General features: G+C 38.2%; 1 protein-coding gene across 16 annotated transcripts; it reads right to left on the bottom strand.

Annotated features, from left to right (window-relative positions):
* Positions 1 to 14,992: 14,992 nt before the first annotated feature.
* Positions 14,993 to 32,401, bottom strand: LOC140864204 (uncharacterized). 16 transcript variants are annotated; one of them, XM_073268209.1, is made up of 19 exons: positions 32,265 to 32,401; positions 31,024 to 32,112; positions 29,966 to 30,745; positions 29,704 to 29,857; positions 29,531 to 29,611; positions 29,067 to 29,178; positions 28,808 to 28,928; positions 28,487 to 28,536; positions 26,566 to 26,855; positions 26,329 to 26,371; positions 25,524 to 25,623; positions 25,331 to 25,394; positions 24,217 to 24,311; positions 24,077 to 24,099; positions 23,863 to 23,991; positions 16,550 to 16,953; positions 16,398 to 16,452; positions 15,893 to 15,961; positions 14,993 to 15,744 (listed from the first exon to the last, which is right to left on the bottom strand). In XM_073268209.1, the coding sequence occupies exons 9-16, from the start codon at positions 26,606 to 26,608 to the stop codon at positions 16,875 to 16,877; spliced, it is 576 nt and encodes a 191-aa protein (XP_073124310.1). In that variant the 5' UTR covers positions 26,609 to 26,855; positions 28,487 to 28,536; positions 28,808 to 28,928; positions 29,067 to 29,178; positions 29,531 to 29,611; positions 29,704 to 29,857; positions 29,966 to 30,745; positions 31,024 to 32,112; positions 32,265 to 32,401; the 3' UTR covers positions 14,993 to 15,744; positions 15,893 to 15,961; positions 16,398 to 16,452; positions 16,550 to 16,874. The 16 variants fall into 16 exon arrangements, with proteins under 16 accessions (XP_073124310.1, XP_073124327.1, XP_073124336.1 ...); XM_073268226.1 differs by lacking the exon at positions 16,398 to 16,452 and having other exon boundaries at positions 26,566 to 26,711; positions 26,823 to 26,855; XM_073268235.1 differs by lacking the exon at positions 16,398 to 16,452 and having other exon boundaries at positions 29,966 to 30,086; positions 30,592 to 30,745.
* Between the last annotated feature and the right edge of the window lie 39,688 nt (positions 32,402 to 72,089).

Raw genomic sequence — 72,089 nt, 5'->3', positions numbered from 1 at the left:
ACTCTGAGCAGTCCTCATGCGATCCCGAATCTGAGTCACAATGTCAGCTGTCTGCTGCACGATCTCAGGACCCAGTAAAATCCTCTCACCAACCTCATCCCAATGTACAGGAGATCTGCATCTCCTCCCATACAATGCTGCATAAGGAGTCATACCTATAGACGACTGAAAAATGTTGTTATAGGTAAACTCCACTAATGGCAGTCTAGTCTCCCACAAGCCCTGAAAGTCGATGACACAAGCCCTCAGTAGATCTTCGAGAATCTGTATCACCCTCTCTGACTGACCATCTGTCTGGGGATGAAAAGCTGTGCTGAACAGTAGTCTAGCCCCCAATGTTGTGTGCAAACTCTTCCAAAACGCGGATGTGAATCTCGGATCTCTATCGGATACAATGGACACAGGTATGCCATGAAATCTAACAATCTCCTTGATGTAAAGCTCTGCATAATGTGTCAAGAAGTAGGTAGTCCTCACCGGCAAGAAATGAGCTGACTTGGTGAGTCTATCCACGATCACCCAAATAGCTGTGCAACCTCTGTTACTTCTCGGAAGGCCAACTACAAAATCCATCGTAATGTTCTCCCATTTCCATTCCGGAATAGGAAGAGGTCTAAGAAGTCCTGCTGGACGCTGATGCTCTGCCTTGACTCGCTGACAAGTCAAACACTCTGACACAACTCTCCCGATGTCTCTCTTCATCCTGGGCCACCAATACAATAGCTGCAAATCTCTGTACATCTTCGTACTCCCGGGGTGAATGGAGTAAGGAGATGTGTGAGTCTCTGCTAGAATCTCAGCTCTCAACTGATCGACGTTCGGTACCCACATCCTACCACGGTACTGAACAATGTTATCCACAACTGTATACAAAAGACCACCCTTGGCCTCATCTCTCTGCCTCCAACGCTGCAACTCCTCATCTGTAGACTGTCCATCTCTGATCCGATCTCGTAGAATCGGCTGCACCATCAACACTGACAAGCTCGGTGCATGACCACTCGAGTAAAACTCCAAATCAAACCTTTGAATCTCGCTCTGCAGTGGTAACTGCACTGTCAAACACGATACCACTGACGACTTCCGACTCAAAGCATCGGCCACTACATTAGCCTTACCTGGATGGTAGCTAATGTCACAGTCGTAATCCTTCACAAACTCCAACCATCTCTGTTGCCTCATGTTCAACTCCTTCTGAGTGAAGAAGTACTTGAGGCTCTTGTGATCAGTGAAAATCTTGCACTTCTCGCCATACAGATAGTGCCTCCAGATTTTCAAAGCGAAGACCACTGCTGCTAACTCCAAGTCATGTGTCGGGTATTTCTGCTCATGAATCTTCAACTGCCTCGACGCATAAGCAATAACCTTACCACACTGCATAAGTACTGCACCTAAACATAACTTAGACGCGTCGGTGTACAACACTAACTCCTCGTGTGGTACTGTCATCGCCAAAACCGGTGCGGTAGTGAGTGCTTCCTTCAGCTGATCGAAGCTCCTCTGACAGTCATAACTCCAAATAAACTTCGCATTCTTCTTGGTCAAGGAAGTCAAGGGTACTGCAATAGAGGAAAAACCCTTGATAAACTTCCTATAATATCCTGCCAAACCCAAGAAACTGCGAATCTCCGAAGCATTCCTCGTAATACTCCATTTCTGCACTGCCTCAACCTTCGACTGATCCACTGCAATTCCATCTCTCGAAATAATGTGGCCAAGAAATGCCACCTGCTCAAGCCAAAATTTGCACTTACTGAACTTGGCATACAAACGATGCTCCCTCAAAGTCTGCAAGGCTGTCTGTAGATGCTGCCTATGCTCCTCAACGCTCCTAGAGTAGATCAAGATATCATCAATGAAGACTATGATGAACTGATCAAGATACGGCTGAAAAACCCGGTTCATGAGATCCATGAAAACCGTTGGAGCATTGGTCATCCCAAATGGCATCATTAAGAACTCGTAATGCCCATAACGTGTCCGGAAAGCAGTCTTGGACACATCTGCATCTCTAACTCGCAGCTGATGATAACCAGATCGCATGTCGATATTGGAGAGCACCGAAGCTCCCTGTAACTGATCAAATAGGTCCTCTATTCTCGGCAGTGGGTACTTATTCTTCACTGTGACCCTGTTGAGCTCTCGATAATCGATGCACAATCTCATACTGCCATCCTTCTTCTTCACAAATAATACTGGAGCTCCCCATGGAGAAAAGCTAGGACGAACAAAGTCTTTCTCTAATAACAACTGTATCTGCTCCTTCAACTCTTTCATCTCGGTAGGAGCAAGTCTGTATGGTGCCTTAAAGATAGGCACGGTGTCTGGCACTAAGTCGATGCTGAACTCCACATCTCTCACTGGTGGAATTCCGCAACATCCTCTGGAAAGACGTCCGGAAAGTCACGAACCACCTCTAACTCTGATAATGATCTGCTAGATGGTCCTGAGGCTGTAACAATACTTGCTAGAAAACCTTGGCAACCCCGTTTCAACAGCTTTCTCGCCTGAATAAGAGATATCACCTGAGGAATATCACTGCTCTGAGATGCATGGAAGGTAAACGGGTCGCCTTCTGGTGGTTTCACTGACACTGATCTCCGACGAAAGTCAATCGAAGATCCATTGACTGGCAACCAGTCCATACCCAATATCAAATCAAATCCACTCAACGGCAAAACCACCACATCTGCGCGAATGGAGTGCCTCTGAAGCTCCAACTCCAGTTCTCGAATGACACTAGAGGTAGAAATAATCTGTCCTAACGGTATAGTGACATCATAACCACTGTCAACAATCTCAGGTGTGATGCCTATCCGTCTGATAAACTCTAGGGAGATAAACGAATGCGTAGCCCCTGAATCTAGCAACGCAAACGTGGAGTTTCCTCATACTAGAATTCTCCCGATGATTAAGGAGGTATCTGGGTCTGCCTCCTCAGCCTGCATGACAAACACCCGCCCAGTGGTGTTCTTCTTCCTTGGGCAGTTGTATGCCACATCCCCTAGCTCCTTGCAGTGGTAGCAAACGTTGGAACCAATCAAACACTGACCTGAGTGAGGCCTCTGACACTGTGGGCACAAGGGAACTACTCCTGTCTTACGGGCCCCGCCCTTCTGTTGTTGCTGCGGCTGGCGCCCCTGAGGCCTCTACTGCTGTCCCTGCTGATTCGAGCCCTTAGACGGCCCAGTAAACTGCTTCTTCGCAGAAGGCTGCGAAGATGGTCGATAAGCTCCTGGCTGGAACTGCCTCTTGCCTTGCTGTTACCTCTGCATCTCTCGTCTCCCTTCCTCAGAACGCAATGCTCTGCTAACTGCCGCCTCCTAAGTAGTGACATCCAACATGCGAACGTCATGCTTGATGTCAGCCCGCAATCCATCCACAAACTGTCTCAACTTGTCTGGTGCACTCAGCAATAAGAGGCACGAAGCGACACCCTCTCTCGAACTGGGTAATGTAATCCACCACATGTTTCTTTACGTAAATCGCAATGCATAACTTAAGGGTTCTAAAACTTTTCTAACATGAAAATCTTAAATCAATACATATGCTCCTTATAATTCATAAGAAAACAAATTAAAACTTACAGACCGGTAGCGTGGATTTCTGAGCTCGCATAGCAGTGATGACCCCTCCAAGAACGCGGCTCTGATACCAATTAAAACGACCCAAACATTCTAAAATACTATTGCGGAAATTTTTTTTTTTTTAAATAATACTAATAAAATAGATGTACATACATGTCCATACATATATGCACAAAATAAACATTTTTAAAATAACATAAATAAAATGCAACATTCTTACTTAAATAACTGAGTCAAACTTAAATAAAATACTGTCAAACAATCCACTTAAAAGTTTGCATGCAATAAATTTTTTTTTTATAAAAATAGTATTAATATTTGTCACTGAAAAGACTTAAAAGAAATAAATAAGAAACAGAGTTTAAAATTCTTAAAATATCTATAAAAACTCAGCCGGCGGTCACGGGGGATCACTGCATGTCCGCTCATATGTCCTCACTACGGGTAGGTACTACATCTTCCTCTACGTGCTCACCTGCACCATATAAGTGTAGTGAGACTAGAGGCCCAACATGCTAACATAACAAGGGTTTAAAATAATTTAAAACACTGGAATACTAATACATAACATATACATGAATGAGCATGCTTAAAAATTATGAATCATAACTTAAAATCTTGCTTAAATTAAATTTTAAATATAATCATATAATACATACTTAAACATTGTTGAGCATAACATTTTCTAACATCGCATGGTCGTATCCATAGTGTAACCATACATACATTAAATACTGATCAGCGTGGTAAACCAACGTACGTGGCGGTGACGAATCACCTCTTAAATTGGCAGTAAACTGCCCTTCAATAGTTCACATATGGGGACGAATCCCCCTTAAATTGTCACACTACTTCAACTTCCAACATAAAATTATTTTCTTATGCTCAACCTTAGACATTAAATCATGCATAAAAATTATTTCATGAATGCATGTACTTAAATAAAATGTGTGTCCTTCATATATATTTAATTTAATTTTATACTAACATATAAATATTAAAAATAACTTTCATGCATAAAAATAATTAAATATATATTCAGGACACATGCAATTTTTCATGGTTTGTACTGAACTGCTGGCCCTAACACTCAAGCCCATTTTCTTAAATTCTGGCCCATTAATACTGAGACTGGCCCATTAACATACTTAAGCCCATTAACACCTTTCTAAGCCCAATAAATCAATTAAAGCCCATTAGCACATACTTGGCCCAATAACAACTTAATCTGGCTCAATGGGCCTAAAAGCCCAAAGACTGGCCCAATAACTTCCATGAACTCTAGGCCCATAAAATTTAATAGATTTCCATAAATAATTATTTAAGCCCAAAATATTATCCCAAGTATCCCAATTAAATTTCTTAATTCAACTTGAGCCCAAATTAACACTTAATCTAATAATAGGTCTAAAAATAAAATTACCCGAGCCCGACTAACACGACCCGGACCTAGACCCAACCAACATGACCAGTAAGTCCTCGGACCCAACCCGGACCACCCCAGCCCGGCCCAGCTCGAAAATAAGCAGCCTAGCCCGAAACCTCCTCTCCCTACCCCTTTCTCGGCCAACAGTTTGAGCAGTTCCACGAGATTCGTTCGTGCCGTCTTCTCCAAAAACATTTGGCCGTGAAACCACCTCACGAACTTAGTGCACTCAAAGACGTTTCCAAAAAGCTAAAAACCAGCCAAAATGATGGCATAACAAAGGAGAACGAACCTCTGCAAGTCAGCCTATCCTAGACTTGCGCGCAGACCTGAGCAACGCCGGGACTTTCGATCGTTCTTCCTACCCCAACCATATTTTTCCGTGAAACCACTTCTAAATCCTAACCAACATATAGGTGGTTCAAACCCTTCAGGCCTCACCCAAAATAGTGGCCTGAAGAAGGAGAACGAAGTCTTCTTCCTCAGAACCCTGAACCTGCGCCCCCAAGCCCGATCCTTGCATCAGCCCTTACTTGGGCTCGTTTGGCTTGAACCACTCGAGCCACTTGAGTTCATACCATCCTCACACAACTTAGGGACCCCTTGGCCAGCAGATGGACGCGCTCATGGCATAAAAACGTGAGCATGATTCAACAAATACATGAACAAGTGCATACATCCAACAAATCTCGATATTTTCTGAAAATCCTTGAATAAAACTGGTGCATACACACACACACACGCATGAACACTGATATGGCACAATAAAAACGAAAATAAACATGCCTAACACCAAAGATTGAAGAGAATTAGGCGTAGATGACGATTTCGGGACGACGGATTGATCGAGATCTTCAAAGATGGAGCTTGGTTGGATTGGCTATGGAGATTCTGCTGAAGGAACGTGATGGAGGGGAGGAAGAAGGTGGGTTGTCGGCTGAATAGGTTTATAGTGGGGTGTGGGGTTGGTTTGGGATTTAATAATTGGTTAGAATAGGTAGAAATTAGTATAATAATTAATATAAAATGATTAGAAAGATAATATACTTAATTAAAAGATTCCAAAACACCTAATAATCTGATCTTTAATAATAAATCCCGAAATATAAAATTAAATAATTGTAAAAGATTAATAAAAGTCATTAAAATGATTTATTTTGGTCAAAAATACAATCTTAAATAAATATATAATTAAATACTAAAATTTCCTTGATAAAATAACTTAAAAATATTATTTTAAGGCTCATAAACTCATAAAAATATTTTTGGCTCAAAAGTTGGTATCTCGTCCGTCTACGGTCCCGTCTACGCGATCGAAACAATTAATTTCTCAAAAATATAAAAATTCCATAATTATGGGTTAAATGTTAAAATAAATTAAATCATGCATATAAATCACATAATATCACTTAAATACATTTAACCCTAAATTAAAAATTAATTTCTCTTAATTATGCACGCGGATTTACGTTTTAAAATTTCCGGGTGTTACAGAATATGTTGTTGTCCTGAAAGCATGTTGTTGTTACTTTACTTGTTATGTTGCTTTTACTGAGAATATCATTCTCACCGAAGTTTTCCGGTCGTTGCTATGTTTTGTATGTGTACTTGGCGAAAGGTGAGGCAAGATCAAGTTAGCGAAGACTTGGTCAGCGTCAAGAGTGAGATAGAAGTGAGACTCGGTTTAAAAGTCGTATCATCAGGTCTGTCTAGTTGATATTGGAACATGTTTATATCTTGAACTTCGTTGTTTATGTTGTATCGACTTTGCGAGTATTGAAGTTGACTGTCGTCGTTGCATGTACTATGAACCTTGTTATCATTGAATGTATTGGACTTGATCTTTGGAAAATTTTCTGCTGTTTATTTAGCTCTGTTCTGTCATCGCTCGATCGGTAAGTTTTAACCGATCGAGCGATGACAATTGTGCCAAGTTTTTATTTTGCATTTAAGTGGCCCGATCGATTGGTTGAATCTTACCGATCAAGCGGAGCTGGTGTTCTTTGAGCAATAAATTTAGCATTTGTTGCTCGCTCGATCGATTGGATATTACCGATCGAGCGAGGCCCTATTTAATTTTTTTTTCTTTTAATTTCTTTTAACCTTGGTTTATTGTATGCTTTAATATTTGTTTAATCCGAGATTAGTTGTTTAGAACCGAGGCCTCCATTTAGTGGTATCAAAGCGATAAGATTCTTGGTTGAACTAGAGTGAGCGGGGTAGTTCGAGTCCGCATGTATTGGCTCCTCGCATGTGATTGAGTTATTTATTGCTTAATTAATTCCATGCAAGCATGTTTATTATTTGAGAATTATTTGAATTACATGATTATGTTATTTAATTTATAAAGCATGGACTACTTGAGATATAACTGTTTTTATTATCGACTAGTATCCGATATTCTGAGAGGTTGAAAGGGCGCCGATTTGTAGCAATTGAGATATCTCGTGTCCTAACCTTTGATTATCAGATGGGTCCTCGTCGAGTGATTAACAGAAACCCACAGCCAGTTATTCCTCCGAATGAGCAAGCTAGTACTGAAACTGTTCAAATGGATGCTACAACGACGCATATGGAAACCTTGCTGAAGAGGTTTCAGTCGTTTAATCCGCCTTTGTTGCTAGATACAGAGAATCCGGTTGACTGTGAGAGCTGGTTGGACGACATCGATCAGTTTTTCGATTCCCTTGATTACTCTGACGACCGTCGAACTAGGTTAGTCATTCATCAGCTTTGTGCTGTTGCTAAGAACTGGTGGATCACGACGAAGAGAGACATGGAGAATCGAGGTACAGTCATTACTTGGACTCTTTTCAAATCTGAGTTTAATAAGCGGTTTTTTCCTATTTCGTACCGAAAGGATAAGAGAGCCGAGTTTGCCAATCTAAGGCAAGGAAACTTGAACATCGGGGAGTATGCAGCCAAGTTTGATAGTTTGCTGAGATTTGCACCACACATTGCCGACAATGAAGAAGCAAAAGCCGACCAATTCATTAATGGTCTGAACCCCGACATCTTCACGTTGGTAAACACTGCTAGGCCTGATAACTTTGCGGATGCCATGAATCACGCGAAGGGAGCTGAAGCAGGTTTGTGGAAACAAAAATGAAATCAGATGGTACCTCAGCAGTAGAGACAGTCTCAGAATCAACTGTCTCAGTATCAGAATCAGCCATCACAGTATCAGAACCAAGCTCAGAGGTATGAAGGAGGAAGCAATGGGGGTAACAGAAAGGATCACTTCAGATCCAAAGGGAAACAGTTCAATAAGCAGGGAAAAAATTCTTCTAGTTCCAGTGGCTCCAAGCAGTTTGGTTCAGGACAGAGTTCTGGATCTTCATCCTTGTTCTGCAACAAGTGTGGAGGTAGACACTCATCGAATCAATGTGTGGAGTCTTTGGGAACTGCAATATCCGTCAGCAGCCAGGACACTTTGCTAAGGTGTGTCCTTAGTGAGGTAAAGATCGAGCTCAGAGTGGGAGTTTTTCTAGACCTGCAGCTCAGCCCGAGAGTCAGACTTTTGCGGTTCACTCTTTCCAGCCTCAGCAGAAGAACAGACAGGGAGATAATATTGGTCTCATCCGTGTGATGGGTCAACCATACCCATATTTATAATAATAAGTAATACTTTTGACATAAAATGCAATATTTTTTAATGGATAACCCAATATAAGAGATCCGTCTCAAAAAATGACCCTTGCGACCGTCTAATTGGAGTTTTTGTCATGTATTATACATGAAACAATGTTACTTTTATGCCAAACGTATTACTTTTTGTTTTTAAATATAGGTAGGGTTGACCCGTCTCACGAATAAAATACGTGGGACCATCTCACAAGAGACCTAATCATATTCTATATTTAAATCGTCGTGCGTTTGACTCGAGGTTTATAATAATTTCTTATTTTTTTAATAAAAAAACACATCTAGATTATCCTTAAATTTTATTTTGTCATAAAATATTAAAATATTTCATTATCCTATCTCACGCAAATGCTAGAATGTTACCTAATATTCTCTCGAAAGTTCAATTTTGCTATAATTTTTTAACCGACCACTATCATCATCTCACTTCAACTTACTCTTGTAACTTCGTCCCCTTTTGAATTAAGCCTACTAGGGTGTTTCGTTCCAATAACTTAGGAGTTAGGCCCAAATTGTTAGGAAGGAGAACATGTCAAAATTCATATTATAATTTTCTTCAAAAAATTTTTTATTTTGTTTTAAACTAAAAAGTAAAATTAGGACAATAAAAAATTAATATTTAAACCTAAGACGAATGCATGTGGCAAATATATATATAGACCTGGATTGCTTGCCTTCTCAAAATTAAAATAACTAAAATCTAATATAATACAATTGTATAATGTGGATATATTGAACAAGTTGTCCTAACATATACCGACAATTCGATATCTCAAACTTGCAATGGGAAAAGAGACTTCATATTTAAATATTTGCAATTATGATATTTACTATTGCATACATCAATTGAACAAAGATGATTATACTTGTTATATAAAATTAAATCGGATTTAATTTATTCCATGCTCAAACTGATGAACTGTGCGGGTTAATTAAAAATATTTGTCATGCCCTCAAATTACTAATTAGGTGTGGCAAACTAACAACAACAACAACAACAATAATAATTTTTCCGACTATCTCTTGGTGACAAAGATATATCAGTTAGAGGTATTCAAAAATCAGATCAAACCGAGTCAAATTATACCACAACAAAAACGCTGAAAGACTATGTTGAAAAAATGTAGTTAATTGGAGCTATAAACCCGATGTTAAAAATCGTGTAGTTAAAAGTGCGATCATAGACAACGGTGAAAAATCGTAGTCTTTTGTCGTTAAAGACAACGATTTTCAAGCAACAAAACCGTTGTCTTTCGTCGTCAAAGACAATGGTTTTAAACCGTTGTCTTTTAAGAAATAAAACTGTTGACTTTTATAGTCAAAGACAACGGTTTCACTCAAACGACAGCGGTGAAAAACTATTGTATTTGATCGGACTTTTAACATGAACATTTAACATCGGTTTTAAACATGCAATTGTAGCGACCCAACCCGGATCTACTACCTAATCAGAGTTAAGAGCATAATTAAGCATGCATTAAAATAAATCGATGCGGAAGACTTAAATAAAAACAGACCGGCAGAATACAACCGGTTAAACAAATTTGATTATACAACCAAATCGAATAATAAGCCTAAAGGCAAGAACCTACAGCTAATCCTGTTGTCTTCACTGATCGCTGGCTACTCCAAGCTCCTGGTGCTCAAACCTGCACCTACACCTGCCCCGTCGAATGGGGTGTCCAGGTATACAGAAATACTGGACGTGAGCTCTAAGCTCAATACGAAGGCATGGGTAAAACATACAAATATGATGCATGCAAATGATCGGGTATCCATATCTGGGATAACTGTATACAACTGCTCAGTAATGGCGCTTAGGACATGAGTGGTACCACCCGGGTAGCAAACCCTGCGTACACTGCTCATTCCTACAGGACGTGGACCGTGTCCGCCAGATGCTAGTTACCCATAACCCGTCGGTCACTGAGTACTAGACATCAACCGTCCAGACAGGGCTGAGCGGCCCTACATGGCTCATCTCAAAAGATAGACATGAACAATATGATATGCACATGCTGCATAATAATAGAACACACAAATGCAACATATAAGCATGCAAAACCCGCTGGCAATCTCAGTCAGTACTTACGTACCTTTCTACAGGCAGTCCTAGCAGTCCCACTCTAGGTTTCAACCCTATCAACAACTCTACAATGCAATTACCCATGAATCATTCATTAAGCTCTAAAAGCCTTAACTAAGCTATTTCAAACTCCTAAATAATTTAAGGAGACCATAGCTATACCTGCGTCCGTCGTCAGCCCGCTGGTGACAATTGCCTCAAAACTAGGCCACAGCTCCGCTACGGCGCCTGGATCTCTATGCCACTTCCGGATTCCCAATAGGATGCCTAGAACTCCCTGAGTTAGAAGGCTAAGGAATCGAGAGAGAAGAGAGGAAAGGTGCGAGTTACAAATGAGCCTCGGACCCCCTATTTATAGACGCGGAACGTTGCTTCCGTTCGGGAACGTTGCGTCCGTTCGGCCGACAAACGTTACTTCCGTTCCTCATTGTTGCTTCCGATGGTGCCGACGTCCCGTCAAGTACGTATGCAGTGACGCATTTCAGAAGGTAGGAACGTTGCTTCCGTTCCCTGGACGTTGCTTCCGTTCTGCCTGACCTTCCCGGCCATTTCCGACCCTTCTGAATCCATTTCCGAAGTCCGTTAATCCAACAAAAACTTCCTTAATCATGTTTTGCTAAATCTAAACATGATCAAATGATTAACATACTCATTAATCACTAATTATGGTTACGGGTCACTACATTCCCCCCCTCCCCCTTTAAAAGATTTTGTCCTCGAAATCTAGGGTAGAACCTCTAGAACATACTAAAGACCCTTGCTCAAGTGTATAGTCAAAATAAATTTCGACACAATCATACTCTTGTCTAATTCCCTGCAAGCTCCATTAATGCTGAACCGCATTAACATTCTCCCAGCTGAAAATTATTGCGCTCCGGCTCGAATGTCGAACTCCTCTAGCGCTAGCGTATCGCAACACTGATACATCATCCATTCAGACCACGATCTCCATGATCACGAAGGATACAATACCCGCTTGATCGAGATCATCGTCTCAAAGGAAATCTTATACTGACGAAGTTCAAGTCATAACCCGACCGGCTTACGACATTCGTCGAACTACTAACCGAAACTAGATCTAACCATCTAATGGTTCCAAAATTCTCTGTACACAACACCCTCAGTCAGAAACACCATTTCCAACACTGTGTTGGCACATCAAAACCCTAATTCTCCCTAAGAGAATTTAGTTGACACAAAGCTATATTCCAACGTAACTGATTAACATGATTCCAGACTGGTCATCCTTCCCATGCCCTACCGAAGCAAACGAGCTTCCTAAGAAATACTGGGAATTCAATCCACCACGTCCAGTGCGAATCATAGTTCACGTTTCTTAGTATATCTCAACACTAAGTCCTGATGAAAACTATCATCGCTCGCCACTAATGACGCTAAGTCATCTCTTAACCATTGGTCGGCGAAGCCACGCATACACTGCAATGGAAGTCATCACACCTTGATGATCTACATCATCTTAACCACAGGTTATTCACCCATGAATTCAATCGATAGACATCCTCCTGATAGTTATACATACCCGCAATCACTGTACACAAATCAAGACTAAGGCAAGCTCCCACCAATACGCTCGACTGGGACATTCCACAGTGCACAGACATATGTAAACGCTTCCTATTCCGTCTCGAAACTCGACAGTTACATGCATCTGGTATAATTCACTCGGAGTCTCTGATGATACCATCATCACTCGTCCCAACCTACCAAGGTTGAACAGAGAGATCCTGGAAACTAAATCCCAACGAATTCTCAACAGTGAAATCGTTCTTTTGCTGAACGCATCAGCCTTAGCACTGAAAAGACGAAGGTTCCTGATGAACATGTCATCCCTGGAATATTGCAATCCACTTGCTACAAATTACTTGTTACCTTACACACATCCGACTATTGTCCATTTCTAAAGCGCAATATCCTTGACAAACAGTTCGCACGGATGTGACTCACTGAATCGAAAGAACAAATTCAATCCGTCGCGATCTTGCAAAATCTTCGATTCCCAAAGGCAAATCTCATTGGTTACTAAGTCGATCATCGACTATCTCAGTCATCTTAATGACATCGGGCACCATGCGTTGGAAAATTAGCGGCACACTCTGATGAATCTCGAGAACTAGATCCCAGCTAATGTCACACCTCACGATCAGACAACTGATGTTCCCTTGCTAATGTTCATTAGCAATTTTCAACTACTCGTCGGATCCAAACACAACGATATACATAGATGTCCTCACAGGAACACTTCACCAAAATGTCCTATTGACATCCTCAACTTCTTGTCAGTGGACAACTCTCACATGCAACAACAACGTGTTCCTTTCCTAACCATTGCTATCACTAAACAATTGATTGGATCAATGTCGGCTTCTCCTTGAAAGAAAGCACTATACTGGAAACTACCCATTTCTTGCTTGTCTATATTGTCAAGTTAGCGTCTAACTTGATAATACAAGTCCAATTGCAATCGTTCCTGATTACATCAATCCCAACTAGTCGTCTCCTTAACTGCTTCGAGACTGTACCAAGTAATCATCTCCCAAGCACTAAGCGACAAAATACTATCCCAAGTATTTCTCGATTGTTACACCTCGATCATCACTTATTGGCCCAACCAATCGAACTCGTCGATCTACTGACTCTCGTATACATCCGATCAGAAAACCATTGATCATCTAAACCTACGTGGCTCAATCAACTACCATGGCTCAGTTGCCACGAGAACCATTCCCAAACAATTAGGAAAATCGAATGACTGCATCGGATGTCTCACATCCGTCCTGACGGTGTCAGATAACAGTACATAAGTAGTTTACTTGGCACAAGCCCTGCGCCATCCCAGCACTATTAATCGTTGTCTTTTATACTGAACTTAATCAACCTAACTTCGACAGAGTTAGCCACAAGCCACTAGTAGCCATTAGCACATATCACGTGCCACCTTAGCATTACTAATCACTACCTTGTTCACCCAAGGTGAACATCAAGACGAACTAAACTCGAGATTCGCTCGCGATCTATCAACCTAGACCAATTTCCATCCCATGGAAAATCTTACGCCCAGCCTCTGAAAACATCAGACAATACTTAGCGCAACCACTGGACTCACTATCCATGTCTTGTTCATTCAGGATGAACATCATGACTTGTCATGTCCAAGAAGCATAACTAACGAATCCCAAAGATTCCCACAATTTCCGGACACGCTCCTGATTATATCCCTTGCTAAGATTGTGAAACAATTCAAGACTAAGGTAGCTTACCTCGATAACCCACCTGGACAATCACCAAGATTTCACGGGTATAGGCCACGCTTCCCTCTCATCTCAAATAGTTCTGTACAATCCTTAATCGCAGATGAAATCAATCATCATGGAGTAGTCCTCGCGTTCGAGTCGAAATCTTTAAAACAATCATCCCATCCAAGCTCTTGGATGACTCATGTCACAGGAAAACTCTAACCGCACTTGATGAAAACCCCTATTCATTGCTGGTAGAAATCCGTCCACCTACTAGATCCACACGTCTAGCAGTAACCCAAAGGTTAAAACCTATGTGCTCAGAGTACACACTCGTAAAGGAAAACCCCCCAAGACTAATTCTCACAGCAGAATACTCAACTTATATCTCTGGCACACCAGACGATATCGAACCATCGATATCAAACCTGATATCTAATCCAAGGTCATACCCTGTTGTGACTGTCGCCGAATCCCTAGACTGAGTAGCCTCCCCACCGCCATCCCCTGAAGCACAAAGGCTCCCAGGTAACCTCTGAAGTACAAAGACTCCCAGAGTAACACTGGCATAGGGTCGCGCCCCATCACGTCTATTCATGGTCATAGTCCACAACTCTCGGCATATACTTGACCTGGTATCCCGATGAAAACCATCATCACGAAAACGCAACCTATCATAGGTCAGACATCCTACTGTTCTAAGGAAACAACCTAGAACAAAGCTCCATGTTCTAAACCGAACAATATCTCTAATGCCTCTAGATGAGTCCACTCATCGCTGGCACTATCTTAGTCCATTGACTAACTAGGTCAATCCCAGAAAACGCCTAGACTAACCACAAGTCAAACAGTTACAATCGATCCACTCAATCCCATGAGCTACAATAGTTGAACACTAATCAACTAAAAATCAAGCCAACCTTCCATGTAATACAATTACAGTATTTCAAAAATACAATAAAATGTACAACCGAACTTGAAATAATACATCAAAAGTATGATGATTCATTTACAATTGAAATACTGTTTATAATTACAACAATACAATATTTAAATCATCGCACTAGTCTTCGTTTATTGAGCATGAAGCTTCTAATCGACACACGCATCGATACAGGCATACTCCCGTCCAAGTCTCTCTACATGTCCTCCTGCAAAGAACTCCGGAGAAATGACACGTGATAGCTAACCAGCTATGCTCTGCGTCAGTGCATGTCAGTCGACCTCTTCTGCTCACGATCTACCATCAGCCTTCTTCTTGTATTTAAATCATGCTTTTGAACATGAAGTTTCCTGTGTGCCTACCGAACGCATCGATACTAGCATACCGGCAAAACCATGTTCTGCATGACAATCTCTCCAACTACGACTGGAGAATCTTCAGAGTAGTGTCATCACGGTACGGACGATACAGATGCAAGCATCAATTGCGTACCATCCAACCCTCTGCCACTGCCTCTGGTATCCGGTACTCGATCCAAAGCTAGGATCCATATGAGTAGAAGTCTTGAAAATTCGGACACGATCCATCTCTCATGTCCGTACTTACTGGAATCCCATAATCCAAATCTTTAGAAATCCTGCCGATGATGATAGTCTTCGGGCAACCTAATCGCCGCATCATCACCCCTTCCAAGGTCTCATCCATCCTACAAAGATAACCCAAAGTCTCAATACTATATCCCAAGTCTCTTTGCATGCTGCTCTGATACCAATAAATGTAGCGAGCCAACCCGGATCCACTACCTAATCAGAGTTAAGAGCATAATTAAGCATGCATTAAAATAAATCGCTGCGGAAGACTTAAATAAAAACAGACCGGCAGAATACAACCGGTTAAACAAATTCGATTATACAACCAAATCAAATAATAAGCATAAAGGCAAGAACCTACAGCTAATCCTGTTGTCTTCACTGATCGCTGGCTACTCCAAGCTCCTGGTGCTCAAACCTGCACCTACACCTGCCCCGTCGAATGGGGTTTCCAGGTATACAGAAAATACTGGACGTGAGGTCTAAGCTCAATACGAAGGCACGGGTAAAACATACAAATATGATGCATGCAAATGATCGGGTATCCATATCTGGGATAATTGTATACAACTGCTCAGTAATGGTGCCTAGGACATGAGTGGTACCACCCGGGTAGCAAACCCTGCGTACACTGCTCATTCCTACAGGACGTGGACCGTGTCCCCCAGATGCTAGTTACCCATAACCCATCGGTCACTGAGTACTAGACATCAACCGTCCAGACAGGGCTGAGCGGCCCTACATGGCTCATCTCAAAAGATTGACATGAACAATATGATATGCACATGCTGCATAATAATATAACACACAAATGCAACATATAAGCATGCAAAATCCGCTGGCAATCTCAGTCAGTACTTACGTACCTTTCTACAGGCAGTCCTAGCAGTCCTACTCTAGGTTTCAAGCCTATCAACAACTCTACAATGCAATTACCCATGCATCATTCATTAAGCTCTAAAAGCCTTAACTTAGCTATTTCATACTCCTAAATAATTTAAGGAGACCATAGTTATACCTGCGTCCGTCGTCAGCCCGCTGGTGACAATTGCCTCAAAACTAGGCCACAGCTCTGCTACGGCTCCTGGATCGCTATGCCACTTCTGGATTCTCAATAGGATGCCTAGAACTCCCTAGATCTGAGTTAGAAGGCTAAGGAATCGAGAGAGAAGAGAGGAAAGGTGCGAGTTACAAATGAGCCTAGGACCCCCTATTTATAGACGCGGAACGTTGCTTCCGTTTGGGAACGTTGCGTCCGTTCGACCGACGAACGTTGCTTCCGTTCCTCATTGTTGCTTCCGATGGTTCCGACGTCCAGTCAAGTACGTATGCAGTGACGCATTTCAGAAGGTATGAACGTTGCTTCCGTTCCCTGGACGTTGCTTCCGTTCTGCCTGACCTTCCCGGCCATTTCCGACCCTTCTGAATCCATTTCCGAAGTCCGTTAATCCAACAGAAACTTCCTTAATCATGTTTTGCTAAATCTAAACATGATCAAATGATTAACATACTCATTAATCGCTAATTACGATTACGGGTCACTACAGCAATAGACAACGTTTTCACACTTGTCTTTTGTCATCAACTATAAAATGAAACAAAAATTTAATAAAAAAATTAATATATAATTATTCAATATTATAAAGTACACATAATTCAAAAATAAAATTTATTATAAAATATTTTAATATTACAAATGACTCAAAATTAAACAATTAAAATTTGAATCCCTGTGTTTTCATGGGAGAGGTTAGCGTCTTTGAAAGACGAAGAAAACACGTCTGGAACCCATTCCAAGCCTAAACTTATCATCAACGTATGTGATTTGCAGCTTCAATTCACTCTCATCACCATATTTGAATTCCCATAGTTCATGATGCATGCACATTCAAGAAACTCTCGTAAATTAATTGCATGTCCAGTTTATAAGAAGAAACACCAAGGGGAAAAAGAACTAGAACTTGTAATCGATCGGATATCTTTTAAAATGTTGTATAACATGCAAGACCCTGTTGGTGACATTTCCTCGACAGCATCTCTCTTGGCGGATCAATCTTCATTCTCGTCACCAAAATGTGTCCTCAAGCTATAACAATGTAACCACAGATTAAGCTATTGACATAAAATTTTGATATGTACGCACTGGTAAATTTAATACAAAAACACTTGGTCTAAAACAATTGAAAGAACGTGTATATCTATCTTTTGTATATCACGTTTCTTTATTTTTTTAAATTTTGCCTTTTCTTGACATATGTTTAATCTGATCTTTTGAGTTTAAATTGATATTATCATATTTATCTTATCATGGATATTGAATCACTTATATCTTGTTTAAAGATATTAGTTATATTTTATCAAATAAGTTGATCAAATATTTTATCCTAACAACTTCTGTGTTTGAATTTTTAGGTAGGATTTCCAAAAAGCTCTATTTAAGAAGACTATCCTACAGAATGAAAGACACACTGAGAACGAGAATTGCAGAAAATAAAAGCAGGCCATTGAAGAAATTCTGAAGCTTTTATTGTCGAGATCTAGTGTTGCCGAGGAGTGTTGAAGACACTGAAGAGCACACGAGTGAAGAGTGCTCTGACAGTGGATGATTTGGTTCTTTTGTCCTCGGCTGATTGTGAAAACATCCTATTGGTTTTTGTTCTAGTTTTGACTAGTTTTTAGGGTGTTTTATTGTTTTCTCAATATATTGAGAAAATCTATTTTCGTATGCAATCACTAGTTGTTTTTGTAAACTGATTTATTTTACTAGTGATCTTTTTGCCCTGAGTCACCGCACAAGTATTTATTACTTGTGCATAAATCTTTGTGTCATTTTCTTTATTGTTTAATTATTCCGCTGCATAAGTGTTTTTTGAAGTGTTGCCAACACTGCAAATAACACTATCTCTGAAACTTTATATATGGTATTTCTCTTATTGAGACGTCAAAACCTAACAAGTGGTATCAGAGCCATACACTTGACGATACTAAGTGAGATTCTGGTTTTTGTGTTTGACAGAGTCTATTATGGAAATACCATATTCCGGCACTACTCAACGACCACCAACATTGGATGGATCCAATTATGCTATCTGGAAAGTCAGGATGCGAGTATATATCAAATCCATTGACAAAAAAGCCTGACAACGTGTGTTACAAGGCTGGAGTCCACCCAGAAGAACTGATGGAGAAGGATATTTTCTCCTCAAACCCGAAACAGATTGGAATGCTGAAGAAACAGCCGCTTCAAACATGAATAACAAAGCCCTTAATGCTATATTTACTTCTCTTGATTCTAACATGTTTGCACTGGTGACTAACTGTGTTTGTGTTAAACAGGCTTGGGAAAAACATCAAATGCACTGTGAAGGATCTTAAAGTGTGCGCCGAACCAAAAGAAGGATTCTCACTACTCAGTTTGAAAATTTGAGAATTGAAAAAAATGAGACAATTGATGAATATGAAAGCCGCTTGAGGAAGATTGAAAATGAGGCAATCGATCTAGGAGATGCTATATCAAATGAACGTCTTGTAAGCAAAGTGCTGCGATCACTGCCCGAAAGATTTCAAATGAAGATATGTGCTATTGATGAATCTAAGGATACATCAATTTTGAGTTTGGATGAACTGATGAGTTCACTGCGAACGTATGAGTTAGATATGAATATGGGGAGAAAAGACAAAGGTAAGTCTATTGCTCTACAAGTTTCTAACGACTCATACAATGATTTTGTTGATCTGACGCAGGAAGTAAATGAGTCTGACTTAGGAGATGAATCCATTGATTTGCTTACCAAAAAATTTGGTAACTACTTAAAGAGGATGAGGAACTCAAAGAAACCTGCACAGAAATCTAAAGAGTCCATCACTCCTGCTGTTGGAAGAACTTTGAGAATCGGTGGATCATATCAGAATACCACCTCATCTAAGAATCCATTTCGAACACAAAAGGAAGGTAAAACTCTGACTATTTCGAAGAGGATTGATTCTGTAAAGTGTCATGAATGCACATGTTTTGGTCACTATGAAAATGAGTGTCCAACTAGACTTCGAAGAGGGATGAATTATTCCTTAAGTGATGATGAAGATGAAGAGGGTATTAAACAAGGAGAAGCAGAAGTGACTCACAATGCACTGGCTGTTCTGAAGCTGAAGGAGAGCAGTGTTGTCACAGGTGTCTCAACACTTGGCCACAACACTGACCAAAAGCTGTTCTATTTAAATATATATGTACCTGAAAATTTGAATGTTCAAGATGATGGTGATGATGAGCTGTCACTCGAAAATGTCCAGAAGATGTATGAAGAGTTGTTTGCTGATTGGGTGGTGAGGAACAAGTCCAACTCTGTTCTAACAAAGGAAAACAGTGAAATAAAGGCAACAGTAGCTAGACTAGAAGTTTTTCTGAGCAAGAAAGATTTGGAGTTGTACAAAATAAAAGAGGAACTTGGAAAAGCTACAGCTACACTTGCAAAGTTCAACTCAAGCAAAGTCAAACTCGAATCAATGCTAGTAATGGGACAGCATGATAGAACTGGACTAGGATTTGAGAACAGCAAGTTTGAAGTGGGAGAGTCATCGAAAACTGTGTTTGTCAAGGAGAACAGTAACTCTACTAGTATTCCAAGTGAATCTCCTAAGCCAAAACCAATTCCATTGAAAGCACAAGTTCCTGCTCAAAGGACCAAGCAAAAGAAGCGTCGGTTAATCTGTCACTACTGTCACAAACCAGGTCACATAAAGCCTTTTTGTTTTAAGCTCAGGTATGATTGTATGTACTGGAATACCAGGCAAGTGTTGTCACCAGTGTTGCCAACACTGCACCAGAACACTGCCAAGAAGAAAAATACTGAGAAAACTTTTTGGTTCCAAAAGCTAAATCTAATTGTAATGTTGTTTATGCTTCCTTGAAAACTAATGTTGCAGGTTATTGGTATTTTGACAGTGGGAGTTCTCGTCACATGACAAGATCAAAGAAGTATCTTGCTGATTATGTTGAACAAGATAAAGGAAAGGTGACATATGGAGGAGGAGCTAATGAAAATATTGTTGGTAGAGGCACATTGAACGTGGAAGGACTGCCCAGACTTCACAATGTCTTGCATGTTAAAGGATTGAATGATAATCAAATTAGCATCAGTCAACTTTGTGATGATGATCTTTATGTCAAATTCAATAAAACTCTTTGTGAAGTATTTGATAAAAATAATTTGTGTATTTTGACATGTTCCAGATCATCTGACAATTGTTATCAAATTGGAGAGGATATGTTTTGCTAGCTCACCAAAGAGAAGGTTGACTATCGAAAGATGATTGAGTTAGTATGCATGAGTTATGTGTACTCACAGGTAAGTCACTCCTATTTTCATCTGTAATATTGTGCCAAATAAAACACCTATGGATTCGAATGAAAAATTGTGTGAGGACAGTGTTGTAGGCTGTGATGACAACACTGGATACTGCAAGATTACTGTTTGTGTTTGAATGTTAGTCATCTTGATGTTATGCTCATTATGTGTTTCGGTGCAAGTTTTTATTGTGATAATTTGAGAGAAATTGACATTTCAAAGATCCAATCTTGACACTTTCGCACAAAACACATTGACATTGGACATCACTTTATTCAAAATTTAGTAGAGAAAGGTTTGATCCGTGTGAAGTTTGTTGGAACAAATAACCAACTGGCAGCTATATTCACAATAGCATTAGATTTTAAGAGATTTTCCAGTCTTAGAAAATCTCTTAGCATGTGTACATTATAATCACTCACAGTTGCTGTCTCTAAGTGTTGCCAACACTGACTGACAACACCAAACATGTATATGCATTTTTTGGACTTTAGGCATAATTTTCATCTTGTCCAGTGTTGTGCACTGGTTGATGACATTAACTAGCATGTTGTAGTGTTTCTGGATTTGTTTGTTTGATCATACTTTCCATGATAATATGCTCTAACTAAACCACAAAGTAGTTGAGGAATGTTCGTGTATTCCATGATCTTGTTCCATGTGAAAAGTGGTTTCGCAAATTTAGAGTATAATTTGCTTTTCATGACTGATATTTTGCTCTAAAACCAAACCATGAAGTAGTTGAGGGATGTTCGTGTATTCCATGATCTTATCCCATGTGAAAAATGGTTTGTCATGAGAATCAATCTTAAATGGAAAAAGCTACCTAAAGGAGTACAATGAATACCGTTCTTTTAGTGTGCAGGCTACCATTTTCTATCCTCAAAAAGAAAACAAAAATGAAGATACATGGCTCTATAAGTGTGAAAATTCATCAAATTTTTTACTACAGTGTTGTTGGAAGATGTTGCCAACATTAGTGCTCAACTTGTGATTTGCACAATGCATTTTTGTAAAGCATTACATTCTATTTTAGGCATAATTAGTTCATGCATATATCATAAATTGTGAATATTTTCTGCTCAAGGTTATAATTTCTAAACGGACAAAATAAGGTGAAATATCCTATTTGCTAAAAATTGATATTCTGTGATATATTGACAATGATTTAGTGGAGTTAAGTCGATGTGGTGTTATTCATGGGAATATTTGGCTGTTTTTAATCTCGGATTATTTCCATAATTGGGTTGAATCTTATCTCTTTAATTCAGAAGTTTTACCCATTAGATTTGTATCTGTTGGTAACTGTTTGCATGAGTCGTTTAGGAGGTGAAAGTTTGATAATAAAATTGTTTTGTTCAATGGATGTTTTTTTTCCTCATATTTTGCACAAATTTGATTAATATCACATTCATGGTTTTGTGCTATTCAATTTGCTCTCCAACTCCCATCTCAATATTTTTTTTCTGGACACATTGACGAGTTTGCTCCTCGTGTTACAGCATCGAAAGGTTCCTACCCTCGTATATGGGATTCTGGAATCACATGGTTTTACTTGAGATTATGAGTCTTTGTCTCTGGTTGGTGAATAATTGAAGGTTGCTCCGATTTTGCTGAAGGGAAAGAGAAATATAGACCTAACTTGGTCTGCATTTTGTGTTGAGTCATGTGTTGCCAACACGATTTGTCAACACTAGTGGAAGCTATGTGCTACATTGCTCTCGTCATTGATTTTTTACAGTTCACTCTTTGTACTATGAAGCCTTATTGGCTGAGTATTGTTTGTTATTTGGACTGAACATTTCTCGACAAAAAGGGGGAGTAGTGGTGAAAAAGACACTGCAAGTACTTCTGGAGCATATGAAGTTGATGAAAAGGAATAATCGAAAGTTGGATTTGTTTCTCTTATTGATTTTCTTGTTTGCTCTGATTATTGAATAAGTGTATGCAGAAAATAAAAGCAAGCCATTGAAGAAATTCTGAAGCTTTTATTTTTGAGATCCAGTGTTGCCGAGGAGTGTTGAAGACACTGAAGAGCACACGAGTGAAGAGTGTTTTGAAAGTGGATGATTTGTTTCTTTTGTCCTCGGCTGATTGTGAAAACATCCTATTGGTTTTTGTTCTAGTTTTGACTAGTTTTTAGGGTGTTTTATTGTTTTCTCAATATATTGAGAAAATCTATTTTCGTATGCAATCACTAGTTGTTTTTAAAAATTGATTTATTTTACTAGTGATCTTTTTGCCCTGAGGTACCGCACAAGTATTTATTACTTGTGCATAAATCTTTGTGTCATTTATTTTATTTTTTAATTATTCCGCTGCATAAGTGTTTTTTGAAGTGTTGACAACACTGCAAATAACACTATCTCTGAAACTTTATATATGATATTTCTGTTATTGAGACGTCAAAACCTAACAACAATATTTTATTAAGCATGACTTTTTCATGTGATTTTTTTTTTAAAAAAAACAACCAGAAGCAGTTTTATGTTTATGTATGGCAGTTAAAGAACACTATATATATAGTTTTATTTTATTGACAAGAAACCAATTAAATTAAATGGAAACAGTCAATAATACAATTTGATTCATCCTTTTAAAACACTTTTAAGCTAGCGTTTTTTTTTTCGATTCGACTTCATTAAATAGACTCAAAAGACTAAGTATGGTACTGAACAGCACCTTTGATCAGTCGACTCCTGTATTAACTGTTGAGACACATCGATTAAAATGAAGATAAACTACTGATAAAATGTAATCAATCGTTCAAAGCTGCATGCATAGACATTAGAATTCCAAAGCAACTAATCAAGCAGGATAGATAACAAAACCAAGATTTTCATTAGGAAGCAAAAGACATTCCTACACACAATACCATATTAAAACATTAAACAAACAGTGAGGATATATATTACACTCGTAAATGAACCACACAAGAAAAACGTGTTTTATTTTTATCTGAATATGGACCGATTGAGGGACTTACGTGCAACACTGCTTCTGTTTGTGATTTCTCAAGAGGAAGAGAAACCAGGGAGACTTTAGTTTCTTCAGCAAAATTCGAAAAATCAAAGGATGCTTCTCCAAAATTAAAATCGACTTTTTTAGATGCCCCCTAAAATGCACCATTAAGGAAATTCAACATACACAAATCACTTGGGAGCAAAGCAAAGTATAAATTACCTGAGCAACAAAGTTACCTGCTATGATGATATATATATAACTGGGAACACCGATGAATCCTCAATTATATGCAAGAATTTCTTCAGTTTCATATCCGACTGCCAAATAATGTGTCAAACAATTAATTAAAACCCTATGTTCAACCGTTCAATTTTACCTGTTTTGTCTTGTGTAGCTTTCTGTACATCCAGACTGGGATACAACATTCTACATTCAGTCGGTTGCCCTTGCCAACCTGCACGCACCAGGATGCTGCCGATATGTTAAAAGGAAGCTGCTGGACTCGAAGAAAAGAGGAAAAAAACAGGTGGGAGAGGATGATCATCATTCTTGCCTTCAAGTTTGTATATTTTTTGTGGGTTAGAAGGTAGCTTGTATTTTTCCCACATTTTTAAAAGTACCTTTTGGCCCCATATGTTGCATTAATTCTTCGCATATTTGAACTGCAGAGCTAGCACTTGCAATGGAGTGAGGTGTTTTGTTATGATGTGTTGAATATCATTTTGATATTACATGTCAACTATGTTGCACATGAATGAAAACTACCAATGATTTTATTACAACCAGCATCATTCTTAGACCATAAATTTGAACTCTGGTTCAATTTAAAATACGTCAGAAATCCCAGCGACCACGTCTAGCAAACTACTTTTTTATGCCTAATATCTTTGTATACAAACTTGTTTGTAATAACTAATTATTTGGCATACTGAGTGGCTGTGCTATCAAGTTTGTTGGTTTTATGAAACCTTAACCGCAATTCACAAACCTATATTGGGTCTATACTGATCCAGAGAATCAAGTTATGCTACAGTTAGATATTGTTCAAGCTGCATTTGGCATTGCTTTTAGGGTTTAGGGTTTGGGTGGCATCTTTTTTCTGAATTCATGAGTGCATACACATTTACGCAATCCCATTTTCTTGATTCCAATTGACTTAAACATTACCTTTTCACATGCATTAATAATCTTTCTTGTTTGAGATAAAGGATCTGGTCATATATTATCCTATTTTGAAGGTCCACCCCTACATCACTAGACTGACAATTAAATACATGAAAATCGGGATCTTTTACGCAGAAGACACAATATTTTGGCTTCGTATGGTATTAGGGAATATTACTTAATAAGAATTTGCACTTCAGGAGTTTTTTCATCCTGGAACAAAGGTGTCTTGTTGAGTCTCATAGTTGATATGTAAATGGGGTGCCATCAACTGTTATAACGAATTGGAGTATTCTTCTTCGTTTTTACATGTAAATAAATCATACCTTTGATTTTGCACCAAGTTGTGCGTTTTCCGCCTCTGTGGCAATTGAATTTTCCTCCAAATTCCTAAGAAACTGCTTCGAGATCAATATCAGGGGCACAAATGAATCAAATCCGTAAGAAGATTCATCAATCAAAGCACCAAATCAACATGCATGGATGCTATAGGAGGATAGACTTGATAGAAATACATACCTCTTTTCGTTTCTCAGCCTTTTCGTCACCTTTCAAGACAACAGAAGGAGAGACAACTGTCGTATTATTTTTGTCCAGTCCAGAACTTTTATGTGATCTGCTGTAGATTTAGGACATTCAATCCAAGGATAAGTTCCCAGTATGAATTTTTTTTACATAACTAGATAATAATTATAAAGTTTATCCAAAAATATTCGAAGGTTCGCAAAAAGTTAAGTTAGCGAAGCTGTGTATATATATACTACAAAAAAACTGAGTTTAGCCACGGCCAAAATCGTGGCTCACGGTTTTTGAAACCGTGGTTAAATCCATTTAAACCGTGGCTAAATTTAGCCACGGTTTTGTATGTAGTCACGGTTTTATTAAAAACCGTGGCTAATTTAACCACGTTTTTTACATAACCGTGGCTAATTTAGCAACGGTTGATTAAAACCGTGGTTAATAAAAAACCGTGGCTAATTTAACCACGGTTAAAACCGTGGTTAAATTAGCCACGGAATAAAAAAATCGTGGTTAATTTAACCACGATTTTAAAAAAACCTGTGGCTGAATTAGCCACGGTTTTAAAACCGTGACTAATTAATTTATCCACGAAAGATTAAAAAATATAGAAACCAATAAAAATTAATACCACAACAAATACTAAAACATATATAAATTATATCATTTAAAAATCCAAATACTAGCTAAAACAACATGAACATATTATACACTAACTCTTTCCAAAATTAAATAAAGAAACCCGTATAAAGAATTTGAAGCAAGCTCCGTGAAATAACACCACAAATGCTCAGAAAATACTTACAACTCGAGTATGAGAATATGTGTTGATCGTAAACTTGTTGTCGCTGCTCAATATATAAAAAAACATCAAACAATGAATCTCAAAATCAACAATTTACTCAACCAATCAGGCATATACCTCACCGCAGCTCACTTCAATCTCACAACACAAAAACAGAATAACTAAATTATTAAGCATATAAATACATGAACATGCGAAGGAAGGAGGCATGGAGATCACAAATGCTTAAGGCCTAACCCAACATCGTTACAATAGAGACGATTGACGAGGACATTGCCATGAAAATTGAGGAAGTAAACAGATGAAGCTACTACAGGCATGATTACAGATCCGAAGAGCTTCGAATCCAACTCAGATATACAACGAACAAATATGCTAGCTAACTGAGAACACAAAAAAATAAATAGAATTATCTTCAAATTGACAAATCAATGACAATACAAATGAATTAAACTCAAGATTTAATAAAGAAAATAGAATACATAATAAAAAACCTGGTAAGATCAAGAGAAACTCTGGCAGATATCCTGGAACCAAAAGAAAAGAATACAACTTAAGCTCGAACTTGAAGTTCTAACCGAAAATCCATAAACAATACTCATATGTGCATAGGGCCCACACCATCAAAACCATACATACTTTAAATAATCCAAAATACTCTGAAAATCCTAAGAGAAAAACCGGCTGAAATCGAACGATGACGACCAAAAATTACAATTGCATTTGTAGCCAAATAAATATAATGAAATGAAACTCATGGACTCATGGTTAACTTCTCCGATTCTGAAATCGCTGAAAATACCTATCATTCACAAAATAATTCATAAACATATTCAAAGCGTATTCCTGAATCCAAAATTTTCAAACCACGGTTTTGAAAAAAATCGGTCTTTGAACTCATATGAGTAAATTCCATTGCCTACAGCCTTCTTCTTCAACAAGAACTCATCTACTATCCTCGCAGCCAAAGAAAAACTACATACTTACGAAATAAAGAAGCAAACTTAAGGGAAATATGCACAGAGCACAAAGGAAGACAATGTTCATGAATGCAAGAACAAAAGGATTATCGAGCATGGGAACCAAACATTCGAGGCATGGAAACTTGGCTAGTTTACAAAAGAATTTCATTTGTCACATACTCTATTAATTAAAACCAATATTCCTAGGCGACATACACATACTCATAACCAGTCAAAATTTAATTCTAACTCATAAACAAAGAAGTCAAACCAATAGACATAGTTTTAATGAGAAAAATATATAGAAATTAGTACTACTTTACCATAAATCTAAAATCTCCAATCTTTCCATAAAACAACACATGTAGTAACTTTTAAACCACTGGCATTAAGCAGATAACCACAACTCCTACGTGGAATTATTCCCTCACTACAAGAAAAACGGCTAAAGACAACGTTTTTTCCGCGTTGTTAATGTCCCCGAAAAGCGTTGTCGTAGCCAGTGTTGTAAAAGACCACGCTCAAAGACAACGCAGAAAAAGCGTTGTCATTTCTGGAAAAGACAACGCGTAAAAAGCGTTGTCGTATCAAAAAAATACAACGCTTTTTCAGCGTTGTCTTTTATAAAAAGCGTTGTCGTTTTTGAAAAAGACAACGCTTAAAAAAGCGTTGTCTTTTCTGGTAAAAGCGTTGTCTTTGTTCAAATAAAAAACAAAAAAAAATTTAAATCCACAAATTTTCAATATTATAAATCATTCTAAATTCAAAAATTTGTAAAATAAAATTTAATATAGAGTCTTTCAATATTATAAATCATTTAAATATAAAAATAATCGAATTCTAATATACAATCATCCAATATTATAAATCATTCAAATATAAAAAATAATTGAATTCTAAATCAATGAACACTAGGGAAAAACTATGCATTAATCTTGAAAAACTTTGATTCTTCCCTTCAGCACATGTTCCCGAGCTTTCATAAAATCCGCTACAATCTCTTATCTTTTAATTTGTATCTCCATACTGTAAATTATTAAAAATAAAAATAAACAAACATAAAACAAATATGAATACAAATATTAAAGCAATTTGAATGCATTTGCCTAGCAGATTTAAATTAAATTCATCATATCCTCCCATCCAAATACAGCCAAGAAATACTGTTTCAGATAATTAAAGCAAATGACATTTACCTTCTCTTTAGCCCAGCCAAATGCGAAGTTATAGATCTCTCGGGATTTCTCTGGACAAATAGAAGCATCTATCGAATTTAGTAACATTTAAATGAAATATTCTAAATATAATGTTGTAGAGATCATATATTAAATTTTTAGCAGACAACATATACTAACATATAAGAACTTACTGTTTCCAGTAACTATGTCACATGTAACACAACAAAGAAATAATAAATGAAAAATGACAATCAACTAACATAGAAAAAATGATGGTACGTGATACTGATGATGATGATATCCTAATAAATATATGAAAAACATAACAACAACACATACTGTTTATCATCATTATGTTTGCTAATCACTTCAACGCAGTCAGCCACAAGTTATACGGAGTAAAATCCAACACCAAATTGCCCAATAAGGTTAAGATCTCCATTGGCGGTCTGCATTTTTTCTACAAATGTTGTATAGAAAAAGGTCATTGAAAGTTAAAAACAAGGAAAATCCTATCTGTAAATGCTTTCAAGTAAAAGTAAAATCAAATGTTGAGCCATCATACACGAATACACGATACAAACAAACATACACACACCTGAAGTTCCAGATTTGGAAATGGTTCCCAAATTCTTGATCAAATCCTCCTTTGTCATTCCAATACCTCTGTCATGAATTGAAACTGTTTTCTTCTCTTTGTACAATGTAATCTGCATTTGTTCATTTCGTTCATAATAAGTCATGTCCATCAATTTTCAGAAAAATGAGTTCATTATACAATCTGATAAAACAGCTTAAAATTCCACGAGAAATCTTTATGATTACAACTCTCAACAGGCAGTCAATACATAATCAAGAAATATGATGTCTATAAAATTCTAATACAGCCACTTAACAGACTCCATAGTACTTTCATGAAAATCTGAAAAATTATTCTTTACAACATTGGAAAAATTATTCCATGCATCAGTAATACCATAATCTAATGCTTAAAAGCTTCCTACAAAATGCTAAACGAAAATTTAGCAAAACTGACTAAACTAAAACAAATAAATCACGAACCTGAATCTCGAGCTTTGTATCATCACCTTCACCCAAAATTTCTTTGTCGGTGAGTGACAGGAATCTAATCTTGTCCAGTGCCTAAATCAGCAACAAACATACATCAAACACAAGCTCTTTCCAGCGAAGTTGATGTAAATAACATCAAACAAAGGGGAACAAAAAAAGCTCACATCAGAGGCATTTGAGATCAACTCTCTCAAGAAAATATCCTTATTGCTGTAAAGTTAGTTGATAATGATGTCCATAAGCCGTGAAACTTCAGCCTGGAATTGATACTTCTCAGCATCGGCACGAAGAGTTTTCCTTGATATGGACTCACATTCTCTGAATAACAGTAGCAAATCACACACCCAAAAATATAGATTGATTATTGATAGTTTTAAAGTGACAAACAAAATTTGAATGAAACATGAAGATGGTATTTCAAAACACCTCTTAACAACATCAGAATATGTAGATAATCCATGGGGAACAGCTCCAATCTTATCTTCCACTTTTGGCGGATCAACATGAGCATCCACGTCAATTTCTGCATTTGCACGTAGTTTCCTACCTACAAATTTTGAAATTCAGTTCCACAACTGCAATTAAGCAGCATCACTATCATTCCAAACAAATCCTAGGCATAAAACACAACAGAGCAACACTAATAAATTTCAAGGATTGCAGTACTTGTTCGACTTTATCCTGAAGAGGTGAAATCTCAATTGTATTGGAGAGTTATAATCATTTTTATCTTCTAAGTAATTACCACAAAATAAAACATAACATTCACAACAACGCGAACAGTGAAGAGGATTTAAGCAGCCACTGAATGGTTTTTACAAAACGAGAACCGGTACAATAACGAATGTTATGGACTAGTACATCAGTTATCCAGCAACAAACTCATAAGCATCTGTTATCCAGCAAATTTTGATGCACTCCAACACAAAAAATAAAAAAAAATGAAACAAACAAAATCAAATTCCATCTATTCGCTATATGTCTCTAGAATTCAGCAATTTCAAAATACAGAAAAGAAAACCGGTGAAAGTAACCAAAATTCAGCTCATGACCCCGAGCTCGAAGAAGAGTAAACATGGGAGGCAGTTCCCACGGCGGAGGGATCAGCACCAAAAGACGAAGTGATGGTGCTGGTCATTTACTCAGGCCGCGAGACCCACTGGCCGCCTGGCTCTCCCCCGACACCACGTGTTAGTGCCACCAATCCTTCAGTATAAAACTCAAAGTGTTAACACAAAGCAAATACCGACAAATCAAAGCTAAAAATTCTAATTCAAGACCAACGAGAATAAAAATTTTCCAAAAAGAAATCGAACACTGGTACGAAACAGCAGCGCAGAAAAGCATGAAATCGAAATGGAATTAAGTGTAAATAAAGTTTGAGCGAGGAACAAAACACCATAAATAAAGGCTGGAGAAGTGGAGAGACGATCGATAGAGCAAATTCTCAAAAAATGACAGATCTATTAATTATATGGCATTACCTCAAGATCGCCATCACCCTCTTTCAATGTCAGACCATGGAGCAGCATGCGGCTGACCTTACTGCCACTGCCTCGTCGCCGGAGTCGCCAAGTACCCGAGCAAGGTAAATCCCGAAAGTCTGCCAATAAGCTCGTCGCCGGAGTCGCCAAGTACCCGAGCAGCAAAAATCGACGATGATGGAAAAACAGAAAGTTGGAATCGAAAGAGAGCAAAACGGAAAGGGAGAAATCGCAACTAAGGGTTCGGGGATTTTGGGATTTTTTTTTCAGACGTGAAGGGGTAAAATAATAGAATTATTTTAAGTTTTATTTTAAATTAATAAAAAAAATGTTTATCTAAAAAGCTTTTTAAAAAGCGTTGTTGTAGATTAAAAAAATGCTCATAGACAACGCTTTTAAAAAGCGTTGTCTTTGACTTAAAAACGCTTAAATACAAAATTCAAAAATCTCAATTCAAATATTCTGAAAATTCGAAATTACGCTCCGAAAAATTCTGAAAAATATGATACCTTCAATCGAATACCCACTGAATGTCCCAGTCAATCTATATTAGAAAGTCAGACAATGAAACAAAAATTACAAATACATCACCAAAATGAAGGGCTAAAAACTCGATCTCAACTGCATAACCATAAGCTAACATATTTCTGACATGCTGAACTAAACCTTAACCAATCAACTTTAACCACATCAACTATAATTCAGTAAAATCGATCAATCATAACTTCTCCAAAATAGTAAACCAAACTAATCAATCGCAATTTATCAGTCGATGAAAATATACCTCGAACTTCTTCAAATATCGAACCTACAACAATATCGCATTTATATTTATACATCAATAATGGTGCAATATAATCAACGAATTCGATTTGAAATTGAAGGATTATACTTTCGGGCAGACTACAACAGTTGCGATCAATGCTGGAAAACTTCGGAAGTCGAGTCTATCCTTAGGTGGATCTAGAACAGCAGCTTGATACCGACGCTGGCCCGGCGGCAACACGCCGGAGAAATCTCAAATCACATCTGAAATGGGCTTTGAGTTTTGTGCTTGGCTCAAATACTGCTTCAAGCTTATAACCCAAGCTGGAAAACCAATAAACGACCAGAAATAGTTCAAATTCGAGAATAACAAGAACCCTTGTTGCGCCATTCACGAATGGGGTCGACGGTTTGCGCTTTGGGCCGATATTTCTCAATATGTTGGTATTAAATTGAAGCCAAGTACAAGATATTACCTTTTCTAGCTTCAATCGGTAGCGTTTAGAGAGGCGAATCAACGGCTTCGAGCGGCGGCTAGGGTTTGGTGAGAAAGTGGATCGCGTGAAGTGATTTGCAAAGGAGAGAAAAGGACTGATATGCAAATGTATTTATGTGTCTGTGTATATATCTGATACTTTTGTTTGTATAATTATTTTAAAAACAAAAATGATTACTATAGGAATAACAAAATTTTAAAAAATAATTTTAAACTATAATTAAGTATATAATTCATTTTCGATAAATTATGGAATTTTTTTTAATTTGTATATATCTAAATATTCTACATTGTATAATTATTCTCGCATAATTCTGAAAAAAAATATCAAACATGTTCAAATCGACTTCAATATAAAAAAATATTTTGCCAGTCTTTCTAATCTTTGTCCTTTTTTTAAATTTTGTCAAACAAAAAAGAGTCCCCAAAAATAAACTTAAATATTATCGAAAAAATAATATTCATACATAAAATACAATATTAAATATATTATATGATTTTATACATACGCAATGCTTATGTGCGGTTATGCTAGTAAACTAATAATATTTTTTAAAGGAAAACTAATATTATTATTAATGACAATAATATTATTAATAACAATAAATAAGGATAAAATTATTTATATTGCAAATTATTAAGCTATAAATTTGTGCTTATGGATGTTCCAATAAAGTGAAAAAAAATTGTATTTATGGATTTGATAAAAATAACAACAACTATTACAACGAATTCATACTAAAAATTTATACTTATATATAACTTATATTATTAATATAAAATAAATAAATAATAAATCTGAACATAAAAATAAATTCCATAAATTAAAACACAAGTGCAATATTATTTAATTACTAGTATTTCACCCATACGATGCACGGGATGATATTATTAAAAAATAATTACTATGAACAATTTTATAAAAATTTAAAATACAAATAAAAACATTATAAATCATGCAATCAACAAACAAATTTTTATTTCACATATTATGAAAAACCTCCTTAAATACAAAAATATTGGTCGTCGAATTTTTTTGTTATTGTCACTATCACATATAAAAAAATTTAGACCTTTAGGATTAAATATAACTTTGGATACAATGACTAAAAAGAGGTTTTTTTAAAAAAAAAATCCAATATGAGATAAAGATTGACCCTTGATACTTGAGTTGTGCAAAGATGGTTGGGTTATGTAAATCTGGTAGACGTTGGGTTGTGTTTTAGTTGGATTATAATTCAGGTTACAACTTTCGAAAAAATTCCCAAGGAAATCGGAGATTTAGTTTATCGCAAAGTTCTGTTTAAAGTACAAGTAAAATATTGGACTAAATCTGATCCGAAAAAACTTTAAAATTTCAAAGTGATACTATCTAATCAAATTTCAAATTTGAATAAAAAAAATCATTATCATCATCATTACTATATATAACATTAAAAATCGTTGTTTCCTTTTTTATTATTATGTTTTGGTGGAAAACTACTATTTTTGATAAAAACTGATCTGTTTTTATATATACTAGTATTCCCACCTATGCGATGCATATACTGTTATCTTTTTGTAATTATTGACATAATATGAGTGTTTGAATAAATAATTAATATATAAATAAATTAAGGTTAAATTGGATTAAAGGATTTGAAATATACGGATATAAATATATCTTCATTGCTTAGATAAATTTTAAAAAAAATTCAACTTGATATTTATTACACCATAATTGAGGTCATCACAACAAATTTCAAATCATTAGATTATTAAAATCAATTTAAATTCATTGTCGTTTGAGTGGTATTTGACAGAGTTTAAAACTTTTGTAATTTTTTTTGGAAATTTTTTTAGAAAAAAGTTTTAAGCAATTTAAATAAGTTATTTGACATCTTTTAATATGCTTATTGTCCACCCCTATTTTTTTATAAATGTCTTATTTTAATATTTTAATTTTTCATATTATATTTGTATTAAAAATTTTGTTCTTTTCTAAGGGATTTATTTACCCAATAATTATAAATTTGATGCATGCAATATTTATATTCTATACAAAAGAAAAATATAAATTTTTTAAATTTTAAAATTTCAAAGTTGAAATATAAAAATAAAAAATATAAACACGGTTTATTAAAACCGTGGTAAACTTAAATACGGTTTATTAAACACGGTTATTAAAACACGGTTTATTAAAACCGTGGTAAACTTAAACACGGTTTATTAAAATCGTGGTTACAATTAACCACGGTTTTTTAAAACCGTGGTTATTCAACCACGGGTTATTAAAACCGTGGCTATTTTTAGCCACGATTTAATAAAATCGTGGCTATTCAACCACGGTAAAAAAACCACGGCTAAATTTAGCCACGATTTAAAAAAAACTGTGGGTAAGTTTGCCACGGTTTTTATAAACTGTGGCTATTTTTACCCATGGTTTAAAAAAACCGTGGTTAAGTAGCAACAGTTTTAAGAAATTGTGGTTAATTTAACCACGGTTTTCAAAACCGTGGCTAAATTTAGCCATGGTTTTAAAAAACCGTGGTTAAATTAACCACGATTTTTTAAAACCGTGGCTAAAAAAATAAACCCGTGGTTATTCAACCACAGTAAAAAAATCGTGGCTAAATTTAGCCACGGTTAAAAAATCGTGGCTACTTAGCCACGGTTTTTTATAACCGTGGTTAAGTTTTCCACGAGTTTTTATTTTACCCACGGTTTAAAAAACCGTGGTTATTTAGCAACAGTTGTTTAAAATCGTTGCTAAATAACCACGGTTTAAGAAAATCGTGGCTATTTAACCACGGTTTGTAAAAAACCGTGGCTAAATAGCCAATTTTTTTGTAGTGTATATGTTCCTTTCCTAGTCACAACTTAGGATTTTAATAATTATTTAACTAAGTGTTTTTAAAAATGGGTTAATAAAGTAAAGGATCCACTAGTTGCCCATGGCGTTGGAAAATAAGTGTACACATTCCATTTATTTACTAAGAACGAGAAGCTACTCCAAGAACGGATTTGAAACATCTTTCCAGAAAATATAACAGGGAACAAATTGGGAAAATTGCTTTTTTGATCATGTTTGTCGCTTTGCGATTTCAGTCCTTTATATTTTCAGATTTCAGTTTTAGTCCGTTATCTTTATTTTATTGACAATTTTAGTCTTTTTTTCGACGTGGCGCTGACGTGGCACTATTCAATGTTGATGTGGAGCTGATGTGTAAAGTACCACGTAAGCATTTTCGAATAAAAAGGATCAAAATTGCCAAAAATCGAAACATGCAGGACTAAAACTGAAATGTGAAAGCATAGAGGACCAAAATCGCAAAGTGACAAACATACGAGACCAAATTTGCAATTTTTCCATAACAAATTTATAGTTTTAGTTTATAAGTTAAGATCCTTTTTATATCTACTAAAAAATGAGCATATAAATTTGTTAAGAAATTTTAGTTTTCGTGATGATAAACCAGTAGCAGTAGACCAGAAAACTCTAAAAAGATAGAATGAATATGCTAAGAACAATAGACTAGCTAACAGACTATCAGTAGCAAGACAGTACTAATCCAAGCCGTACAAGATATCAGTAAAGAATTAGCTCATTAAAATCTATCAAGAAAACAGAATCAGTAAACGTACGTCAAGAAAAAATCAATAAATCATGCTTTAAATATCCGTTATGTTTTGATTAGACATCGCATTTAATGCATCGTTGATAAGTGCATTTTGTATGCATATGTTTATGCAATTTTAAGTATATTTTTCATGCATTTGTGATATGTTTTAGTGTATTTTATGTTTTCGAGCATTTTAGCATCACATCATTCCCTTGGTTTATTAAAAAAATAACAAAAATTCGGTATTTTTTACCAAAGAAGAGAAGTTGCTTCGCTTTCGAGATGATGCTCCTATGTGCATGAATGAGTGAGCAGCTGCGCAAGGTGGAGAGAAGAGATGTGCTTCTGCGCAAGCTGGGAAAACAAGGATGCTCAATTGCGCGATGAACCAGCGCATCTGCATATTTGTAGCGACCCTACCCGGATCCACTATCTAATCAGAGTTTAATTAGCGCATGCAATAAATACTTAAAACGTAAAGAGCGGATAATCAAAGTACAACAAATCCAATCGGCAGAATACAACCGATGATAGAAATATGTATAAATATTCTTATACAACCATCGATGTTCAGGGTAATAACCCCTACCACTAAACTATCGCTGCAACAGGTAACAACCTCAACCCTGCTGCGAGTCCCCTGGACCGTCCAGCCTCAAACCTGCCCCGCTACAAGGTACCCAAAAAAATACCAAACACAGGGACGTGAGCGACAACGCTCAATACGGAAGCAATGATATATAAACTAATATGCAGCAAGCAAATGACTTTTAAAACATTGGGTAAAACAGTCCACTTAGGGTGCCATGAATTTATAGTACCGTGCTAAGAGAGCGATTCCGCGGAGTACTCATGTATTCCCCTATCCGCTATAGTGTCTACTCCACCATCGTGGTCATTCTTAGTGATAGAAAAACCAGGGGCTGAGTCTCCCCAGACACGAATCTATAAGGAGTAACTCATCACCGATGGAAACTGTCATGACTCACATCATACCAGATGCAATCTCCCATAAAAACATGCATGTGCTAAAGCCGTAAAACATGGAAACACATAGCACATACTCATGAAACATATAAGCATATATATCATGCCGGCTATCTCGGTCAGTACTTACATACCTCTAACACTGGTGGTCAACACCTAGCTCCGTTGGTCTAGACTCCAAGCCTACTAGTCTAGTCTACTGAGCCTACAATGCAATAACCCATGCATTACTAAATAAGCTCTAAAAGCCTTAAATAAGCTATTATATACACCCAAATATTTTTATAAAGCTAAAGTTATACCTGTGTCCGTCGTAAGCCCTTTGTTGTCCCTTGCCTCAAAACTAGGTCACAGCTCCGCTATGATGTCTAGATCATTACGCCACTTTCGGAATCCCGATAGGATGCCTAGAACTCCCTAGATCTGAGTTTGAAGGCTAAGGGATCGAGAGAAAAGAGAGGAGAGGAGCGAGTGAAATGAGCCCTCGGACCTCCTATTTATAACCGAAGTTTGGAGCCTCCAAACTCGACTTCGGAGCCTTCGTTCCTGACTTCAGAGCCTCCGATCTTGTTTGGAGCCTCCGATCCTGACTTTGGATCCTCCGAAGTCCCATAAATGATGTCACTAATGATGTATTATTCTCGAACAGCTGGCCATGCAGTTCGGAGCCTCCGATCTCAGGTTCGGATCCTCCGATCCAGTTTGGAGATCCTCCGAACCCTTCTAACCCTTGGAACCTTCCCGACCATTTTCGAGTATCTTGAATCCATTTCTGGACTCCGTTAACCCATTTGGAACTTCTTTAATCATGTTTTACTAAATATAAACATGATCATACTCATTAATCATTAATTTTGGATACGGCTCACTGCATTCTCCCCCACTTCAGAAATTTTCGTCCTTGAAATTTAAGTCGGAGGAAAAACATGGATAGTCAACCAAAAGTCCTTCATTACAACGGAGCATTACAAGGTACATCTTTCTTACAAAGAAAATTATAACATCAAAACAAATCTGGATGCTCTGCTCGCATCCGGGTCTCTAGCTCCCAAGTTGCTTCCTCCGTACCTCTGCGCTGCCACTGCACCATCACCAATGGTATGATTTTGTTACGAAGCACTTTTTCCTTCCTGTCGAAAATCCTGAGAGGTCTTTCAACATATGACAGATCCTGGTCCAATTGCACCTCAGTCGGATGCAAGATGTGTGACTGATCCGCCACGTACTATCTCAGCAAATACACGTGAAACACATCATGAATGCTGGAAAGATCAGGTGGCAAAGAAAGACGATAAGCTACATCCCCAACCTTCTCGAGAATCTCGAACGGACCAACAAACCTGAGTGACAACTTACCCTTGAGGCCAAATCTCATCACCTTTCGAAAAGGTGACACTCGAAGAAACACGTGTTCTCTTACCTCAAAATGCAGTGGCCTGCGGTTAGTGTTCGCGTAATTGGACTGTCGATCCTGGGCCGCCTTAATACTCTTACGGATTAACTCCACTGCATCAGTCATCTGCTGTATTAGCTGTGGTCCCTCAACTTGACATTCACGACCTCGTACCAAAACAAAGGTGTATGACAACGCCGTCCATAAAGAGCCTCGAATGGGCCATGTCAACGCTGCGATGGTAACTGTTATTATAAGCAAACTCCATCAATGCCAAGTGATCATGCCATGCCGGTCAAAAATTCATGATGGCAGCTTGAGGCATATCCTCGAGTGTACGGATAGTACGCTCAAACTGCCCATCTGTCTCTGGATGATAGGCCATACTCAGACTCAATGTCTAACCTGAAAGAGTGGGTGCCCTGCTAGCCAACTTGTGGCTGAGGGCTTTAATGACTCTTTTTGTAAACAATCTTTGTTTAGTGTAATTTACACTCTTTATTGGCAATTTACTTTATCTTTTGTCATATTGTTACGTTGTGACGTACTATACGATGTTTAAATAAAAACCTTGAATATACTAGAGTGCATGTAAGATGTGATAGTGAATATGGTTGACTATCATGAAACACATCTTATAATCACTATATATTCAAAACCAGTTCCTAGTCAATTGAGTCGTCCGCAATAAGGATAAGGATCGCTCGATATTGAGACTAGCATTTGCGATGCCGAATACCACGTTTCATTGGTATGGAACATAGAGATGTTCAAAGCATGAAAATGGATATTCATTGGATGGATGATCGAACTACCCTATTCGGACTTTCCAAGTGGTTTTCACAAATTGAGTGGATAAGTTCGTGGTTTTGGTTGTACACCATTAGTCCTTACTACTTGAAACATCATGGAGACTCCATATGCTAGTATTGTACTTTGACTCGTTTACCGACTTCATGAAGGTCATCAGGTGTCGAGATTAGGTGCAGTTACGACACATATAAGAGTCAATGCTTTGTTGTCAAGGATTCACCACACGCTTACGAGCGTGGATATCCTATGCAATCTGAAGAGATATTAGTGTGACAAATCTCTGGCCAGAGTACATGATGTGATTTAGGTTACCTGGTTTTCTAGTTGCATATGCGATGTCACTATTTGATCTTCAAGATGTATTGCATGGTTATCAAATCTTGAACGACTCTCGATATACCAATGGTTGATTCGATCGGGATATATGGATGAAGGAACCGTACTGTACGCTAACTAAAACCCACTGGTTCTTGCAGGCACTATCAGTGATACCTAGGAAATCATGGGGCGATGTTGCTAGGTTACCATGATTTGATGGGCAATTCGAAAATTGTTGTTCCGAGTCACAAGGAGTTGTGAGCCCACGGCTAGCTGTATCCCTGAACCATTGAGGGTCACACAAGTAATGGATATCTAATCCCTGTTGAGATAGTTAAATTTAATGAGTTAAATTTAGCGAACAAGAAGTAGGACTTCTTATTGATGAATAGAGGGAGTGAGATTTCCTAAAATGACATGTGGATGCCATTTTTGAAAACCACTGAATTCGGATTCAGAAAATTTATCATGACTTTATTGTATGCAGAAAAGGTTTCTGTACACATTGGTGAAATTGGTTTATCAATTGGAGTCACGATGAATTTTATATTAATTTCTGAACATACGGGCTTTGCTTGTCAGGATTGAACTTATGACTAATGGGCCCTAAGATGTTAGCAGCCCATGTTATAAATAAGTTCTTCCAGTACAGAAATTAAACACAACACTTAAAAAATTTTGAAAACCTAGAGAATTTCTCTCTAGGGTTGGCCGAGCCCCTCTGTCTCCCATTCTCGAAAATCCAGTCTGCAATTTTCGAAAATTGTAGTCTAGTTTAACAGATCAGATCTGTTTATCTCTTCGTAGAAACTTCTGATAGACTTTCTAGTGCAGTCTGTCAGAGGGTTTAGATTTCTGTTCGTAGACTTGATTTGAGAGTTGATCGAGACATCGCTTCCTGAGATATACAAGAAGAGATGCTTTATCTGTTGGAGTCCATAACCTCAAGTTGAGATTTGAGAGGTAAAATTTAAATTTGTTTTATTTTACACAATTATTTTAATCGTAAGGATCTGGCACCCAATGATCTGGAATTGTTCCAGATCTGAAAATAAAAATTTTAAAACCTTCCGCTGCCATGGGTATCAGATTTGACAGATCCGAGAACGTGTTCCAACAGTGGTATCAGAGCCAGGTTGTTCTCAGATCTAACGATTAATTTTTTATCAATTGTACCTAGCCTCGGTTTTCAGAAAAACAAAACGAAAAAAAAAATTCTGGACTGCCTGCTACCCGAAAGGGCAGCAGGCATTCGCTGCCCGGCGCGCAGCTTGCGCACAGCTGGGCCGCCAGCCCGACGGCTGGGCTGGGGAAAGTGTTGCCCTAGCCCAGCGCGCAGCTGGGCCGTACACGGCGGCCCAGCAGTCCCGGGCGGCCCCAAAAATAATTTTTTATATAATTTTTAAAATTATGAATTTCGGCCCGTTAATAGTTATTGGACCCAGTTTTTGGCCCGATCGAAAATTGTTTCAATATGTCCACGAGGCAATGAGTCAACATTGTTTGAACTCAAATTTTTAAGAAAATTAATTTTTAGATAAATTTGAATTTTTTAAAAATTTATAAATTTAATCCAATAAATTAAATTTTATGAAAAATTATTATTTTGGTACAATTGATGATAAAATATGATTTTATATATAAAATTAGATTTTATGTATAAAATATGATTTTATCTATTTTAATTATATTGTCATTTTGAATTGCATGTTATCCAATCATTTAATTGAATTAAATAATTGGATAAAAGGATGATCGATTTCCATGATCAATTTTTAGGTGTATGCTAGGATGTTTACATTTGGTTTTTATTTTTGCTGTTGGGTTTTTATTAATGAGCTTGTATTATGGCCCAATTTGATTTTTCATTTGTAATAAAAGTGGGCCTAATTTATGGTCAGTTTCCACCCTTAAAATATGTATCCCCTGCTTGTCATCGAAATTTATTGTAAATTTATTAGACTTAGTGGGAGATAAAGATTTGAAGATGGTAGTGGGCCCAGCAGACGATGATAAAGACCGAATAAATGTAAATTGGAAGCTCAATGTAATAGGATTGCATTGCATACTTGCATATAACCTAGGATTGGACTTAGACTCGTGATTGGCAACCACGGGTCGATTAGATCTAGGCATCGATAATCCTTTATTTAATATTTGATATTATTGTTGTATGCATGTTTAGATACAATTGTATGGATCCTGCAAGCATACAAACTTATTAAATGATGAGACATTTTTCAAAATTAAAATCCCTCATTTTAAATATGATTTAAAATTTATATCAAGTTTAACAAAAGAGAAATTAAATATAGTTTATATTTTTCTACCTTCATCAACAATCAATGCATGATGAATGCTACCCGCGGGCGTGGTTTGACTCACATTATTGGGGGAGCCCGTTCTTCGGAAAGTTGTGCATTGAGTTGACAATTTTTGTAAGTTGGATGGAACTCCCATGTGATCAACTCATATTATTGGGGGTCTACATGGCGATCGTTCATCACAACTTAATATTGATGGGTCAACTTGACATGTCACAATAATCGGCGTCATATTATTGGGCCTTTATTGGATATGAGGTAAAAACATGAGGTTGATCTAGCAGCAATTGGACTCTACCTTATTAAAATTATAATTGGCTGATTTTATTCGGAACTATAATTTGTAAATTGAGCTCCTTGTTCCTTCTAAAGAAAATGGTTTTCTCGTTTTCACTAGAGGGTGGTGAAATCGTTAAAATAGTGGGAGTGTAATTCATAAAATTAAACTCGCCTTATTTTATGTCTTAGTAAATTAATTAAACGATCACTGATTATTGTTTGTTATCATTTCAGTATATAATTATGATGAACTCACGTAATCCACTGTTTTCTATTCTCGAACAAACCAAACTGACTGGCGCAAACTATATGGAATGGTTCCGTAAGTTAAAGATTGTCCTGTGCTCAGAGAAGATTTTCTACATGCTAGAAAAATCTCCTCCAAAGGAAGCACCGACTGATGTGAGTCCAGAAGAGTTGGCCAAACTTGATAGATGGTGGGACCATGATATCAAGGCCAAATGCTACATGCAAGCTTCGATGTCTGATGAACTCTAGAGGCGATTTGAGGAAGCCGTGAATGCTGCTGATGTACACATGCACCCCAAGGATCTTTTTGGGGCTCAATCGAGAGCTGAGAGGTACTCCACTGTCAAAGAGATGATGACGTGCCGCATGCGAGAGGGGACTTCCGTCCGTGAGCATGGGGTACACATGATTCGGCTCATTGAAAAATTGGTGACCCTCGAGTTGGTGTTGGAGCACGAACTATGTGTGGACTTACTGTTTCTTTCTCTTCCTTCATCGGTTGATGGTTTTGTGGTGAATTTTAATATGAACAAGCTAGAGGCCACCCTTGAAGAAATGGTCAATACGCTTGTTAATTATGAGGCCACGTTCAAGAAGGATAAACCGGTTCTTTTGGTGGGTTTCTCATATTCTGCTAAGAAGGGGCCAAATGCAAAGGGTAAGAAGCGTTCTGCCCCACCCAAGAAAATTGGGCCCAAGAAGAAGGACAAGACCAAAGCTTCAAACATGGACAAGTCTGAAGATGTTTGTTATCACTGCAAGAAACCCGGTAATTGAAAACGCAACTGCAAGAAATATCTCGAGCAGTTACGAACTGCAAATGGTATGTTCTACATTGAAATAAATGTTTCACTTAATACTACTTCTTGGGTATTGGATACCGGATGTGGATCTCATATTTGCAATGATTTGCAGGTAATGACAAGAACTCGTAGGCTAAGGATGGGTGAGACCCAGTTGAGGCTCGAGAATGGTTCCAGAGTTGAGGCCAAAGATGTGGGAGATGTTTGTTTAATTTTGCAGAACAATTTTAAGTTATTTCTGAGAGATGTTTTATTTGTGCCAGATTTGGTTAAAAACATTATTTATGTTTCTATACTTGACAGATATGGTTTTTCTTGCAATTTTGTGAATGAGATTTGCAATATTTACAAGAATGAATGTTTGATTGGATGTGGACAACTTGAAAACGATCTATACAACTTAAAATTAAAAGACGTTCCAGTAAATTATGTTGATAAATCGGTAACAACTATTAAAAGGAAAAATGATTGTGAAAACACGGCAAGCCTTTGGCACGCTAGGCTAGGTCATATTTCCTCAAGGAGGATGAACAAATTAGTGGAAGAGGGCATATTTGATATGTCAGATATAAACTCTCTACCTACTTGTGAGTCCTGCCTGAGAGGAAAATGACTAAAACACCTTTTAAGGGAAAGCCTGAACGTAGTCAAAATCTTTTGGATCTGATCCATACAGATGTTTTTGGCCATTTAGTATTGGTATTAAATCTTGTCACGCCTACTTTATTACCTTTACTGATGATTATTCTAGGTATGGGTATTTATATTTAATGAAATATAAGTCTGAATCATTTGAAAAGTTCAAAGAATTCAAGACTGAAGTAGAAAATCAACTAGGTAAAATTATTAAAGCACTTCGATCTGATCGAGGTGGTGAATACTTGAATACCGAGTTTTTGGACTATCTGAAAGAAAATGGAATTCTTTCTCAGTGGACTCCTCCAGCCACACCTCAGCTTAATGGTGTAGCAGAGCGTCATAATCGAACTCTATTGGACATGGTTTAATCTATGATGAGCTTCACTGAGCTCCCACCTTCGTTTTGGGGCTATGCACTTAAAACATCGGTGTTGTTGTTAAACAATGTCCACACTAAAGCAGTGAATAAAACTCCATACGAATTATGGACTGACAAAACTCCTAAGTATTTGTACTTGAGAATTTGGGGATGTCCTGCTTACATGAAGCAGACAGTGGGAGACAAGTTGGATAGTCGATCCACCTTATGTTATTTTGTAGGGTATTCAAAGAATTCAATCGAATATTACTTCTATCATCCTGCTGAAACAAAAAGGTTTGTTTCTAGGAATGCCACCTTCCTTGAGAAGGAGTTCTTACTTTATAAAAAAGGCAAAATGATGGAACTCGAAGAATTTTGAGAAGAATCCTAGATACAAAATAACGACCCCACACCTCAGGAACCAATAAATGACACGCCACTTCTTAAAAAATCCGAAAGGGCTTCTAGACCTCATATTCGACTTAATCTCCTACTTGAAGGGGATCAAAGTGAACTTGACATTGGATATGATCCAAGAAACTTCAAGGAGGCAATTTCTGATGGCGATTTGAATTTATGGATTGAAGCCATGCAGTTTGAAATAGAATCCATGCATGCAAATCAAGTTTGGTCTTTAGTAGATCCTCCCGAAGGAATTGTTCCTATGGGGTGTAAATGGATCTACAAGAGGAAACTTGGGCTTGATGGTAAGGTGCTGACCTACAAGGCACGGTTGGTCGCAAAAGGTTATACTCAAAGACAAGGTGTTGACTATGATGAAACTTTTTCATCAGTTGCAATGCTCAAGTCCATAAGAATCCTAATTGCCATAGCAGCATTGTATGACTATGAGATATGGTAAATGGATGTGAAGACTGTGTTACTTAATGGAAACATTAAGGAAGAGATCTATATGATGCAGCCCGAGGGATTCACATCCATGGGAAGCGAGCATAAGGTATGCAAGCTTCAGAGATCAATCTATGGTCTCAAGCAGGCATCAAGAAGTTGGAACCAGAAATTCGATGAAACAATAAAAGATTTTGGTTTCATCAAGAACCCGGAGGAACCATACGTGTACAATAAAGTAGTTAAGGGTGCCATGGAATTCTTAGTGCTTTATGTTGACGACATCCTACTCATTGAGAATTATTTAGGGATGCTAAAATCAACAAAGATATGGTTATCAGGTAGATTTTCGATGAAGGACTTGGGTGATGCATCCTATATTCTTGGGATACAAATCTATAGGATAGATCTAAGAGAATGATAGGACTCACTCAAGCGACCTACATCGATACCATATTTAAGAGGTTCTCTATGGAGGAGTCCAAGAGAGGACATCTACCTATGTGTCTTGGAGTTTCTCTGTCCAAATCTGTTGGAAAACTGGCGAGTTCCCAGACCAATTACGATTGATACCCGGTGCAGCGGAAGTTTAAAAATTTTTCTCATGGAACGATTCCATGGTGTGGGTATCAACCGTTCAACGATTGAATTATTGTGTGTGAAATTTAAATAACAATTAAATAAATTTTACCTCAAATCTCGCAACGAGATTAATGGACACCAACAGAACAATTCTGCTCTTGTTGTCTCTCCCTGGAACCGATGAACGCCTTCAATCAGGTCCACGAACAGAGGTTTAATCCCTCTGATAGATTGCACTAGAAAATCTATCAGAAGTTTTCTGCGAAGAGAATACACGAATTTGATTCGTTATTCCTTACTGCGATTCAAAATCACAGACCGGAATTTTCTCGGGCAGAGGGGGAGGGGTCGGCCGAAATCCTTTTGAGAGAGGGGTTAGGGTTTTCGATTTTTGCTCTCAAAAATTATGACCTGTTGTGTGTAATTTCTGTACTGAAATAACTTATTTATAATGCAGGCCACTAACACCTTAGGGCCCATTAATCATAAGCTGGAGCCCGACAAGCAAAGCCCGCTCGTTCAGAAATTAATATAAAATTCATCGTGACTCCGATTAATGAAACGATTTCACCAATGTGCACAGAAACCATTTCTGCACATTTTAAAGTCAAAATAAATTTTCCTGAATCCGAATTCAGTGGTTTCCAAAAATGTCCATCCCTATGTCATTTTAGGAAACCCTACTCCCTTACTCTTAATTAAGAAGTCCAACTCCTTAGTTCATTAAATTTAACTCTTTAAATTTAACTATCTCAACGGGGATTAAAACTCCATTACACTGTGTGACCCTCAATGGTTCAGGGATACAGCTAGCTGTGGGCTCACAACTCCTTGTGACTCGGAACAACACTTTCCGACTTGCCCAACGAATCATGGTAAAGCGCCTAGCAACATCGCCCCATGATTCCCTAGGTATCACTGATAGTGCCTACAAGAACCAGTAGATTTTGGTTAGCGTACGGTACGGTCCCTTCATCCATATATCCCGATCGAATCAACAACCATTGGTATATCGAGAGTCGCTCAAGATTCGATAACTATGCAATACATCTTGAAGATCAAATTAGTGACATCGCATGTGCTACTAAGAAACCATTTCTTAAATCACATCAAGTACTCTGGCCAGAGATTTGTCACACTAATATCTACTCAGATCGCATAGGATATCCACACTCGCAAGTATGTGGTGAATCCTTGACAACAATGCATTGACTCCTATATGTGTCGTAACTGTACCCAATCTCGACACCTGATGACCCCCTCAGAGTCGGTAAACGAGTCAAAGCACAGTACTAGCATATAGAGTCTCCATGATGTTTCAAGTCGTAAGGACTAATGGTGTACAACCAAAACCGCGGACTTTATCCACTCGATAAGTGATAACCACTTGGAAAGTCCGGATAGGGTAGTTCGACTATTCATCCTATGAATATCCATTTGCATGCTTCGAACATCTCCATGTTCCCTACCAATGAAACGTGGTACTCAGCATCGCAAATGCTAGTCTCAAACTCGAGCGATCCTTATCCTTATTATCGGACGGCTCAATCGACTAGGAACGGTTTTAGAATATACAGTGACTATAAGATGTATTTCATGATAGACATCTCCATGTTCTACCACATCTTACATACACTATAGTATATTCAAGGTCTTTATCAAAACAACAATAGTATATCACAATATAACAATATGAAGTAATATAAAGTCATTGCCATAAAAGTGTAAATAATATTAAACAAAAGATTGTTTATACAAAGAGTCAACAAAGCCCATAGCCACACAGTTGGCTCACTGGGCACCCACTCTTACAATCTCCCACTTGCCCTATAGCCAACTAGTCATACTACGTAGACCCATTGCTTCGCGATGTTTGTCAAACAATGGTCCTGGCAAAGGCTTAGTAAGTGGATCAGCGATATTGTCTGCAGAGGCCACTCGTTCGACACTGATGTCTCCTCTTTCCACAATCTCCCGGATTATGTGGTATTTCCTCAGTACGTGTTTGGATCTTTGATGAGACCTTGGTTCCTTTGCTTAAGCAACGGCACCCGTGTTGTCGCAGTACACCGGGACTGGACCAACAAATTCAGGAATGACGCCCAACTCTTGGACGAAATTCCTCATCCAAACGGCCTCTTTAGCAGCAGCTGATGCTGCAATGTATTCAGCCTCAGTGGTGGAATCCGCTGTGGTGTCCTGCTTGGAACTCTTCCAAGAGACAGCACCGCCATTGAGCATGAACACAAATCCAGAGGTTGACTTCGAGTCATCCACATCACTTTGGAAGCTAGAGTCGGTATAGCCTTCCAGTTTGAGTTCTCGTCCTCCATAAACCATGAACATATTCTTAGTCCTTCGCAAGTACTTAAGAATGTCCTTCACGGCTTTCCAATGCATCTGACCAGGATTAGACTGATATCTGCTCGTGACACTCAGAGCAAATGCTACATCCGGTCTGGTAGATATCATCCCATACATGATACTACCTATAGCTGACGCATATGGTACATGTGTCATATTCTCTATCTCTGCATCAGTCTTGGGACACATAGACTTGGATAGAGAAACTCCATGACACATGGGTAGATGTCCTCTCTTGGACCCATCCATTGAAAACCGTTTCAATATGGTATCGATGTAGGTTGATTGAGTGAGTCCTATCATTCTCTTAGATCTATCCCTATAGATCTGTATCCCAAGAATGTAGGATGCCTCACCCAAATCCTTCATCGAAAATCTACCTGATAACCATATCTTTGTTGACTGCAACATCCCTACATCATTCCCAATGAGTAGGATGTCATCAACATAAAGCACTAAGAATGTCACCGCATCCTTAACTACTTTCTTGTACACGCAAGGTTCCTCCGGGTTCTTGATGAAACCAAAATCTTTAATTGTTTCATCAAATTTCTGGTTCCAACTTCTTGATGCTTGTTTTAGACCATAAATTGATCTCTGAAGCTTGCATACCTTATGCTCGCTTCCCATGGATGTGTACCCCTCAGGCTGCTTCATATAGATTTCTTCCTTAATGTCTCCATTAAGAAAAGCAGTCTTCACATCCATTTGCCATATCTCATAGTCATACCATGCAGCTATGGCAATTAGGATTCTTATGGACTTGAACATTGCGACTGGTGAAAAGGTTTCATCATAGTCAACTCCTTGCCTTTGAGTATAACCTTTCGCCACCAATCGCGCCTTGTAGGTCAATACCTTACCATCAGGCCCAAGCTTTCTCTTGTAGATCCATTTACACCCTATTGGAACAATTCCGTCGGGAGGATCTACCAAAGACCAGACTTGGTTTGTATGCATCGAATCCAATTCTGACTGCATAGCTTCAAGCCATAAATTCGAATCCGCATCAGAAATTGCTTCCTTGAAGTTTCTTGGATCACATCCAATGTCGGGTTCATCTTGATCCCCTTCAAGAAGAAGACCATATCGAACTGGAGGTCTAGAAGTCCTCTCGGATCTTCTAGGTGCAGGCGTGTCCAGCAATGGTTCTTGAGGTGTAGGATCGTTATTTTGTATTTCGGGCTCTTCTCGAACTTCTTCGAGTTCCATCATCTCGCCTTTCTTATCCAATAAGAACTCCTTCTCCAAGAAGGTGGCATTCCGTGAAACAAACACCTTTGTTTCAGCAGGATAATAGAAATAATATCCGATTGAATTCTTCGGATACCCCACAAAATAACACAAGCTGGATCGACTATCCAACTTATCTCCCACTGTCCGCTTCACGTAAGCAGGACATCCCCAAATCCTCAAGTACGAATACTTAGGAGCTTTGCCATTCCATAACTCGTATGGTGTCTTGTCCACTGCTTTAGTGTGGACGTTGTTTAACAACAATACCGCCGTTTCAAGCGCATAGCCCCAAAACGAAGGTGGAAGCTCTGTGAAGCTCATCATGGATCGAACCATGTCCAACAAAGTTCGATTACGACGCTCCGATACACCATTAAGCTGTGGTGTCATAGGAGGAGTCCACTGAGAGAGAATCCCATTCTCTTTTAGATAGTCCAAAAACTCAGTACTCAAGTATTCTCCACCTCGATCCGATCGAAGTGCTTTAATACTTTTACCTAGCTTGTTTTCTACTTCAGCCTTGAATTCTTTGAACTTTTCAAATGCTTCAGACTTATATTTCATTAAATATAAATACCCATACCTAGAATAATCATCAGTAAAGGTAATGAAGTAGGTGTGGCCATGTTGAGTCCCTACTCTAAATGGACCACAAACATCTGTATGGATCAAATCCAACAGATTTTGACTACGCTCAGGCTTCCCCTTAAAAGGAGATTTAGTCATTTTTCCTTTTAGGCAGGATTCACAAGTAGGTAGAGAGTTAATATCAGACATATCAAACATGCCCTCTCCCACTAGCTTGTTCATCCTCCTTGAGGAAATATGACCTAGTCTAGCGTGCCATAGGTTTGCCGGGTTTTGACTATCGATTTTCCTTTTGTTTGTTGTTGCCGGTTTGTCAATACAATTCACTGGAACGTCTTTTAGTTTTAAATTATATAGATCGTTTTCAAGTTGTCCATTTCCAATTAAACATTCATTCTTGTAAATATTGCAAATCCCATTCACAAAATTACAAGAATAACCATCTCTATCAAGCATAGAAATAGAAATAATGTTTTTAATTAAATCTGGCACAAATAAAACATCTCTCAACAATAATTTAAAACCGTTCTGCAATATCAAACAAACATCTCCAATGGCCGTAGCTTCAACTCTGGAACCATTCCCGAGCCTCAGCTGGGTCTCACCCATTCTAAGCCTGCGACTTCTTGTCATCACCTGCAAATCATTGCAAATGTGAGATCCACATCCGGTATCCAATACCCAAGAAGTTGTATTAAGTGACATGTTTATTTCGATATAGAACATACCCTTTGCAGTTCCCAACTGCTCAAGATACTCCTTGCAGTTGCGCTTCCAATGACCCGGCTTCTTGCAGTAATGGCAAACATCCTTGGATTTTCCATTGTTTGAAGCCTTTGTCTTTTGCTTCTTCTCGGGTTCCACTTTCTTGGGTGGGGCAGAACGTTTCTTGCCCTTCATACTTGGCCCCTTCTTAGCAGAAGATGAGGAGCCCACCAAGAAAGCTGGCTTATCCTTCTTAAGTGTGGATTCATATGTAACGAGCATATTGACCATCTCTTCAAGGGTGGCCTCTATCTTGTTCATATTAAAATTTATCACGAATCCATCAAATGAGGAAGGAAGAGACAGAAGCAATAAATCCACATTGAGTTCATGCTCCAACACCAAATCTAGGGTCGTCAACTTCTGTATGAGCCAAATCACTCGTACCCCATGATCACGGACCGAAGTCCCTTCACGCATGCGGCACGTCATCAACTCCTTAACAGTAGCGAACCTTTCAGCCCTCGACTGAGCCCCAAAAAGTTCCTTGAGTTGCGCGTGAATGTCAGCAGCATTCACCGTGTCCTCAAATCGCCTCTGGAGTTCATCAGACATCGAGGCTTGCATATAGCATTTGGTCTTGATGTCATGGTCACACCATGCATCAAGTTTGGCCAATTCCTCCGGACTTATGTCAGCTGGTGCTTCCTTCGGAGGTGCTTTCTCTAACACGTAGAGCATTTTCTCCGAAGTTAAGACAATCTTCAACTTCCGGAACCATTCCGTATAGTTGGCGCCAGTCAGCTTGTTTTGTTCGAGGATCGAGAATAAAGGATTTCGCGAATTCATTGTATGAAATACTGAAAAGAAAACAGACATATATCAATGATTGTTTAACAATTTACTAAGACATAAAATAGGCGAATTTAATTTTATGAATCTCACTCCCACTATTTTAACGATTTCACCACCCTCTAGTGAAAACGGGAAACTTTTTCCTTAGTGAGAACATGGAGTCCAATTGACAAACTTATGGTCCCGAATAATATCAGCCAACCATAATTCTCAAAAGGTAGAGCCCAATTGCTTCCAAAGCAACCCCCATGTGTTTACCTCATGTCCAATAAGGGCCCAATAATATGACGCCGTTTAAAGTGACATGTCAAGATGACCCATCAATATTAAGTTGTGATGGACGGTCGCCATGTGGATCCCCCAATAATATGAGCCGATCCCATGGGAGTTCCACCCAACTTACAACATTTTTCAATCCAATGTACAGCTTTCCGACGGACGGGCCCCCCCAATAATATGAGCCGGACCGTATCCGCGGGTAGCATCACATACATTGACCGTTGATGGAAGGTAGGAACATTTAAACAATATTTAAATTTCCTTTATTTATCTTGATATAAATTTTAAATCATATTTAAAATGAGGGATTTTATTTATAAAAATATTTGTCTCATCATATTTAATTTATTGCATGCATTGCCGGATTCACGCAATTTATGTCTAAACATGCATACAATCATAATATCACATATTATATAGGATGATCGATTCCATTTCTAATTGACCCGTGGTTGCCAATCACGGGTCTTAGTCCAATCCTAGGTAATATGCAGTATGCAAATGCAATCCTATTACATATGCTTCCAATTTACATTTCTTCAGTCTTCATTGTCTGCTGGGCCCACCATCTTCAAATCTTGATCTCCCACTAAATCTAATGTATTTACAATAAATAACAATGACAAGTAGGGGATACATTTTTAGGGGGTGGGAACGGGCTATAAACCAAGCCCACTTTTATTACATATGACATTCATATCGGGCCATAAACCAGGCCCATTAATAAAACCAACAACAATAAAGACAAAATGTAAATTCCTAACATACACCTACAAAATTGGTCATGGCAATCGATCATCCTTATCCAATAACATTTAATTCAAAATTAAATTATTGGATAACATGCATTGGCAATTCAAATTTAAACAAGATAAAATCATATTTTATATATAAAATCACATTTCACATATAAAATCATATTTTATCTCCATATCAAATAAAATCATATTTTATCTATAAAATCCAATTTTACAAATAAAATCATATTTTACTCAATATATCATAAGATCATATCTTATCATCAATTGTACCAAAATAATTGATTTCAAAATTCAATTTACGGATAAAATAATAAAATTTTCCAAAAATTCAAATTTATCCAAAATCAATTTTAAAATTTACGGACTCGAACAATTCGATCCGAAATCTCGTGAACCAATCAAAAACAATTTTTGACCGGACCAAAAATAAAATTTTAACATATTAAAATTAATTTTTAATAAAATATTAATTTTTCCCGCGGGCCACCCGGGACACTCCCGGGTTGGCCCGCACCCGGGGCGCGGGCCGGGGCAGCCCGGCTGCCCCCTTAGGGCAGCAACGCTTGCTGCCCTGGCGGTGCCTGGCGGCGCCTGGCGGCGCCGCTGGGCGGCGCCGTGCGTCGCCCTGCGCAGCGCCCAGCGCTGCGCTGGGCAGCGCACAGCGCTGCCCTGGGCAGCGCCGTGCGCCGCCCTGGGGGCAGCGACCATCGCTGCCCCCTCCGGGCAGCGATCCAATCGCTGCCCGGGTTTCGCCCCCGAAAAATTTTTTTTTTATTAAAAATATTTATTTTGTTTCAAAAACCGAGACTCAAAAATTTTGTACAATTGATTAATTCAATCGATTGATCTGAGCAACCTGGCTCTGATACCACTGTTGGAAAACTGGCGAGTTCCCAGACCAATTACGATTGATACCCGGTGCAGCGGAAGTTTAAAAATTTTTCTCATGGAACGATTCCATGGTGTGGGTATCAACCGTTCAACGATTGAATTATTGTGTGTGAAATTTAAATAACAATTAAATAAATTTTACCTCAAATCTCGCAACGAGATTAATGGACACCAACAGAACAATTCTGCTCTTGTTGTCTCTCCCTGGAACCGATGAACGCCTTCAATCAGGTCCACGAACAGAGGTTTAATCCCTCTGATAGATTGCACTAGAAAATCTATCAGAAGTTTTCTGCGAAGAGAATACACGAATTTGATTCGTTATTCCTTACTGCGATTCAAAATCACAGACCGGAATTTTCTCGGGCAGAGGGGGAGGGGTCGGCCGAAATCCTTTTGAGAGAGGGGTTAGGGTTTTCGATTTTTGCTCTCAAAAATTATGACCTGTTGTGTGTAATTTCTGTACTGAAATAACTTATTTATAATGCAGGCCACTAACACCTTAGGGCCCATTAATCATAAGCTGGGGCCCGACAAGCAAAGCCCGCTCGTTCAGAAATTAATATAAAATTCATCGTGACTCCGATTAATGAAACGATTTCACCAATGTGCACAGAAACCATTTCTGCACATTTTAAAGTCAAAATAAATTTTCCTGAATCCGAATTCAGTGGTTTCCAAAAATGTCCATCCCTATGTCATTTTAGGAAACCCTACTCCCTTACTCTTAATTAAGAAGTCCAACTCCTTAGTTCATTAAATTTAACTCTTTAAATTTAACTATCTCAACGGGGATTAAAACTCCATTACACTGTGTGACCCTCAATGGTTCAGGGATACAGCTAGCTGTGGGCTCACAACTCCTTGTGACTCGGAACAACACTTTCCGACTTGCCCAACGAATCATGGTAAAGCGCCTAGCAACATCGCCCCATGATTCCCTAGGTATCACTGATAGTGCCTACAAGAACCAGTAGATTTTGGTTAGCGTACGGTACGGTCCCTTCATCCATATATCCCGATCGAATCAACAACCATTGGTATATCGAGAGTCGCTCAAGATTCGATAACTATGCAATACATCTTGAAGATCAAATTAGTGACATCGCATGTGCTACTAAGAAACCATTTCTTAAATCACATCAAGTACTCTGGCCAGAGATTTGTCACACTAATATCTCCTCAGATCGCATAGGATATCCACACTCGCAAGTATGTGGTGAATCCTTGACAACAATGCATTGACTCCTATATGTGTCGTAACTGTACCCAATCTCGACACCTGATGACCCCCTCAGAGTCGGTAAACGAGTCAAAGCACAGTACTAGCATATAGAGTCTCCATGATGTTTCAAGTCGTAAGGACTAATGGTGTACAACCAAAACCGCGGACTTTATCCACTCGATAAGTGATAACCACTTGGAAAGTCCGGATAGGGTAGTTCGACTATTCATCCTATGAATATCCATTTGCATGCTTCGAACATCTCCATGTTCCCTACCAATGAAACGTGGTACTCAGCATCGCAAATGCTAGTCTCAAACTCGAGCGATCCTTATCCTTATTATCGGACGGCTCAATCGACTAGGAACGGTTTTAGAATATACAGTGACTATAAGATGTATTTCATGATAGACATCTCCATGTTCTACCACATCTTATATACACTATAGTATATTCAAGGTCTTTATCAAAACAACAATAGTATATCACAATATAACAATATGAAGTAATATAAAGTCATTGCCATAAAAGTGTAAATAATATTAAACAAAAGATTGTTTATACAAAGAGTCAACAAAGCCCATAGCCACACAGTTGGCTCACTGGGCACCCACTCTTACAAAATCTATGTCTCCCAAGACTAAGGAAGAGATAGATAAATGACACACATACCATATGTGTCAGCTATAGGTAGTATCATGTATGGGATGATATCTATCAGGCCTGATGTTGCCTATGCTCTGAGTGTCACAAGCAGATATCAGGCCAACCCCGGCCAAATGCATTAGAAATCTGTGAAGGATATTCTTAAGTACTTGAAAAGGATTAAGAATATATTCATAGTTTATGGAGGAGGAGAATTGAAATTGGAAAGTTATACCGACTCTAGCTTCTAAAGCAATGTGGATGACTCGAAATCAACCTCTGGTTTTGTATTCATGCTCAATGGTGGTGGTGTCTCTTGGAAGAGTTCCAAGAAGGACACCACAGCGGATTCCAACACTAAGGTAGAATATATTGCAACATCAGCTGCTGCTAAAGAGGCGGTTTGGATAAGGAATTTCGTCCAAAAGTTGGGGGTCATTCCTGAAGTTGTTGGTCCAGTTCCGGTGTACTGTGACAACACTAGTGTCGTTTATCACGCAAAGGAACCAAGGTCTCATCAAAGATCCAAACACATACTGAAGAAAAACCACATCATCCGGGAGATCGTGGAAAGAGGAGACATCACTGTCGAGAGAGTGGCCTCTGCAGACAATATCGTTGATCCACTTACTAAGCCCTTGCCAGTACCCTTGTTTGACAAACATCGCGAAGCAATGGGACTACGTAGTATGACTAGTTGGCCTTAGGGCAAGTGGGAGATTGAAAGAGTGGGTGCCCTGCTAGCCAACTTGTGGATGAGGGCTTTAATGACTCTTTTTGTAAACAATCTTTGTTTAATGTAATTTACAATCTTTATTGGCATTTTCTTTATCTTTTGTCATATTATTACGTTGTGACGTACTATACGATGTTTAGATAAAGACCTTGAATATACTAGAGTGCATGTAAGATATGATAGTGAATATTGTTGACTATCATGAAACACATCTTATAATCATTGTATATTCTAAACCAGTTCATAGTCAATTGAGCCGTCCGCAATAAGGATAAGGATCGCTCGATATTGAGACTAGCATTTGCGATGCCGAGTACCACGTTTCATTGGTATGGAACATGGAGATGTTCAAAGCATGCAAATGGATATTCATTGGATGGATGATCGAACTACCCTATTAGGACTTTCTAAGTGGTTTTCACAAATTGAGTGGATAAGTTCGTGGTTTTGGTTGTACACCATTAGTCCTTAATTATCAAAGTGATCGAAATCACTCCCTCCTCTGTCGACTTGGAATCGATTAACATGCAAGAAAATAGTTGATCAGGCTAATCACAAGACAAATATAAATCTGACAATCAATAAAATAAAATCAAAATTGAAAATTCCTAAATAAACATCCAAGTTTTCTACATAAATTTATCCGGCTCAATCACGTGGCCTTGATCGAAAAGAAAAACTACTCAAAGTTCAACATGATTCATAAACAAAATTTTTTAATCCAAAACATCTACTAAAAATCAAAAATAAAAGAAAAGAAGAATAGTAGAATGAAATATGATGTTGGTCGCCTCTTGATTCTTCAATCTGCGTCCGCAACCCTTAATCTGATGCTAAAAGATCTATTTATATTCCCAAATATTCAAAAGATTGAATCCTACTCGGCTAAGAAATTTTCCAAAAATAAAACTCTTCCCGTCATTCTCGCTTGAGCGGACACAAGGTGCGCTCGAGCGAGCACACTTCTGCTCCAAAGAATTATTTTTCCCATCTTTCTCGCTTGAACGAGCATAACTTGCGCTCGAGCGAGTATTTTTTGCTCGTTAGTTCAGCTGCACAGCTTTCTTGAGCGATAGCACATGATTTTAGTGCGATAGCGCTTGTTTGAGGCGCCATAGCTCATGATTGAACCGCGATAACACTACATTTAGAGCTGTTCAATCTCTTTAGCGCTTCAATCTCTCTCTTTCTCTCTCTCTGTGAGGCCTCGATTCTAATCATCTAATATTGGTATAAACAATAATTAAGCATACAAGATCTAAGATTTAAAAGCAAAGGAAATTTTTTTTTTTAAACAGTGCTCCGCTCGATCGGTAAGATCTTACCGATCGAGCGAGCCAACAAAAAACCAAAAACAGAGAATTGCATAAATTGTCATCGCTCGATCGGTAACATCCTGCCGATCGAGCGGTGACAGCACATGGCAAAAATACAGCAGAATTCTAGCTGAAACTCAACCCTAAACATTCAATTCATACTCATGCATTGCAATCAAAATTTCTCCAATTAATACATGAAGTTCTAGAGTTCAAACAATATCAAAACTAGTAGAACATGCTTCAATCTAGCTTATTCAATACAAAGCAATACAAGTTTGAATACGATCTAAGTTCGATTACATATTCGACTTCTACAACAACAATCCTTACTCTATCACTCGTCCACCTAGCCATGCGATCTCTGATTCGGTCTTGCCCCACCTGTTGCCAAGTACACATACAAACAAATACAACAGCCGGATAATCCAGTGAGAATACAATTCCCAGTAAAAAAAACATAACATATAATTCCACGTAATATATCAAATAATGATATATATATATATATAAACAACATGTCATTCGTAATGCAATAAAATGCAATGCATGTCCTTGGGTTTCGAAAATTATCAATCAAGATAATCAAAGGAATTTCTTCTTGTAAATTGGGATCCCGAGGCCAAGATATTCCCACGACTCACCGACTCTTCCAATCGAGGTGAATGCGGTATACCTTGCGTCCTCTAGACTTTGGAGCATTATATAGAGTTACCCAGGTCATTGGAGTCCGTCTCTACTACCAATGCCCAAATCGTCTAATTCTATCTTAGAACGAATCAATGGCTCAATATGAATGCACATGTAATCTCATGCATTCGAATATGATTTTCAATTATAAATTCAAGTAAGCATTCAAACATGCAAGTATGTGATTTTCTTCTAGGACACTCGAAACAATCCGGATTCAAGTTAATCGTCCTATTCCATTCAAAAGTCGTCTTATACCTTATTCGCTTTGAAGGTACTTCAATCTGAAAATCAATAATAAGGATAATAATCAATATCCAATCAATTCATTCAAAACTCAATCAAACTTCTTCGATCGATAAATAAGAAAAGCGATATTGTAACAACTTCAATCTTCCAAACTGTCCAAATCTCGCAACTCTGCTGACTTCAATTCAATCTATCAGAAGAAGTCATAAGGATCAATATCGACATCAAAAGCTCAATCAAACTCGATACGATCAAAACATCGCAACGATATCCAAAACTCAAACTATGAGGCCTAGATTCTAATCATACAATCTTAGGGTAAAGGAATTAATCAACTCAATTAACAATAAGGATTAAGACAAATAATTTTTTTTAAAAAAGGGTTGCTCGCTCGATCGGTAAAATCTTACCGATCGAGCGGCAAGAAATAATCCAAAGTTCTGCTCAAAAATTCAGGACCCCCGCTCGATCGGTAAAATCTTACCGATCGAGTGGGCATAAAGTTTCCCAAACTCTGCCTCGCTTCAAGGGGGCTCGCTCGATCGGTAAGATTACGCCGATCAAGCGAGAGCTCTGCACCAGAAATTTCTGGTTTTTCTTCTTCAATTCCAACTCCAATAAATCCAACATAATAGCATAAAATCCCTTTCAACAAGATACAACATATTAAGTATAAAGTATACAATCCCCACAATAACATGCATAATAAAATCCATCAAATTTGGACTTATTCAATACAAAAAGGAGTTCAAATACATAATGACTCCTAACATACAAGCCTCACTCTATCCTCTCAATCTTCTAGCCATGTTGTCTCTGACTCGGTCCTGCCCCACCTGTTGCCAAGTACACATACAAAAAAAGACAACAGCCAGATAATCCGGTGAGAATTTATTTTCCCAGTAAAAGAGACTAACATGCAATCAAATAAACATATCAAACCATATATGAACTCGTTTCTCATATAATCAATTAATCCAATCAAGTACTGAATTTAAAATGATATGCATGTCTTTAAAACTTCTGGATTATCAGACTTAGATAATCAAATGAAATTATTCTATTCTTTCTTTCTTCGGTTTGGGATCCCGAGGTTAAAACATCCAACAATCACACCGACTCCCCTATCGAGGTGGACATGGAATGCTTTAATCCTCTAGACTCAAGAGCATTATAGTGAGCTACTCGACAAGGTAGTAAATCGCCTACCAAGCTACTCAACTACAATCCCTAGATCGTCTAATTCAAATTGAATAAATCAAGGCTCAATATGAATGCATATGTAATCTCATGCACTCAACATAAATTCAATCATATAATCAAATAAGCAATCAAAACATGCAATATGTGATTTCTTCTAGGACACTCGAATCAATCCTAATTTGAGTTAATCGTCCTATTCTAATTCGAAGTCATCTTATACCTTTTCTTTGTCGTTTCAAACTCTTCAATCTGAAAATAACAAATTCTCAATCAATAACCAAACAAGTTCATCAATCGATATAGAAGGACATCGATACTATACCGGCTCAACTCTTCCAAACTGATCAAGACTGCAAGGCTCACAATTTCCAAGAAATTCAATTCAATCTATCAGAAGAAGTCATAGTGATCAAAATCGATATCAAAACTCATATCAAACTCGGTAAAACTCATAATATCAAAACGACATTCAAACTTCAAACTGACGGCATAACGACTATAACTGATCAAACCGGAAATACAGACAGCAAGATAACAATACTAAGAACTCATAATCAACCTCAAACATCATATCCAACACAACACCAACACATCTCAAAAGTCAGATTTTTGAAAATGACAAGAAAATTCATAACAAATCCGATCGTCGTTAGATCTTCGAACTGTCTTAGATATAGTATCACAGTTATCTTAATATCGTCCTCTCCGAATATAGATCAATTCTAAGAACATCCAAAATTCAAACTTCTCAGAATTAAGATATACTTACTTCCAAACGGAGCACTCGTCGTTGTGATCGTAGATATCAAGTCAGAATTCAATTCTATCGGACGGATTGAGCTAGAATCGAAATCACAAAAGCTTGGGGAAAGCTTTCTCGCTTCAATGGAGGAGGGAACGAGATGGAGGAGATAAGGGAAGCAATGAGAGACTTAGTCAACACCTCAAATATATAACAAATCCATTTTTTGCGTTTTAGTCCCTGAAAATTCCAAAAATTGCAAAAAGGTACCTGATTAATAAAAAGTCCGATATCAAATTCTGAAATCACTGATTATCTCAAATAACATCAATTAAGATAAAAATGGGGCGTTACAATTCTCCCCCTCTAAGAAAAGATTTCATCCTCGAAATCATCGATATCAACTCATAAGAAGATAATTAAGAATTCAAGAACAGAATTAAGAAATCACATCAGGTGAATAAATCAGGAAATCTCTGTATCATGTCAGATTCTGTCTCCCAAGTCGCTTCTTCGACTCCGTGACGACTCCACTGAACTTTCACCAACGGTATCAATTTGGTTCTGAGCTGTTTCTCCTTTCTGTTAAGGATCTGAATCGGTCTCTCAAAGTAGCTCAGAGTCTCATCAAGTTCGGCTTCGTCAGGCTGAAGAATATGAGAAGGATCGGGATGGTATTTCCTCAACATCGAGACATGAAATACGTCGTGAATTCCAGATAAAGAAGGAGGAAGTGCTAATCGGTAGGCTAGATCGCATATCTTCTGTAAAACTTCATACGGACCGATGAATCTTGGTGACAACTTCCCTCTCTTCCCAAATCTAACAGTACCTCTAAACGGAAAAATCTTCAAGAATACACGGTCTTCCTGATCAAAAGATAGAGGTCTACGACGAATATTCGCATACTTCACTTGTCTGTCCCAAGCAGTCTTCATTCTTAATCAAATAATCTTCACTTGCTCAGCCATATCACGAATCATATCTGGTCCCAAGTCTGGGGACTTAGATATCTCATCCCAGTACAGAGGGGATCTGCACTTCTTTCCGTACAACGCTTCAAATGTTGCCACACCTATACTCGTCTGGAAGCTGTTGTTGTACGAAAACTCAACGAGAGGCAATGAATATTGCCAAGCAGTGCCAAAGTCAAGCACCACCGCTCGTAGCATATCCTCCAGAGTCTGAATCGTTCGCTCTGGTTGACCGTCGGTCTGAGGATGGTATGTTGTACTCAAGTTCAATCTAGTACCAAGAGCCTCTTGCAGACTGTGCCAGAAGTGAGAAGTAAACCGAGGATCTCGGTCAAAAACTATGGATCTCGGCACACCATGCAATCTGACAATATCTCTTACATACAATTCTGCCATCTGATCGTGTCGGTAAGTCATCCGATACGGAATGAAACAAGCCGACTTTGTCAAACGGTCAATCACTACCCAAATGGCATCGCATCCTCGAACAGATCGGGGTAGTTTCGTGACGAAATCCATTGAGATATGATCCCACTTCCATTCTGGAATAGACAAACTGTGCAGAAGACCTCCCGGTCTCTTTCTCTCGGTTTTCACTTGCTGACAGTTCAAACAACGGGATACAAATCTCGCAACATCATTCTTCAACTTCTTCCACCAAAACTGACTCTTCAGGTCGTTATACATCTTTCGGCCTCCTGGATGAATACTGAACCGACTGCAATGTGCCTCTCGCAGAATACGCTGTCTCAACTCAGAAATATCAGGCACAATAATACGGTTATTTACAAATAAAACATCATCCCTGACCTGAAACTCAGACTGGTGTCCTGATCTCACTTTCTCTATCGACTTCTGAATACTCTCATCTGATTTTTGTGCTTCTCTGATCGACACAAACAATTCTGGCTCGGTCTAAATCACACAAACTCTTATCGGATTTCTATCTGACTCAAACTCCAACCCAGAAGTGCAACAGTCGTCGATCAATCAAGAAACACCGATCGTCGAAAGAGATAAAGAACAAAGCTTGAGACTCAAAGCATCGACAGCTGCATTCTACTTCCCCGGGTAATACTTAATCTCGCAGTCGAAGTCCTTCAATAAATCTAGCCATCTCCTATGTCTCATATTCAATTCAGACTGTGAAAATAAGTACTTAAGACTCTTATGATCCGAAAAGATCTCAAAAGACTCACCGTACAAGTAGTGACGCCAGATCTTCAAGGCAAAAACAATAGCAGCGAGTTCAAGATCATGAACTGGATAACGAGTCTCGTGCGGTTTCAACTGCCTCGACGCATATGCTATCACGTGCTTCCTCTGCATAAGAATACATCCGAGACCAAGGTGAGAAGCGTCGCAATAAACTGTGAAACCTCCAGAACCAGATGGAATAGAAAGAATCGGAGCACTGGTTAATCTCTTCTTCAACTCAACAAAACTGGCTTCGCAATCATCTGTCCAAACAAAAGGAGCATTCTTCTGAGTCAGCTGGGTAATAGGCTTCGCAATAGAAGAGAACCCTGAATAAATCTGCGATAGTAACCCGCTAAACCCATAAAACTGCGAATCTCAGGTACAGAAGTCGGCCTGCGCCTGTTCATCACTGCTTCTATCTTGCTGGGATCAACAGCAATCCCATCTCCTGAAATAATGTGTCTCAGAAAGACAACTCTGTCAAGCCAAAACTCACACTTCGAAAGCTTGGCGAATAACTTCTCTGTCCTCAAAATCTGCAAAATAGTTCTCAGATGCTCTGCATGCTCGGCATGACTCTTAGAATAGATTAAGATATCATCAATGAAAATAATCACAAACTCATCAAGAAAACGCTGAAAGATTCGGTTCATCAATCCCATAAAGACTGCTGGGGCGTTGGTCAAACCGAACGGCATGACAATAAATTCAAAGTGGCCATACCTAGTTCGAAACGCAGTCTTAGGAACATACTCTTCACGAACTCTCAGTTGGTGATACCCAGACCTCAAATCTATCTTCGAATAAATACACGAACCCTGCAATTGATCAAAAAGATCATCGATACGAGGTAAAGGATACCTGTTCTTAATCGTCGCCTGATTCAGTTGGCGGTAGTCAATGCAGAGACGCATAGAGCCATCTTTCTTTCTAAAAAACAATACAGGAGCACCCAAAGGCGATACACTGGGTCGAATGTATCCCTTGGCAATCAAGTCTTCCAGCTGCTCCTTCAATTATTTCAATTTGATCGGAGTCATTCTATACGAGGCTTTAGAAATCGGCTGAGTACCCGACGTCAATTCGATGGCGAATTCAATCTCACGAATAGGCGGTAATCCGGGAATCTCATCCGAGAACACATCAAGAAACTATCTAACCACTGGTAGATCGTTCAGCTCAGGGCTAGACTTCAAAATATCGATCGCATAAACAAGAAATCCTTCGGCTCCTCTCTGCAACAATCTAGTCATAGATAAGACAGATATCAAAGGAATTTTGGAGCGAGAACCCTTACCAAAGAATCTCCACTCGTCTGACATCTCTGGTCTGAAACGGACTATCTTCTGAAAACAATCTACTATAGCCATGTACTTACTCAAAACATCTATGCCAACTATACAGTCAAAGTCAGACATACTAATTACAATACAGTCGAACTCGATCAAATTCCCTTCAAAACTAAATCCACAATTCCTAACAAAATTCCTCGAAACAATTCCTCCACCCAACGGTGAAGTAACAGAAACTACAACAGGTAATGGCTCAAAAGGCAAGGCATGTATCAACACAAATTTCTCAGAAATGAAAGAGTGAGAAGCACATGTATCTATCAAAATAATAGCAGGATAATCAAAGATCGTACAATTACCTGAAATCACATCATCAGGTGCAGCCTAAGCCTGATCCTCATTCAGAGCATATACTCTCGTCTGCTGTCTAGGAGGTTGGTTCAAATTCTGGTTGCCTCCTTGACGATTCTGTTGTTGAGGTTGGAAAGAGTGAACTGCATTCAATTGCCTCTGAGGCTGAGATGACTGTCGAGAAGCATTTCCACTCTGTGCTTGCTCAGAGCCCCGTTGAGGACAAAGTTGAAAGAGTGGGTGCCCGATTAGCCAACTTGTGGCTAAAGGACTTTGATGACTCTATATGTAAACAATCTTTTGTTTAATATAATTTACACTTTTTATAATGGCATTGACTTTATCTTCCTTCATATTGTTATATTATGATATACTATTGTTGTTTTGATAAAAACCTTGAATATACTATAGTGTATGTAAGATGTGGTAGCACATGGGGATGGCTATCATGAAACACAATCTTATAGTTACTGTATATTCTAAACTGTTCCTAGTCAATTGAGCCATCCGCAAATAAGGATAAGGATCGCTCGAGATTGAGACTAGCATTTGCGATGCCGAGTACCACGTTTCATTGGTATGGAACATAGAGATGTTCAAAGCATGCAAATGGATATTCATATGATGAATGATCGAACTACCCTATCCGGACTTTCCAAGTGGTTATCACTTATCGAGTGGATAAAGTCCGCGATTTTGGTTGTACACCATTAGTCCTTATTACTTGAAACATCATTGAGACTCTATATGCTAGTACTGTGCTTTGACTCATTTACCGACTCTATTAGGGTCATCAGGTGTCGGGATTGGGTACAGTTACGACACATATAGGAGTCGATGCTTTGTTGTCAAGGATTCACCACATACTTGCGAGTGTGGATATCCTATGCCATCTGAGGAGATATTAGTGTGACGAATCTTTGGCCAGAGTACATGATGTGTTTTAGGTTAATGGGTTTTCCTAGTAACACATGCGATGTCACTATTTGATCTTCAAGATGTTATGCATAGTTATCGAATCTCGAACGACTCTCGATGCACCAATGGTTGTTGATTCGATCGGGATATATGGATGAAGGGACCGTACTGTATGCTAACCAAAATCTACTGGTTCTTGCAGGCACTATCAGTAATACCTAGGGAATCATGGGGCGATGTTGCTAGACGCTCTTACCATGATTCGATGGGTAAGTCGGAAATTGTTGTTCCGAGTCACAAGGAGTTGTGAGCCCACGGCTAGCTGTATTCCTGAACCATTGAGGGTTACACAAGTAATGGATTACTAAAACCCCGTAGTGATAGTTAAATTTAAAGAGTTAAATTTAATGAAAGAGAAGTTGGACTTCTTAATTAAAGGGAGTGGAATTTCCTAAAATGACATAGGGATGGGCATTTTTGAAAATCACTGAATTCGGATTCAGAAAAATTATCTTGACTCTAAAAGATGCAGAAATGGTTTCTGTGCACATTGGTGAAATCAGTTTATCAATCGGAGTCACGATGAATTTTATATTAATTTCTAGAACAACGGGCTTGGCTTGTTGGGCTTAAGTTATGGATTGTGGGCTTTAAGGAGTTAGAGTCTTAATACAATTATAACTTAATCTAGTCTAGAAATTATCTATAAATAGGACTGCAGTGTTTGAAAATTAACATGCTTTTTAGTCTTGAATTTTCGAAAAATCAGTCTATATTATTCAAGGGGATTTTCGAAATCCTCTGTCCCTTTTGAGAAAATTCGGTCCGTGATTTTTGTGAAAAATTACATTCCGAATTAACAGATCATATCTGTTTATTCTCTACGCAAACTTCTGATTGATTTTTAGTGCAGTCAATCAGAGGGTTTCTGTTTTCTATTCGTGGACCTAATTCCGGAGAAAGATCGTGACGCCATTAGTTCCCGGGATTTACAAGAAGAGCAGATTAAATTCTGTTGGTGTCCATAATCTCTTTCGAGATTTAAGGTAAAATATTTAATTGTGATTATTTGTTTTACTTACATAATTTAATCGTAAAAGTTTTGATACCCAGATATGGAATCGTTCCATATTAATAAAATAAAATTTTTAAACTTCCGCTGCACCGGGTATCAATTCTTAATTGATCTGAAACACGTTTTCCAACAGTGGTATCAGAGCCAGGTTGCTCAGATCAAACGATTAAATTAATCGATTGTACAAAATTTTTAAGCCTCGGTTTTTGAAACAAAACAAATTTTTAAAAATCAAAATTTTGACGGGCAAAACACGGGCAGCGATGGGATCGCTGCCCAGGCTGCCCAGCCCGAGCCCAGGTCGGGGCACGGGCTGCCCGGGATTGTCCCGGGCAGCCCGGAAAAAATTAAATTTTATTTTTTTTAAAATTATGAATTTTTGAAATTCTAGTGTTTGATCAGATCGAAAATTGTTTTTGATTGGATCACGATGCATCGGATCGAATTGTTCGAGTCCGAAATTTTTAAAATTGATTTTTGGATAAATTTGAATTTTTGGAAAATTTATAAATTTTATCCGTTAAATTAGATTTTATAAAATTAATTATTTTTGTACAATTGATGATAAGATATGATCTTATGGATGGATAAGATTAAATATGATTTTATCTTTTAATTATGATGCCATTGCATGATTATCCAATTATTTTAATTATTGAATTAATTATTGTATAAAAGGATGATCGATTGTCATGACCAATGTTTTATATGTTAGGTGATTTACATTTGTCTTATTGTTGTTGGTGTTTATTAATGGGCTTGGTTTATAGCCCAATATGATTGTCATATGTAATAAAAGTGGGCCTGGTTTATGGCCCGTTCCCACCCCTAAAATGTATCCCATATTTGTCATTGAAATTTATTGTAAATTTATTAGACTTAGTGGGAGATAAAGTTTTAAAGAAAAGGTGGGCCCAGCAGACAATGAAGACCGAAAAAATGTAAATTGGAAGCTTAATGTAATAGGATTGCATTGCATACTTGCATATCACCTAGGATTGGACTTAGACTCGTGATTGGCAACCATGGGTCGATTAGTAGATGGGATCGATCATCCTTAAATAATATATAATATTATTGATGTATGCATGTTTAGACATAAATTATATGAATCCCGCAAGCATACATAAATTGCATGATGAGACAAATTTTCAAAATAAAATCCCTCATTTTAAATATGATTTAAAATGTATATCAAGATAAACAAAAGGGAATTTTAAATATTGTTTAATATTCCTACCTTCCATCAACGATCAATGTATGTGATGCTACCCGCGGATACGGTCCGGCTCATATTATTGGGGGGGGCCCGTTCGTCGGAAAGCTGTACATTGGATCGACACATGTTGTAAGTTGGGTGGAACTCCCATGGGATTGGCTCATATTATTAGGGATCCACATGACGACCGTCCATCACAACTTAATATTGATGGGTCATCTTGACATGTCACAATAAACGGCGTCATATTATTGGGCCCTTATTGGACATGAGGTAAAAATATGAAGGTTGCTTTGGAAGCAATTGGGCTCTACCTTTTGAAAATTATAGTTGACTGATATTATTCGGGACTATAGTTTGTCAATTGGACTCCATGTTCCCACTAAAGAAAATGTTTCTCGTTTTCACTAGAGGGTATGAAATCGTCAAAATAGTGGGAGTGTAATTCATAAAATAAAATTCTCCATATTTTATGTCTTAGTAAATTAATTAAACAAATCACTGATTATTGTCTGTTTCCTTTTCAGTATTATATTACGATGAATCCACGCAATCCACTGTTTTCAATTTTCGAACAAAACAAATTAACTAGCGCAAACTATACGGAATGGTTCCGTAAGTTAAAGATTATTCTTACTTCGGAAAAAGCTTTCTACGTGTTAGAGAAGCCGCCTCCGAAGGAAGCCCCGGCTAATACAAGTCCGGAAGAGTTGGCCAAACTTGATTTATGGTGGGACCATGATATCAAGGCCAAATGCTACATGCAGGCTTCGATGTCTGATGAGCTTCAAAGGAGATTCGAGGATGCCGTGAATGCTGCTGACATTCACAAGAACCTCAAGAAACTCTTTGGAGCTCAGTCAAGGTCGGAGAGGTATGCCACCGTCAGAGAGCTCATGACGAGCCACATGCAAGATGGGACTTCGGTCCGTGAGCATGGGGTGCACATGATTGGGCTTATTGAAAAGTTGGTAACACTCGACTTGACTTTGGAGCATGAACTTAGCGCGGACTTGTTGCTTCTATCACTTCCTTCATCGTTTGACGGTTTTGTGATGAACTTCAATATGAACAAGATAGAGGCCACCCTTGAAGAGATGGTCAATATGCTTGTCACATATGAAGCCACACTAAAGAAGGATAAACCGGTACTCTTGGTTGGCTCCTCTTCTAACTCTAAGAGAGGACCAAGTGGAAAGGGTAAGAAACGTTCTGCCCCGCCCAAGAAGATTGTACCAAATAAGAAGGGAAAGGCCAAGGCTTCAATTGAGATAAAAGATGAAAACGTTTGCCATTACTGCAAGAAACCCGATCATTGAAAACGTAACTGCAAGGAATACCTCGGACAGTTGAGAACTGCAAAGGGTATGTTTTACATTGAAATAAATGTTTTGCTTAATACTTCTTCTTGGGTATTGGATACCAGATGTGGATCTCACATTTGCAATGATTTGCAGGTGATGACAAGAAGTCGTAAGCTAAGGATGGGTGAGACCCAGCTAAGGCTCGGGAATGGTTCTAGAGTCGAAGCCAAAGCTATAGGAGACATTTATTTAGTTTTGCAGAACAATTTTAAGTTATTTTTGAGAAATGTTTTATATGTTCCGGATTTGGTCAAAAACATTATTTCTATTTCTATGTTTGATAGAGATGGTTTTTCTTGTAATTTTGTGAATGGGATTTGCAATATTTACAAGAATGAATGTTTGATTGGAAATGGACAACTTGAAAACGATCTATATAGCTTAAAATTAAAAGACGTTCCAATGAATTATGTTGATAAACCGGTAACAACAAATAAAAGGAAAAACGATAGTCAAAACCTGGCAAACCTTTGACATGCTAGGCTAGGTCATATTTCCTCAAGGAGGATGAACAAGCTAGTAGGAGAGGGCATGTTTGATATGTCTGATATTAACTCTCTACCTACTTGTGAGTCCTGCCTAAAGGGAAAAATGACTAAATCTCTTTTCAAAGGGAAACCTGAGCGTAGCCAAAATCCGTTGGATTTGATCCATACGGATGTTTGCGGTCCATTTAGGATTGGTACTAAATGTGGCAACACCTACTTCATTACCTTTACTGATGATTATTCAAGGTATGGGTATTTATATTTAATGAAATATAAGTCTGAAGCATTTGAAAGGTTCAAAGAATTCAAGACTGAAGTAGAAAACATGCAAGGGAAAAGTATTAAAGCACTTCGATCGGATCGAGGTGGAGAATACTTAAGTACCGAGTTTTTGGATTATCTAAAAGAGAATGGGATTCTCTCTCAGTGGACTCCTCCTATGATACCTCATCTGAATGGTGTTTCGGAGCGTCGCAATCGAACTTTGTTGGACATGGTTCGATCCATGATGAGCTTCACTGAGCTTCCACCTTTGTTTTGGGCTATGCACTTGAAATGGCGGTATTGCTGTTGAATAACGTCCACACTAAAGTAGTAGATAAGACACCATACGAGTTATGGAATGGCAAAGCTCCTAAGTATTCGTATTTGAGGATTTGGGGATGTCCTGCTTACGTGAAGCAGACAGTGGGAGATAAGTTGGATAGTCGATCCTCCTTATGTTATTTTGTGGGGTATCCGAAGAATTCAATCGGATATTATTTCTATCATCCTAATGAAACAAAAGTGTTTGTTTCAAGGAATGCCACCTTCTTGGAGAAGGAGTTCTTATTGGATAAGAAAGGCAAGATGATGGAACTCGAAGAAATTCGAGAAGAACCCGAGATACAAAACAGCGATCCTACACCTCAAGAATCATCACAAGACACGCCTATTGCTAAAATATCCGAGAGGACTTCTAGACCTCCTATTAGATATGGTCTTCTTCTTGAAGGGGATCAAGGTAAACCCGACATTGGATGTGATCCAAGAAACTTCAAGAAAGCAATTTCTGATGCGGATTCAAATTTATGGCTTGAAGCTATGCAATCGGAAATAGACTCGATGCATACTAACCAAGTTTGGTCTTTAGTAGATCCTCCCGATGGAATTGTTCCAATAGGGTGCAAATGGATTTACAAGAGAAATCTTGGGCCTGACGGAAAGGTATTGACCTACAAGGCACTATTGGTGGCAAAAGGTTATACTCAAAGACAAGGAGTTGACTATGATGAAACCTTTTCACCAGTCGCAATGTTCAAGTCCATAAGAATCCTTATTGCCATAGCAGCATGGTATGACTATGAGATATGGCAAATGTATGTAAAGACTGATTTTCTTAATGAAAACATTAAGGAAGAGATCTATATGATGCAGCCTGAGGGATACACATCCATGGGAAGCGAGCATAAGGTATGCAAGCTTCAGAGATCAATTTATGGTATCAAACAAGCATCAAGAAGTTGGAACCAGAAATTTGATGAAACAATAAAGGATTTTGGTTTCATCAAAAACCCGGAGGAACCATGCGTGTACAAGAAAGTAGTTAAGGATGTGGTAACATTCTTAGTACTTTATGTTGATGACATTCTACTCATGGGGAATGACGTAGGGATATTGCAGTCAACAAAGATATGGTTATCAGGTAGATTCTCGATGAAGGATTTGGGTGAGGCCTCCTATATTCTAGGAATACAAATCTATAGAGATAGATCTAAGAGAATGATAGGACTTACTCAATCAACCTACATCGACACCATATTGAAAAGGTTTTCAATGGATGGGTCCAAGAGAGGACATATACCTATGTGTCATGGAGTTTCTCTATCCAAGTCTATGTGTCCTAAGACTGATGAAGAGATAGAGAAGATGACACACATACCATATGCGTCAGCCATTGGTAGTATCATGTATGGGATGATATCTACCAGACCGGATGTGGCCTATGCTCTGAGCGTCACGAGCAGATATCAAGCCAATCCCGGTCAAATGCATTGGAAAGCCGTGAAGGATATTTTTAAGTACTTGCGAAGGACTAAGAATGTATTCATGGTTTATGGAGGAAGAGAATTGAATTTGGAAGGCTACACCGACTCTAGCTTCCAATGTGACGTGGATGACTCGAAATCAACCTCGATTTGTATTCGTGCTCAATGGCGGTGCTGTCTCTTGGAAGAGTTCCAAGCAAGACACCACAGCAGATTCCACCACTGAGGCAGAATACATTGCAGCATCAGCTGCTGCTAAAGAGGCGGTTTGGATAAGGAAATTCATCCAAGAGTTGGGTGTAATTCCTGAAGCTGTTGGTCCAGTCCCGATGTACTGCGACAACACGGGTGCCGTTGCTCAGGCAAAGGAACAAAGGTCTCATCAGAAGTCCAAACACGTACTGTGGAAATACCACATCATCCGGGAGATTGTGGAAAGAGGAGACATCACTGTCGAGAGAGTGTCCTCTACAGACAATATCGCTGATCCGCTTACTAAGCCCTTGCCAGGACCATTGTTTGACAAACATCGCGAAGCAATGGGATTACGTAGTATGACTAGTTGGCTTTAGGGCAAGTGGGAGATTGAAAGAGTGGGTGCCCGGTTAGCCAACTTGTGGCTAAAGGGCTTTGATGACTCTATATGTAAATAATCTTTTGTTTAATATAATTTACACTTTTTATAATGGCATTGACTTTATCTTCCTTCATATTGTTATATTATGATATACTATTGTTGTTTTGATAAAGACCTTGAATATACTATAGTGTATGTAAGATGTGGTAGCACATGGGGATGGCTATCATGAAACACAATCTTATAGTCACTGTATATTCTAAACTGTTCCTAGTCAATTGAGCCGTCCGCAAATAAGGATAAGGATCGCTCGAGATTGAGACTAGCATTTGCGATGCCGAGTACCAAGTTTCATTGGTATGGAACATAGAGATGTTCAAAGCATGCAAATGGATATTCATATGATGAATGATCGAACTACCCTATCCGGACTTTCCAAGTGGTTATCACTTATCGAGTGGATAAAGTCCGCGGTTTTGGTTGTACACCATTAGTCCTTATTACTTGAAACATCATTGAGACTCTATATGCTAGTACTGTGCTTTGACTCGTTTATCGACTCTATTAGGGTCATCAAGTGTTTGGATTGGGTACAGTTACGACACATATAGGAGTCAATGCTTTGTTGTCAAGGAT

Source organism: Henckelia pumila, chromosome 1 (assembly GCF_033568475.1).
Source record: "Henckelia pumila isolate YLH828 chromosome 1, ASM3356847v2, whole genome shotgun sequence".
In the NCBI taxonomy this organism is placed as follows: domain Eukaryota; kingdom Viridiplantae; phylum Streptophyta; class Magnoliopsida; order Lamiales; family Gesneriaceae; genus Henckelia; species Henckelia pumila.
The sequence above is the reverse complement of the archived record's forward strand: the minus strand, read 5'-3'. Positions and strand labels throughout refer to the sequence as shown.

Bases quoted from the DNA above. Each gene is read 5' to 3' on its own strand.
- LOC140864204 (XM_073268209.1), bottom strand. From the start codon at position 26,608: ATGGCAATGTCCTCGTCAATCGTCTCTATTGTAACGATGTTGG. The intron at 26,372-26,565 runs GTTAGGCCTTAA...TATATTGAGCAG, and splicing joins CTCTATTGTAACGATGTTGG to CGACAACAAGTTTACGATCA. The intron at 16,954-23,862 runs GTAAGTCCCTCA...AAATGGATTCAG, and splicing joins AAACAGAAGCAGTGTTGCAC to AAGGGTCGGAAATGGCCGGG.